We start from the raw sequence: 72,089 nt of genomic DNA on the forward strand, positions 1-72,089 counted from the left end.
GTATTATTCTTTTTCTAAGATTTTTTTACACTTTTCAATTTTTGTTCTTTTCGTCAACTTTTAACTTATTCTAATCATTGAGAGGTTCCATCCAAATCATTGTAATTCAAAATTTTTATCCATTGGTATCATGGCGTAACTGATGATGCGTTTTCATAAAAGTTCTGTGGGTGGTCAATATTTGCGTTTAATTTTCTTTTCTTTCAGCACATTCACTGAAATATTATTATTTTTGCTCATTTTGTTGTTTGTGTTCTTCTCGTAGTGTTACTAATGGCAAATCGTTTGAGCGCTGTAATGAGGCACGGTATTTTGTAACTCAAATAGTTATTCGGAAACATCATGTGCAAACGCATATCAACGAGCATCCTCGTTTGATTTTTGTACTAAAAAGAGACACTTATATAACACATGATATTGTTCGAAAGCAATGACAGTTTCTTGTTCTATATTAAGTCAGCAAAGAATAAAGACAACATACAGTTGCTCTACTTTGTTCACCCAGGCGAAAAATCAAGTAAAATTATTCTCAATGCGTTTAATACTCATTCTACCGAATTTTGTAATGCTCCGCTTTCAGCCACATTTAACATAAAAACGAATCGGTATCGTTTTACACGTGTGACAGATTCTTTATTGTCCTTTTTTAAACGTAACAGAGATTCGGTATTGTTGATAGAAATACCGTGAGGTTTTTTTCGTGGAATTAACCGCAGATTATTCTGCAAGACTGAACAAGAAACGGCCGGAAAATCCGGTTCAAACGAAACAGACCGTAAAAAATTTTGCTTGTAAACTACAAGAAAGTATGTCGAAACTCAGTGAATGTGAATTAATAAAAAGAATTCACTTCATTGTTCAACAAGTATGTCAAATTGTCGAAATCCAAGTTACTAAGAAATTCACATTCGCTTAATTAATTTTGAGAACAGGCTAACGAATTTTCAATAAGTTCGCACACTTTTTCAGAATTTTTCTCTAAGAACTACGCTTAAATTTCCGTCGTTCTTTTCAAAATTTCTGTTTATCGCCAATATTCGTGAAAAATGTTCCGGCCAATTCTTTGTAGGAATTTGCAAACACCGTTCGCGCGTGTGTGTGTGTGTGCGGTTGTGCGTGTGAGTGTGTGTTTGTGTGTGTGAGAGAGAGAGAGAGAGAGAGTGAGAGAGAGAGAGAGTGTGTGTGTGTGGTTGTGCGTGTGAGTTTGTGTGTGTGTGTGAGAGAGAGAGAGTGTGTGTGTGTGTGTGGGCGTGCGTGAGAGAGAGAGAGAGAGAGAGAGAGAGAGAGACAGCACGTTTCTGTGTATGTATGTGTGTGTGTGGGTATTCACCGTTGAACAGCACTTGAAGTGGATAAAAGGTGACCAAAGTTTCATTGTGACAAAATGTTCCACGGTTAGTCATTAAAAAGAAAATAATACCCCCCCCGACCCCAGAGACACGTGTCATGTTTTTACATTATGATTTAGTATGCAATGGCACTTGCTCTTTATCCGGGGTTGCATAAAATACTGGCGGCACAAACAGAATAAATCCGATTGCTAATACTTTCTCTGCAACTAATTAGAGAAATGTTTTAACTGAAAGCCAGCACAGGTACTGAACATTGTGCGCAACCTGGAAAACAAAATCCATTTTAGATGTTCCTACGCGCGTAACTGTTTTTGTTTAAATCAAACTGAGAATTAAAGTATCAAAGTTCAAAATTTAAGCAGTTATTTACAATACTTTAACATGCAATAATTGCTATCGAAACTGATTGGGTCCAAAAAAGGAACCACTTTTGAAGCTCTAAATATATTTTTTTTGAAAGAAATAGTAAAATAGTTTTATAGCACTTGCTAAGCTTTTTTTTAAAAAAAATTGTCACGACTATTTGCTGCTCTCTTATTTTTAACGCACGTTTAGTTTACCATGTGACCATCTTCGTTAGATTGTGACACTTAATTTCCTTAGCTTCTATATAGAAAGAAAAACGGTCAGAAAATGCTGGTGATCTTGACTCATCTCAAATCTTACAATTCGTAACATCCATAGTTTTTGCTGCAAGGACGGTGATTACAGATGAATATAAATTGTTTCCCCGCATTCACTAAGCGTTCAACAGAATTTATAGATGAATTCACCAGCAAACCCTTTGGACCAATTGGTGAGAACTGTAATTTGTTACGATCACCGTTTTTTTATGTCGAGTTCATCTTCTGCGGCATTTAATATGCATTTCAAGCAATCATCCGCATTTCTCACCATAAATTTACCGCCTTTGCAAATTTTCTACATTTGAAGCGACTGTGACCGTTCTTACCTCTTGTGTATCTTGAATACGTTCTTTAATTCACCTTAATTTTAGAGCTCCATTACAAACGTGAACGGTCGTTCTTTCAAATTGTTTGAAAAAGTGGAAACCACTTTCATTGCTATCGAACTTACTCAAAAAATTCTGCTACCATGAGACGCTTGTAATGGTTCCAAAGTAAAAAATGAAAGTTTAGAAACTGATCTGGAATTCCTTTGGACATGGAGTGAATAGGGGCACCGGGGTGAGTATCTGGCCTCACTGACCAGGATTTCCTCATACAATTCAAACTCATTTCGTTCCTCTCAATTCGTTTTGCTTCCCGACTTACCTGGTGGGTTCCAAGTTTGCGTGTTACGTAGTCGTATGGTACACATAGGTATAATAACTGAAACGCTAAAATTATGGATAAGAGATTTTTCAAATATTTAGTTTTCAAAAAGTTCAAATTAGCGAAACCAGATGCGATAAGAGGCATATAACTGTTGTCGAGAAATAAGATAATTGGCACGTGGGAAATGAATAAAGACCGGAAACAATAAAATCCTAATTTATGTTGATTATCAGTTGGTTTCCGCAGCTTTTAGAGAACCTAGGGTACGATTTCATCGGTCATTAAAACTTGAAGCATATAGCTTAGTTTGAAAAATTGAACTTGCACTTACAGAAATGAAAGACTAATTTTTAAGTCCTAAATTTAGTGTCCTAGAAGACTCAGCTTAGAAGTTTCACTTTTTAAGTCTAAGTTTAACTTTTCAACCTCGCAGTCGAAATATAGTATTGAAAAGGGAACTATACACAACTAATTAGTGGCTGAAATACGGTATTATCTGGCGATAATACTGCCTCTAATCTTAAAATTGAACCTAAAAAGTCTGTTGAGTCAAAAGATTTCGAGAGTGACAATGAATTGGAAAAAAGATGATTTAAATTGCTGAAAAACATGAAAAAAAGGAGAAATGGAAAAAATCTCTTTCACTAATCTGCAAAATTGCATTCATAACTTCGATGTCAACCTATTCGTACCTTTCTTTCTCCAAATACGTCAGAACAAAATGTTAGTCTTCCTTGGGCCTGGTGCCCAGTACTCCGGAACAAGCACCCGCGTATCAGAGAACTGAATCCCTCGGGCGACTAAGATTCTATTGTAACATATAACAGAAATCTGTTCGGAACACAGAAAATTAGGAGTGGACCCCCAACAGTGAACCGAGCATTGAATTTACGCAGAGGTGCAACCGAATCCACTATCCATCCCACATACATTGCATTTTTAAATCGAACAAATGTTCCGTTTAACGACAACAGAATGCGACAAGAGAATGAGAAACAACAGACCACCTGACGAGACATTAAACAACCGACAAGTTAAACAGGAAAGAATCATCCCCCTCCATCCGATCAAGAGCAGAGGTCAGTAGGAAAAAACCTGACTCCACTTTCGGAAACTTTCAGGGAGAGATTGACATTAACAATGTCGAAGTCGCTTTGATGATGGGAGCGATCTTACCAGAAAAAGAGGAAGATTGCGAACAACAGACATGGTTACTGCAGAAACAGTTCAGGACTCTACAGTGGTTAATTTACTTTGTGAATAGCTATAAAAGTGTCACGATTGTATCAACGGCACACTAGGAAAACTAAAGAAGATAATGGTACTGTAGAAATGGAATTTCTAACTTAAGCTATCTTAAGAAATTTAAGAAAACTTAAGAAATTATGGCAAAGTACTAACCTTGGGTTATTTCTCAGAAGTTTCGAATTAAATTAGATTGAAAGAATAATGGCTAAGTAAGTTAGGACTTTAGAGGCGGTTTATTCAACAAATATTGATTTTGATAAGTACTGACAATTCTGACTTTGTCTGAACTGAACGGATTCATAACCTTTGATGAAACTTAAGATTTCTCAGCTCAAATTAGAGGTTACTTACTAAATTGGGGGTGAACTTGTTTTAACCATGGGATTTTTCGGGACTTTTCGCATGAGATTAATTTATAAAAAGAAATCGGACTTGATTATATCTCTTTTATTTACTTTTGCGGAGTATATATACCGCTTGATTTTTGTACTTTCTTAGAGCTTCTTTTTGAATTTAATTTTGTAAGTGAAGTCTCTCCTTTCTGTTGGTAAGACAGAGAGTTCTTAGCTAGATTTCGGCGTGTTTTTGCTATAGTTTTCTTAGTAGGCATAAGTACTAGAAGTTAACTGGTGTAAGTTAACTTTTGCTAAGTATAGAAGTGTGCCCGTTTTCCTTTTTAAGTTAGTTTGGGCAGAAGGTCTTTAAGAGAATTAAAGTCGCCTAGAGGGCTAACTTAGAAAAAAACTAAACTTAGGAATTATTTTCAAAACTTGTTGGAATTTAGAGGCTAAGGCCCCGAACCACCTTAGCTGAATTTTAAATTCTACATTGGCGACAGAGATGGGATTATCAGAATTTGAAGTATGATTTAAAACTCATGATTTAAGGAAAATGTGAAAGTTGTCTATATGTGATAACGTGAAAGTTCTAAGCATATAAATAAGGCTTTTAAAAAAAATTGCGGTCTTTAATTACCTTGCTTCGTTGTACTAGAACCAGAGTGACTTCAACTTCACTGAGAAATGTCATCACAAGAGGAACTTGGTCTCAAACAAAAAGTTGGCGAGAGTATCACAAAGTGGGCAGACAGGGTTTACCAAAAATGCTATCGAGAAAATCTAGGAAAAACGGACCAAGAGTTGAATCGTCTGGCCCACTGGATTTTCATCAACGGGCTACAAGTGGAGAGCCTGAGGAGTGAACTTCGTAAAGAGCCTATTGTGGGGTATGCTGTTACGGTGGGCTTAGCTATTGACCTGGGAATCAGTAGTGCAACACAGCCTCAGCCGGTAACAATGCGGGACGATGATGATGATGCTTGGAGCACTACTGTGACGATTGGGAAACAAAATACCAGAGATGCCGGCACACAAACGGAGATGGAGGTTCTCGAAGCAGCATTCAGTCCCGAATTTCACTTCCGTTTAATTCAATTGGTCCTCTCTGGGCAACAGAAAATGAGATGGGCTCTTAAACACTTGATGCAGGGACAACAGGCAATTGTTGGAGGCCAACAAGTTCAAACGAGGTCCCGGGTAGTATGCCAGCGGTGTGGTCAAGAAGGCCACTACAGTCGGGGATGCGCAAGATAGAAACGATTCGTGTGCAGTGTTGTCTCTCCTCGAAAGCATCAAAACAAAAGAACTTGCAACTGTTTGTGAATACTCAGACCAAGGACTATCTAAACCTTTATAAGTTCTTTTTCTATAAATTTGTTTTACATTTCTATTTACTGATGTATATCGTTTAACTATGTAATTATAACTATTCAGGAGAATAGTTAAGTCCGAGTGGGTGGTGTAGAAATGGAATTTCTAAATTAAGCTATCTTAAGAAATTTAAGAAAACTTAAGAAATTATGGCAAGTACTAACCTTGGGTTATTTCTCAGAAGATTCGAATTAAGTAAGATTGAAAGAATAATGGCTAAGTAGGTTAGGACTTTAGAGGCGGTTTATTCAACAAATATTGATTTTGATAAGTACCGACAATTCTGACTTTGTCTGAACTGAACGGAATCATAACCTTTGATGAAACTTAAGATTTCTCAGCTCAAATTAGAGGTTACTTACTAAATTGGGGTGAACTTGTTTTAACCATGGGATTTTTCGGGACTTTTCGCATGAGATTAATTTATAAAAAGAAATCGGACTTGATTATATCTCTTTTATTTACTTTTGCGGAGTATATATACCGCTTGATTTTTGTACTTTCTTAGAGCTTCTTTTTGAATTTAATTTTGTAAGTGAAGTCTCTCCTTTCTGTTGGTAAGACAGAGAGTTCTTAGCTAGATTTCGGCGTGTTTTTGCTATAGTTTTCTTAGTAGGCATAAGTACTAGAAGTTAACTGGTGTAAGTTAACTTTTGCTAAGTATAGAAGTGTGCCCGTTTCCCTTTATAAGTTAGTTTGGGCAGAAGGTCTTTAAGAGAATTAAAGTCGCCTAGAGGGCTAACTTAGAGAAAAACTAAACTTAGGAATTATTTTCAAAACTTGTTGGAATTTAGAGGCTAAGGCCCCGAACCACCTTAGCTGAATTTTAAATTCTACATTGACGACAGAGATGGGATTATCAGAATTTGAAGTATGATTTAAAGCTCATGATTTAAGGAAAATGTGAAAGTTGTCTATATGTGATAACGTGAAAGTTCTAAGCATATAACAGATAATATGAGAAGATTCGGCTCAAATTCCCATTTCGATGTATCCAAAAAGATGGCGAAGCATTTATATGCACAGCATACAAAAGACAACTAGGCCTGCGGCTAATCTATTGCGTAAAATGCAACGACCAAGACAAACAACAGTGAGAGTAAAGCAGCGAACGCAGCTGGCAATGGGCCATAAAAAGGACACAAGCAAGCAGATTTTGCGCAATGGGAGCAACTAACAATGAAGCCCTCTAGCCAGATTCGACGGGGAAGTGTCACACAAATACAGGTATTCCAAGCAGCAACACTTAATAGACAGGTATGCTGGAAACAAATTCTTTGGAAAACAGAAAGACAGGCGCTTTCGATATTCAGGTTTTCAGACGGCAATATCTTGAGGACATGTATGCTAAGTGTTAGCAGGATTACGAACACTGTAGCGCAACAGTGTTCGGAATCCTGCTAACAGGTTATGGGCCCAGCCATCAGACCGTTGATACGCTAATAGAGTTTTGGTTGAGATTGAAGTGTCAGTGTTGGCAGTTTTAGCTCTTCTAGATTGACGAGAGTTTTAAGATAAAAAATTTGAGATTTCCCTCGTAAATAAAAGCTAAATCAGAAATTGTGAAAGAAAAGTTTAAACTTCATAATGGAACCATCAAACAATAGTTTGAAGTGGATGACTTTTAGCGGGTTGGCTGAGGACTACCCAACATGGAGCACTCGTTTCTCTGCCTTTGCACAAACCAAGGGCCTCTTCGAAACGCTCACAGACACAGTTGAGCTACCTGACAGGCCAGCACCACTGAGGGAAGATGCCAAGGATGCGCAAAGGCGAGAACACGAGGCACAGACTCAAGCTAGAGCTACAGCAGAACAAGAAGATGAGAGCCACAAAAACCAGATTTGGTGCTACCTGGCAATGACGCTAGATGCCAGCAGCCTCATGCTCATCCGACATGACTGTGTGAACAGCAAGGGTCTTGGAGATGGCCAGAAAGCGTGGCAACTTCTCCAGCAACGCTTCAGAATCGACGAGACAAACACATTCATCAGTCTGATGAGGCAGTTGGCCAGACTACAACTTCGAGAGGACAAAGCCATCCACCAGTACTTCATCAGAGCGCAAGAACTGGTCACTCGATTGGATCATGCTGGTGAGGAGCTTTCTGAGACGCTGTTTAATGCAATGGTATTGAACGGACTTCCACAACGATACGAGCATTTTGTGGTGCAGGAGAGCTTCAATCCTGCAGAGAACTTTGTGGAACTGAGGAAGCGTCTCACCAACTTTGAGGAGAGCCGCAGACAGAGAGATGATATGGAGGAGGATCAGCACGTTGCCATGTCAGCAAAGAATGCTTCTCATCAAATTGGTATACACTCTTCATTCAAATCATATCCTAGGAATAGGAAGACTTTTTCTAAGCCTAGTAGTTCCAATGGCCCTAGATTGTGTTTTGTATGTAACAAACCCGGGCATTTAGCAGCTAGTTGTTACAAAAAAGACAACGCTGTATGTAGTATAATGCTAAAGGTCACCTAGCAAGTGCATGTAAACATCAACAAAAAAGTCCTCATAAAGGCTTAGCATCTAGTTTAAGCGCTGACAGCTCATTTGAAGTTTCAAAAACTGATTTAGTAGTAGATTCAGGCAGTACTGATCACATGATGATAGATAAAACTTGGTTTAAAAATTACCAAAAACTAGAAACCACAGTTAACAATCCAGATGGAGGGAAAACAAAAGTTGAAGGAATAGGAGATGTAGATGTAGAAGCACGAGACACTAAAGGTGTGCCACATAAGTTGACTTCTGAAAAAGTTCTGCATGTAACAGAGTACAAAACAAACTTAATTTCGGTTTCAAGTTTAGTTCAAAAGCAGCACGAATTATTTCACACAAAAGCTAAGTCAGTTCTAAAACTGAGAAGCAAAGAAAGCTTTAGACTGATAAGAAGAGGCAAATTGTTCTTCTTACCATACAGAAAAGAAAAAAAGCACCACTTTTCAAACTTAAAGGGGGGCACGTGTCAAGCAAAACTTTGGCACAAAAAACTTGGACATTTGAACTTTAGAGATGTAGCAAATACAACAGACGAAGCTTCCCAAGCTTCAGATTTTTGTGAAACTTGTGCTTTGGGAAAAATTTCGAAAAAGCCTGTTCCAAAAGTGAGCAATAACAAAGCAACTCAAAAACTAGAAAGAGTTTACTCGGACATTATTGGACCAGTTAGTCCATCAAGTATAGGTGGCAACAGATATGCAATTAGTTTCATAGACGAATTCAGTGGCTACGCATTAGTAAAATTTATGAAATACAAAGCGCAGGCATTGCAAACTTTCAAAGAGTATGTTGCACAATATGGCCGACCACAAATTTTGAGAACTGATAATGGAACAAAATATTAAAACAAAGCCTTTAAAAAATATTGCATAAGCAAGGAAATAGCTCGTGAGTTCACAGTTCCTGAAACACCTGAGCAAAATGGTGTTGCAGAATGTTTTAACAGAACAGTAGTAGAGGCTGCAAGATGTCTTCTAATAGATTCAAAATTGCCAAAAAGCTATTGGGTTCGAGCTGTAGATACAGCATGTTATGCTAGAAATTTAGTTGTCAAAGACAAAAATACAAAATCAGCCTTTGAAAAATTTTTTGGCAGAAAACCGAGAAGCGACCATCTAAAAGTATTTGGTTGTGTAGCCTATTCAAAAAATCGTGATGCCAGTAAGAAATCAAAGTTTGATCCAAAAGCAACAAAGTGCCTGTTCATTGGTTACTCTGATAACACAACAGCTTATTTGCTGCAAAACATAAGAACTAGGCAAATTTTCACCTCTAGAAACGTTAAGTTCAATGAAAACAATCTAACAGGTTTTCATAATGAAACCGAAGATATAGAAGACAGCTTTCTATATCTAGACTTAGACGAAGTAAGAGAAGAACTTCAGGATACAAGCAACTCAATTGAGTTAAGTTCAGAGGTTGAATTAACTGAGACAGAGAGCGTTCAAGAAAGTGAAAACAATACAGAAACTGAAGTTGATCAAGAAATTAAAGAAGAAAAACCAAGTCCTATTGTCAACCAAAAATCCAAAATTAATGTAAAGTTTAATCCAAATGTCGCAGTGAAAAACATAGAAAAAAAGCCTTCAAAAATTCCAGTACCTGTCAAAAATTCGCAACAGAAAAAAGTAAAACCACCCTCAAGACTGCAAATGATAGGTAAGCTAGGTCAAATAGCAATTCCTTCAGGAGACCAAAAGACTTTCCAACTTTGGTCAGAGTACGATGAAATGAAAAGATTGAGAAAGGAAGCAGCTCAAGATAGAGAACTTAAGCGAAGTGATAGGTCTAGAGCGCCTCCGGAACGTTTTGGTAGAAGCTATTCTCATGCTGTTGAAAGCACATTAACAAAAAATTTCATCGAGCCTGAAAACTTTGAAAACGCTATTAATTCTGAACAAAAAGACAAATGGCTTGAAGCAATGAAAACAGAGATAAAAATTTTAAATGAAACACAAACTTGGGACTTAGTTCCCAGAGAAAAAGGACAAAATATTATTCCTGGCCGACGGGTGTACAAAATTAAACATGATTCAAACGGAAATATCGATAAGTTTAAAGCTCGTTACGTAGCAAAAGGTTTTAAACAAATTGAGGGAATTGAATATTCAGATACCTTTGCTCCCACAAGCAAACCTGTAACCTTTAAAATTCTACTAGCTTTATCAGCTAACGAAAACTTCTTTTTAAAACAATTGGATGTAAAAGCAGCTTATTTGCATCCTAAAATAGACGAAGAAGTCTATCTAGAGCAACCAAAAGGTTTTGAAAAGTTAGACAGCAATGGCAACAAGTTAGTTTGTAAGCTTAAAAAATCAATATATGGACTGAAGCAAGCAGCCAAAAATTGGTATCAGGAGCTTTCAAATTTTCTAATTCAGCAAGGTTTTGAGAGAAGTAAACACGATTACTGTCTTTTTCTTAAAAACAAAGAAAATGGCAAACTTTATGTTCTAACCTGGGTTGATGACTTAGTCATAGCAGGAAATAGTCAAAATGAGATCGACAAATTGAAAAGTTCACTAGAATCAAAGTTTAAAATGGACGACAGAGGAGATCTTGAATGGTTTCTCGGAATGAGAATTCTGAAAACAGAAAAAGGAATAACTTTAGATCAAGAAAAGTACACTCAAAACATTTTAGAACAGTTCAGTATGCAAGACTGCAAACCAAGCAAAACGCCAGCAGAAAATAACCTAAAACTTGAAGTAGCTCTGGAAGATACAGCAAGAGTAGATTCATATGAGTTTAGAAGTCTAGTAGGTTCATTACTTTACCTAGCTAAGCAAACTAGACCAGATATCATGTGGATCACAAATGTCTTATCACGGTTCATGAATGACCCAACTGTTGAGCATTTCAATGCTGGCAAGCGCGTGTTGAGATACCTACAACATACTAAATCTCTTAGACTCTTTTTCCCATCAACCAGCAACAGCACTCTAGTTGGCGAAACAGATGCAGACTGGAGTGGAGATGTAAATGATAGACGATCGACCACAGGATACTATTTGAAGCTGGGAGACAGTGGGGGATCTGTCAGTTGGCAAGTAAAGAAGCAACCGACAGCATCACTCTCATCTTGTGAGGCAGAATACCAGGGTTTAGCTGCCGCGGTGCAAGAAGCCATCTTCTTGCGTGGTCTTCTTAGAGAACTGAGGTACGAACAGTTAGAATCCACAACCATTGGAGAAGACAACCAGAGTTGCATAAAGCTTGCAACTAACCCGGTGCTTCACAAACGATCAAAACACATCGACACGAAATATCATTTCATCCGAGAACGAGTTGATGACAACTCAATCAAATTGATCTACACGCCAACAGATGAAATGGCAGCAGATCTTCTGACAAAATCTTTGCCACAGCAGAAAGTAGAACAACATCGAGAACAACTATTGGGCGAGTCCAGATTCTTACCTAGCGGCAACAATCTGAGTGGGGGTATTGGAGCACAGAAAAGAACTTAGAAAATATCTTAGAGCTTAGAAACTTAACTTATGTTGATAAACTCAGAAAGAAAACAAACTTACCAGATTTATAACGACAACTGCAGCTCACAATTTAGAAAATAAATGTAAATCAATTTTCTTCTCTTTTGAATCTCCTAAAATAATTCTTATTCTCTCAAATATCTCTTGAGCTTTAACAGCTTCAATCTCTAACGTGCCAAAACTCGTCCCGCCTCATCGGGGTTGTTGCGCTACAGTGTTCGTAATCCTGCTAACACTAAGTCCCGACTAAATTGATGGTCTTAGAACAGGTATCAGTGACAGGAGAGTTACAGCTTGTTTCAGTCGGCAAGAACTTGCTCAAAAGTATCTTTGCTTAAAAGTCAATTGACATTTCTGGGGACAGGTATCAGCGGCAATTGAGTTATACAAATTGTTCATTCAGCAATACCACTGTGAAAGAAATTCCGGCTCTACATTCAACTGATCTTTTAAGGACTGGTATCAACGGGAATCAAACTACTGTTGACTGGGGACAAGTATTCCGGCTCCGCAAATGGTTGAGGCATTGGGAAAAGTAGCAGAAACAATCAAAGTTTTCTACCAAAGTTTTATCTGAAGACAGTTATCTACCAATTAACGCACCTTCAACTAAAATTAGTGGAAGGTTTGGACACTGACTGGAGTTCTCCCATCGAGCATGAATACCAATCTCATATCAAATTTTGACCAGATAGAGACTAAAACCGATGCTTCTTTTTAGAGTGTATAGCCTGGAATAATCATTATTGTTGTTTTTTTTTGTCCAAAAAAAACAAAAAGCAAGCACTGCTTCAAGAGACACACTGAGATAAAAGGCACCCAAATGTAACAGAAACTTTTTTATAACGAATCAGATAATGCGGAGAAAATTTTTTGATTCTTGCACAGGAAAGCAATCCATCTTCTGTAATACATCTGTTGAGAAAAAGAGCCGGACGATAAAAAGCGTGTCTTCATCTGACGGAGACGCAATTAGCAGGATGATTTCACAAAAACATCTGAATAGCTTATTAAACTATTTTCACCCAAATTCAAATTCAAAGAAGTTTACTTGAAATTTTTATGGAGGACATCAAAAGGTTATATCTAGAACGTGTGGAACAAGGCGATGGCGATAAAAACAGCACAGTATGGTTGGTACAATAATATGTTGTTAGCCCTCCAGATAATTAGTCCTCAAGAAAAATAGACGAAAACTCCAACAGCTTAGAGAACTGGCTCCAAGTGTAGAGGAGTGAGCTCAGTTGAACTTTTTGACCATATATCCGATATGCTGGGAAGTTGGGAAGTATTTAAGGAAGTCTAATAAGTTTTAGAGGAAAAAACCTATCTCTCAAAAGCAGAATTGAGAAATTGAGAGTATCTTTATGCAAGTGTCCCACTTGTCGGAAGATAAAGAATCCCTGAAATTCTTATGGAAGAATGATTGTGATGAACCAATTAGGATTTTGGAGTACCAATGAAACATTTTTGAAGCTAAGCGTGCAACTCAAATCAACGGCATGTGCAATTTACGTTGTTCTCATGCAAAGAGCAATAAACCAGCGGACCATTTTGCGGATTTCCGAAAACCCATTTTTGAACATTTTTACATTGATCATCTGGTTTGCTCTCTATAAAGAAAAGAAAAAGCAAAGCAAACTACGACAAGATGCTTTTCAACAGAGGAAATTTATTCTCACAAAGTTGTTCTTAAATTCTGAAGAGTTTGGTCTGAGTACTTTTATGGAAAAATTAGTTGCTCCGAATGAACGACTCAGCATAATTCAGGAAACTTTCTATGTCAAAACAATGAGTTCTGAATGATTTCTCTGAAAAGACATTATCGGATTCAAGTTTCCGCTATTATTGAGACGATAGGGTATACAAGAAATGACACAAGGACGTCCTCTAAGAATACTTTTTAACATGTAGATCCCATAAGGCTCACTTCCCTATTCATTTGCCCCTTGATCTATGCAGTGCCTTTTATGACTGAATGAGGGGAATCTGACGATTGTAATCAAATTTTAGTACTGAATGTTTACTGCAATCAATCGCATCACCAAGATTCATTAATAGCTGCTACCGTTTTTTGTCGCTGACCTACATTTCATCAGCTCAGAATGAACGCACAATCTCATTTACTTTTTAAGGGTTATGCTTGGAGTCAACTCCATAAGCGCACACACAAAGTCAAAATTTTAACTGCATGCAGCCGTTCCTGGAACTAATTCATGTCACTAATTAAGATATGACTCTATATAGAATCTTTCAAGTCATTCCATAGCACATACACTACTGCTGTGATTCAGAGGAGAAAAATGAAGTGTTGCGGCGCAAAGATCGCAGAATGGAGATACTCACCGAACCCACAAATAAACTCCCCAATGACAAGCCGATGGCGTAAAGGCCAGGCGATTTCGCCGAGAATTAGAGGAAACATGGCTGAAGCAATTCATTGTATAAACCATTGCATTGCAATTGAAAGGATAGGAGATAAGTGAAAATAGACGGAATCTTAGATTTATCTCTATTTTCTACCTAGACTAAAATACGGAGAGTTGTGATTGTCATTATATGTTTTCTTCAATTTCTAAGAGAACTTCAAAACTCAAGGCTTACAGAATTTATTTCATAAAGACGGTTTGTTTTTTTTTTTCAAATGCCGTAGACTGGACGTCAAGACCTTGGAACGGCTAAATAGCTGAAACAAAGCCGAAAAAAACAAAACCCTGGGTGTAGTTTTTTTAATGTTTGGGGGCTAATTTCAGGGTTGATGCAAAAATTTTTCACCTGTGGAAGGAAAATACGATTGATTTGTTTTTTGGACCGTTGTTAATGAACCAAATGGCTACACCAAAATCGCTGGAAATGTTTGGGAAAACTCCTACATTGCGGGTTATAATTTTTTTGTTGATTTCAAAGAAACAAGAGCGATCGAGCAACTGAGTTGGGGCTGAACCCCTTTGATCTGTTATGTACTTAATCAAAACAGTTCATAATTTGCATGGTTTTTGGAAGATTATTTCAACCTCAGTAACTGACTCCATGCTCAGTGCACAATTTTTAATTTTTATTTGAAGAGATGTTTTAATTAGCAACGCTTTAGTTTCAGTTATAATATTATCGCACCAATTTTTTAATCTTGTGATGAACGTATCATGATATGCACTCTCCGAGAAATAGTAACCGATCAAGCATTTTGTACCTTCTGTAAATAAAGCTTGGAAAAACAGTTGGTGAGCCAGCTCCCAATTATATATGGAGTCTAAATCATCAAGAAAATTTTTATAAAAGTTGCCTAGAAACCCAGTAGATCTCTTTGATTTGGTGCAAAATCAGCGAAAAATTTTTTAATTTAAATCAAGGAGTTGTCTAATTGGAACAAAAATTGGCGGGCGAGGTTCTCAGTGTATATAGAGGGTACTTGATCGAGAATTTTCTAAATAATAAATTGCTAGCAAAAATGTGTTCTTCTCTTTGGTTTATTTTTGTACGAAATAAGTGAAATAAATTTTAAATCTTTTTCCAATCTACTCCAACAGTTGTCTAATTAGAATCACAATTGGTGGGCAAGTTCCCCCATTGTATATAGAGTCTAAATCATCTGGAACTGATAGCAAAGCTTGCCTAGAAAATAACTTGCCTAGCTTATTTTCAAGCTAGTTGTTAATTGAGATTTCACCGTACCCAACCTTGGGCGATAAACATATTTTAAACAGTTTTCATCAACCTTTAAAAACCTTTATGGTTCAGTTGGTGCTTTATCAGTACATGCGATTACGCAAAACCGATGTTAACAGTACTCATGAATCTTTAGATGCAAATTTAGAGGCCCACTAATGTCCTACCAATGTCCTATTAATGCCCCACTAGTGTTTCAGAGTAATTCCACTGGTGATTTCACTATGTGCACTATAAAATGGCAATGAAACACTGGTGATCCACTAATGTATTGTAGTGGAATAGTACTGAATCACTGATGGACAGTAGTGGAGGCCCAACCCGGGTGAATAATTATTTAGAAGAATTTTACTAATCTATTTATACTAGAATTTTTTTTTAATAGTTTTTAGATTCTAAAATTTCCTTTGATTGCATAAAACTAATGAATGCTCAAATTGAAACCGTTCTAAATTTTGATTACTATAAAATGTTTATAACGGTTTCAAGTCAATGAGCATGTCATTAGCTTTTTATAATTAAAAAGAATTTAAGAAAGCAGTTTAATGTTAAATATTACAGAAAAATTTGAAAAATGCTTTGAGAATTTATGTCTATCGTCAGAAAATTGCAAGTTAAGAAACCGGATATTTAAAAAATACGAAAAATCCTCCAAATGATGTATGATCAGTTCAAAAATCTTTCTAGTCGTTTAACGCATGGGTTTTTTACGTTAAACATCCATTGAATGGCTAACTGTACAAATTTAGCATAATACGAGGCAAGGGTACCCTCTACTGATAACTTGAACTAGTGCCATATTAGACCAAAAATCCAGCGAAAGAAAACCTGTTCCCGGGAGAATAACAATAGCATTAATGAGATCGGAACGAAAACTGGCGAAGTAATTTACTAATTTTGGAAGATGTAGATCATTCATACAAACTTAAAAAGTAATGCCGGTTATAATTACAATGATAGTAAAAAATATTCAACTTTTTGGTTGTAAAATATAGAATATAGAGAAAATAAATGTGCTGAGAAATATATCTTTTTAGTAACAGAGTGAAGCTCTCTAATACTTTCCAACAATTGTTTTACTAAAACAAAAGAAAATCAAAGCAACAGCTTACATTTTTCACCATTGCTGTTATAATTAGTTTGCTCTTTCTTTATAACGCAATATGTGCATATTTAACTGCTAAAATTGTTCAGTTTTGACAATTAATTCCAATTTTGTGTTATTTCATAATTCCAAACCATAGATGAGAAATACTAATTCAAAAATGATTGCTTCCAGGTTGCCTAGAAGCTGAAACAACTCACGTATGCATTACGAAGTCGACCTATACTCATTGCATGGAATGTTTGAGTCTTTTTGCACCGCTTTTTGGTCGGGGATGAAATTGAATATCAGAAGTCAAAGTCTAAACCTGACCAAAGTTTAAACGTTTTGCGTTGAAATCTATGAAATCGCTAATTTTTATCCATCTTAGATCAATTCCTAAAACTCTGCATTTAGGAATTGATCTAATTAATTCCTCTTTTTTATTTGGGCAATCAACATTAAGCATGTAGTTTAGATTTTCTCCGACTACTAAACGTATCTTGATGGATGGCAATTTAAAACAACAATCATCCTATAAAAATATGCTTAGAAGGGCTGAAAATTACACACCAAAGTTAGCTCAAAGCAGCTGAAGTCAGGAGGGAACATTTATCTCGTTCAGTGCGTTTAGTCCAATCAACGCATTTTCTTTTTCACCTAATTTCATTACATATAGCTGTTTTCTCACATGTTTATGAGCTGAATGGCGTAGACACCCCTTCATTGCGTAGCACCAAATCATAATTTAAACATTCTCATTGCCTTATCCTGCAAAAAGCTGAGAAATGACAAGCACACATTAACATTATTTAGTTCGAAGCAAAAAAAGGTAGTTAGTTACAAGTTCGTAGTTTATTTCAATTGCTCAAAAAACCTCAGTCAAAAATTAGCTTGCATTATTAATATCTCTTGAGATTAACTTAATTTATGCGAGTTGTTGACTTTTTCTAGAGCAATTTGCTTTAGGTTTTGTTTCTGCTGTCACAAAAAGAAAAAAACTAATTCTGATAACAGAAACCATTTCAATGAAAGTGAGAAAGAGTAGTTGGAAACGGTTCTGTTAAAATATTGTTTGAATTTTCAACAAAAAAAAACGAAAAATACACACCTATGTAAAATGAGTTGGAGTACTACTCTTATTGACTACGTGGTCTGGGATTGTGATTTTCAGCAAAGATTATATTTGATGCGGCACTGTTATCAGATCATTTTGCACCGGTATCCACTATAGTAGACAACATCCGATAACGAATTGCTATTGAGCACAAATTGATTTATGTCCAACCTTATTGCAACAGAGACCATATGACAAACAACTTGTTAGTAATAAATGCTGAGCGGATATCTACCGATGTGCTATCACTTTTCAAATGCTTGCAAAATTTTGGACAATTTTTCTCAGGTCCTTGAATCACAAGCACCGAAAAAACTCAAAAGCAACGTTAAAGCACGTTTTACAGGATCAAGAATTTTTTTGAGCACTAGAACTCAATAACTAGTAACCAAATGCAGTGTCTTTTTAAACAATAATGCATATCAAATCAAGCCTTCAAAAAATTGAAGCAAAAGTATTGACAATCATCCAACAGGGATTAAAGCAAATTCCTCAAGTACTTACTCTCTTCTTCCAACAATTGCAGAGAATGTTGGAATTTAGTTAAGGAAGGCGGTAACTCAGCAAATCAACGACAAATCACTTTCAAAATGTTTTCGGGGACTTCGTAACGGAGCCAAAAAATTGCCAACCTGTAAATTACTGATTTTCGCAACTAAATTGTTCCTTAAATAAATTTTCAAGCGCAGACAAAACTCCACAAATATGTTAATCTTTGAATCATCCCACAGCAGAAATGCATGCGTAGCATCATTATACTAGGCAGAAGCACATAGGGCCGTCTTTTTATTCCTCCAAGGTCTCAAAAACTACCCATATCGGCCAATAGCAATCAGTTCAGCTTCATAACAAAGAGTGTTTTTATTGGTTGACCAGAATTTCTCAAAATTGCTTATTTTAAGCCAATTTGCTGGAAATTTGATCCATTAGGATCGGATAATCATAGGCCAAAACAGGTACCCCATGTGTATCTAGGGTTGTTGAAATTTTATTAAGCGACCAAATTGAGGAATTCTTGCACAAATTTAGGATAGTGATTAAAACACAATTTGGTTTCACAAAAAGTGCTCAAAATCTGATGCCCTAGTATACACAACCGGAATTATCCAACTGCCAAAAACATTTTCGTTTAAACTCATTTGCTTTCATGGACTTGCCAAAATTTGTTGATTTGATTCAAAAGTTAATTGACCATTAAAATTTAACGATTATTGGTTTTGATAAAAAACAATTTATTCAAGGAGAGTTTCAGTTCACTAAGAAGAAAAAGAGTAATTGTAAACAAAACCGAATCGGAAGATGTTATAATAGAGAGATTGGTTCCCAGGGGAACAGTGCTTGGACCGTTGTTTTTTATTTTTTACATGAATGGCAAGGGACATAACCTTGAACGTTTGAATTAGTCCTGTATGCGGCATCAACAAAAAGAAAGAAGTAATAAAGATCTGTAGCAAAACATTCATCTGCTCTCCAAATACCTTCTCAGCCTGAAGTTGCAATATAATCACTCAAAAACATAGTTGATTATTTTTTGACGACTAATTGAGGCAAAATAGAGTAGTTGAATTGTTATTTGTAATGAAATCATGCAAGAGTCAAAGATTGTCAAATGCATAGGAGTGAAGCTGGTTACAATCTTTCATATCAAAGAAGAAGTTTAGCGTTTCCCCATACAAATGGCCTAAAACAAATATTTGCATTTCAAAATTGCATCTCGTTATCACCAATGAAAACAGTTCTAAACGCTTTTATTGAGCCATTTTTAATTCTGCGCTATTTTTTTCACTCAATAGACAATCATTGTATTAAAATTTTAGAGGAGAACTAATATGGAGTAGTAGTGCTTCTTATGGTTGAAAAAGGATGGAACCTAAAAAGGATGGAAAAAGGATCCTTTTGGAAACTGAAAAATGCACCCCTACCCCAACATTTAGACAATTGCAAGAGAATAAAAGCGGACCTGGAGTATAAAAGCGCACAAAAAACTGGAAACCCTCATTTAACTCCAAAATTACTTATTAAAGTCTTGAAAACACAATTGTCAATAACGCCCATGAGGACTGGGATATTCTACCCGTTCAGCTAAAAACCCTAGAACAAAAAATGGCCTCTAAGATGATGAAAAAAATCCTTCTTTTGGGACGGTTCGCAAATTGTGGCGTTTAATAGTTTTCTTTGGTAACAATAGTCTGAGAGAAATTAGATTTTCAAAACTTATTCAGGTATTTATACCTTCAATTGTGTTGAATCTTGGACAAGCTCGCCAAAAACAAATTTAATTGGTCACATGAATTTAATACATTTTATTTTTCTGTCTGTACAATCCTGCACAGTCCAGTTTAAATAAATAAATTAATACAAATCTGGTGAACGAAAATGAATAAATATTGTTCGTTGCAATCAGTTCCCTTATTCAACAGACGATGACAACAATTGGTCGCGATAGAAGTCTTGAAATACGGACAATAAGCACTGAGTCCTAAAGTCAACAAGGAGGCTCGGTAATGTGCGATCGCACATGAGGTCCCGACCCCGCTCATCCACAATTTTGAAATAATTCTCTACCAAATGAGGAACCGATAGAAAAACCCAAAAATTCAATTAATTTTCAAAAAAGATTTGCATATGAACGAAAAGATTTGCATATGCCTCCAAAGCAAATAACTCTGTGGAGTAAAAAAACTGATGCATTAGATCGATAAGATATGCCAATATTAAGAAAGCGGGTCAAGACGAACAGCAAAATTAAACAACAACAACAACAACAACAACAACAACAACAAAAACAACAACAACAACAACAACAACAACAAACATTAATTACATCAAAAACTTTATGTCCGTTTTAAAAACAAAACTTAATATCAAAGTCAAAATAGTGTCAGATGAAACTGAAACTAAACAAAATAACTTGTAAAAGATATGGGACCAGTCAAAAATAAGGCTTGGTAACAATTAGACAATAAAGAACAAAAGCTGTTAAAACAGTTGAAAGTAAGTTGAAAAATTCGCTCATTAAAAAAAAAACAATTAATTTCAAAAAAATGAAAACAATTGGAAATCATGTAGACGCTCCCATAGGCTTTAAATTTCCAATGCTTCTACATACGGGAATTAGGAACTGCCGATATTCAATTTTTAATGCGGTTACAAAATAACAACAAATAGAGAAAAAACAAAAAATCAGTTAAAACTTGCCAGAAAACGCTTTCGAAGTCTTAAAGCCATACTTTGGCCCTAAAAATATGTTTGATTGCAGCTTCAGTGAACGCCGACAAAGTATTATGTGACTCCTAACTAATGAAACTAGGTAACAAGTAGACAAAAAGAAACACGCAAAATTAAGTAATACTAGTTTTTTTCGAAAAAAAAAATTGTTTCCAAAGAGATCAAAGCCCTTAATTACAAAAATGGAACATTTAAATAGGCTCATTTATTCTTTCGAGAGAAACTCTTGAGACCTGCAATTATCTAAAATATGTCTTAGGTCCACAAAATGAACGTCAAAATCGACTTAGATAAAAAATTAAATTACTTTTTTTTGGAAAACCCGTGTCGAAGCCAGTAAAGTCATAACGAATTTTCAAAAAACCTTAGATTTTGTGACACCAATCCGTTTAGACACCTTCCATTGACAACGAAAACTTCGTATTTGGCCTGTAATTAACGGGAGTATTTAACAAACAGGAAAAAAATGAACAAAATTGTGAATATGAAACGTGTTATTTTTTTGGAAAACAATTGTTTTCAAAGTCATTAAAGCTAGTTACAAATACCTACTCACAGTCATCTACTAATATACAAATATCTACTCATCTATTCTTCCATGTATACCAATGAAACCCTGTAATTGTACAGGAAAAAAAAACAATAACCGTGTTATTGTACGACTGAAATACAAAGAAAAAAGATAAAAAATTCTTTGAAATTCTTCAAGAAAGTGATGTCGAGGCCGTTAAAACCATAATCTATACATCTTCACGGATCAAAATATTATCAATTGTGCTTTATTGTGAACGCCAATAATGTGATATATGAACTGTTCAATTGCGTGATAATGTGACAAATTTAGAAAATGTGAAAAATGGGCAAATACATAAAAAGAAAAAAAAATTTAAATCTAGTAGTATTAAAGCAAGAAAACCATAACTTAAGTCGTGAAACTGCAAAAATTAATGAATTTAAATTCAGCAGTACAAAGGAGAAGCATTCTTTCATTGCTGATACTAATCTACAAGTTAACTAAATTAAGTGGAAAATGGAGGCAAAGTTCAATAAGCCTTTATTTATTTAAAAACCAATTTTTTTTAATAGTTAAAACGACCATAATATGTTAAGTGATAAACTAGACAAACTAATTTTGAGCTAATTAGGAAGTCAAATGGACCTATCGATAGCGAGCTTTTATATGAAATTTTCTTTTATTTAAATAATACAAAAAGATCAATTTTTATTTGTAAAAAGACCGACTGATTACAATTCGAATTATTTTTGCATTGTAACAGTCTACGATTGGTCCAAAATTAGACCTACTAATGCAAAATTATTCAAAGTGGACTAAAGAATTTTATTTCGTGCTGTTTTTGATGAAGAACTATGAATTTTGAAACATTTAGCCAGAATTTTTGATGAAAAAAATAGAAATAGCCCAAAATATTTTTTTGTCTTTAGCAATAAAATCAATAAACGTTTTTAAGAAATTTTTTAACAAATTCTGGCAAAATTGGCGAAATTGTAGTCGAAAAATGGCGAAAATTTCGGAAAATGTGAATAAAATCAACGGAATTCACTCTATTTTCTCAAAAGTTTAAACCTCGACAACTCCCTGTAAAAAACGAAAATCAAAAAAACTTTTTAATTCCATATTCTACGCAGGACAAGCTTTCTAATGATACCAGTCTCAACTCTCTGCGGTGAACATATCGATCGGCCGAAATTGGCTGAACACAAAAAACCCATTTGAGTATATAGTTCCTCCCCCCTCAAGAGGGTCGGAACAATTAACTCACTTGCTATAAATGAGCTTATTATTATTATTATTATTATTGAAATCTATCTAAGATGATATTGAGCGAATATTCACTGATTTGGCCTGATTTTATTGACAAGTTTGTTTCCTCCGTTGGCTGTTAGCAGTCTTTTGTGAATAAATTTAAAACGGAGTAACTGGATTGTAAATATTTTAGCCACTGTTTTTGAACTAAATTTTGATGATTCAACTCAATCTTTGGATAGGTTTAAATGGAAGTAATGTAAGTAAGATCTACGCTTTGAAGCGCAAAATTTTGTTACACTTATAAGAAATAGGACTTTGCTTTCAACGCCTAAAGTGTAAATCTTACATAGATTAAACGTTTTTCCCGCCAGTCCTACATACTTTTGCGTTTTTTAGCCTTGACACTTCGGTCCGGGAGTTTATGTATTAAAAATCAATCCTGGAGCAAAAATATGTACTGCGTTTACGGTTCTTATTTTTGGTGAGAATACACTAATTTTTACACAAAACATAAATAAGTTATCCTTAACTGTTGGAGTGCATTTTTTTCAAAAAAACATTAGGTGGCGTACTGAATATTGCAGATGAGCACATTTTGTCAATTTACTCAATCGTGACGACTCATAAATTTTTGAACTGGAGTGTATGTGTCAATATCATGTTTATTTTCCTGTTTGGTAATGTTTGTAATCAACTGTAAATTTTGAACTTCTAAGTGTTACAAATTTGACAATGAATTTGAACTTAGTTTTTGATATAAAAACATATTTGCGCGGTTTCCTATTTTTTTTTCATAATAGGGAATATTTGAGGACACATTGGCACGTTGTTATAAAAGTTTAACACTGAATTCAATTAAAAAAGAGCAAAAAAACAGAATGCATCATAGCCCGGCCAGTTCGAGATTTGGTGGTGAATTTTTGTAAGAAATGTGGTGAAAAAATATTTTTCACCGCGTATTTCTTGCATCTTTTTGTGGTGACTGAGGTGAATCGCGGTGATTTTTTTTATGATCATGGTATTTTATGATTTGAATTATTTATTAATGACACCAAGACAATTGAATGACATTGTCTAGACACTCCAGGGTCGAGGTTTCTCCAGGGTCATGTCGACTTTTTTTAAGAAATGCGGTGAATGCGAAGGAATTTTGTAAGAAATGCGGTGAATTTCACTGTGATTTTTTGTATGAAATGCGGTGAAATGCTGTGACATATTTCTTTTCATCGCATTCACTGCAATCGCCGCATTTCTTTCAAAGTTTCACCCAAAAACAACGAACCTGGAGAGTCTAGAAAAGTTCATTCATTTGTCTCGGAGTTTGTAATAAATAATTCACATCATTTCATCAAGCGCATGCAAAAATTATGGCGGCCTATTCATAACAAATTTGTTTGTTATTGTCAAAGATTTGATAAAAAATCTTTGTCAGTATGCAGCAGTGTTTTCGGTGTGAGAGAAATGCTGGAGAAGTAATTTTTACTTGAGTTACGCTGCACTCAAATAATAGGACACGAAGAGAGCTTAACCTAGTCGAGACCAAATGGTTATCTTGCAAAATCTGCCAGAAATAAGCCTATCTTGCAAGATTTGCAGGCAAAAACGGTCCAATCGTTAAAAAAGTTCGCAAAATTGGCGAAATTGTAGTAAAAAATTGGCGAAAATTTCGGAAAATGTGCATAAAATCAACGGAATTCACTCTATTTTCTCAAACTTTAAACCTCGATAACTCCCTGTAAAAAATGAAAATGAAAAAAACTTTTTAATTCCATATTCTACGCTGGACAAGCTTTCTAATGATACCAGTGTCAACTCTCTGCGGTGAATATATCCATCGGCCAAAATTGACTGAACACAAAAACCCATTTGAGTATATTATTCCTCCCCCCTCAAGAGGGTCGGAACAATTAACTCACTTGCTATAAATAAGCTTATTATTATTATTACTGAAATCTATCTGAGATGATATTGAGCGAATATCCACTGATTTGGCCTGATTTTTTTGACAAGTTTGTTTCCTCCGTTGGCTGTTAGCAGTCTTTTGTGAATAAATTTAAAACGGAGTAACTGGATTGTAAATATTTTAGCCACTGTTTTTGAACTAAATTTTGATGATTCAACTCAATCTTTGGATAGGTTTAAATGGAAGTAATGTAAGTAAGATCTACGCTTTGAAGCGCAAAATTTTGTTACACTTATAAGAAATAGGACTTTGCTTTCAACGCCTAAAGTGTAAATCTTACATAGATTAAACGTTTTTCCCGCCAGTACTACATACTTTTGCGTTTTTTTAGCCTTGACACTTCAGTCCGGGAGTTTATGACTTAAAAATCAATCCTGGAGGAAAATTATGTACTGCGTTTACGGTTCTTGTTTTTGGTGAGAGTACTCTAATTGTTACACAAAACATAAATAAGTTGTCCTTAACTGTTGGAGTGCATTTTTTTTCAAAAAAACAGTAGGTGGCGTACTGAATATTGCAGATGAGCACATTTTGTCAATTTACTCAATCGTGACGACTCATAAATTTTTGATTTGGAGTGTATTTGTCAATATCATGCTTATTTTTCTGTTTGGTAATGTTTGTAAACAACTGTGAATTTTGAACTTCTAAGTGTTACAAACTTGACAACGAATTTTAACTTAGTTTTTGATATAAAAACATATTTGCGCGGTTTCCTATTTTTTTTCATAATAGGGAATGTTTGAGGACACATTGGCACGTTGTTATAAAAGTTTAACACTGCATTCAATTAAAAAAGAGCAAAAAAACAGAATGCATCATAGCCCGGCCAGTTCGAGATTTGGTGGTGAATTTTTGTAAGAAATGTGGTGAAAAAATATTTTTCACCGCGTATTTCTTGCATCTTTTTGTGGTGACTGAGGTGAATCGCGGTGATTTTTTTTTCAACGCGTTCTCGGTATTCTTACAAAAGGATATTTCCATACACGGTTCGAACCTGTTACCTCCTGCATGTCTCCAACTTCTTATTCCACTAGGCCAACTGTCACTTATTGCTATAAAATTTCTGGTGAAAGTAAGTAAACGTTGAAAAAAATTGCGGTGAATTTTTGTAAGGTTAAACGTCGAATAAGCACACATGATTTTTTATGAGTAGTAAGAAATCATTAAGGATTAAAAAAGGGCCCCGCAAAAATTGTTATGGGGCAGTTTTATGAAGGTTCCAAACTTTTTAAGGGACCTTCAATAGCAGAACTGCCTTGGTACTGGGTTGGACGGATGGCTAGCTGTCTAAAAATTTGGTTCAAAATTTTCTGCCCGACAATTGAAATTTCTCTTGGAGCTTTTAAATGATTTTCTTCCAACTTTCACATCTTATAACAATAAGACTGGTGACTTTTTTACAATCAGTTGTAGATTAATTTTTGATTTGATTAGTTTATGGCTTCAGAATTGTATATATATTTTTGTTTTTTTCTCTATTAAATGGCCTTTATTATTTACTTATGATCTTAAAATCCTTGTCAAAATTGCATAAGGCCATATAAGACTTAGTATGATCACTAAGATGTTTTTTGTTAATAAGGGCATCGCTTGGTTGTTTTTTCAGTTTTCGACTGAAAGTATGGTAGGATTGTTGGTCTGATCTATTGTGCTCTTTTTTAGCGCATGAATCAGTTTAAGGCCTTATTATGATTGTAAAGATTTCATACATGTCAAATGACTTTGTATGGCTGCTAAGAATCATATATGACTTTGTATTATTGCTAAGAAACAATTATGGTGAGCAACACGAGTTCACCACATTCACCTCTACATTACATAGATAAATTTGCCACAAAAGTTGCATGCGCTTGATGAAGTGATTTGAACAATTGAATGACATTGTCTAGACTCTCCAGGGTCGAGGTTTCTCCAGGGTCAAGGTCGACTTTTTTTAAAGAAATGCGGTGAATGCGATGGAATTTTGTAAGAAATGCGGTGAATTTCACTGTGATTTTTTGTATGAAATGCGGTGAAATGCTGTGACATATTTCTTTTCATTGCATTCACTGCAATCGCCGCATTTCTTTCAAAGTTTCACCCAAAAACCACGAACCTGGAGAGTCTAGAAAAGTTCATTCATTTGTCTCGGAGTTTGTAATAAATAATTCACATCATTTCATCAAGCGCATGCAAAAATTATGGCGGCCTATTCATAGCAAATTTGTTTGTTATTGTCAAAGATTTGATAAAAAATCTTCGTCAGTAGGCAGCAGTGTTTTCGGTGTGAGAGAAATGCTGGAGAAGTATTTTTTACTTGAGTTACGCTGCACTCAAATAATAGGACACGAAGAGAGCTTACCCTAGTCGAGACCAAATGGTTATCTTGCAAAATCTGCCAGAAATACGCCTATCTTGCAAGGTTTGCAAGCAAAAACGGTTCAATCGTTAAAAAGTTCAAATCAGTGGTACAATGCAATTGAAAGATGAAAAGAGACTCTCGAGACATTGTCTTCTTTCAATTAAGGCGCTCATTTCTTTGTGCTGGAATAAAACAGTGAAAGAGGTCAAAATACATGAGCTCTAAACGGTATTGCTTACAAAAATAAAAAACCTCGGCCGCACCAGATACTTTTGCAACAGAATACCATTAGCTATTTCGTTTGCTTGATCATCCATAAACGATTGTCGCAACAAACATCAGTCTGCCAAACAACTCTTTAAATGAACGACAATGAAAATCAGAGCCAATGCCAGTAAAAATTGGCTTTCAAGTCATGAGCATCTTGAGCTAGCAACAATGTGCTGCTGTAACGAAATTGTTGGATCATAGAAGCTTATCCTAGACTCTTGACTGCTGATAAACGGGCTTCAGGAGACAATTTAGCGTAGGGATTCTCAATTCGACGGTGAAAAATCAACATAATGGGATTTTTGGAATACCAAACAAGACGAATTGAACATCAAATGCACTTCAGCACATTGTCAATACAGATAAACTGCAATGAAGAATAAATGAATATCGAACAGTGATCAAATCTCAAGGACTTCTACAACTCAACCATTCACTCAGACCTCAAAACGATACACTTTGATACATATACATGACTCTATACAAATAATCAAGAAGAAATAAAAAAGCTTGAAATACTGTTAATAAATGCCCTGATTTATAAAGATGCGTTGCTCGCAGGACAGGGATTGCTTGCCAGTCTTATTGGACAACTCACAAGATTCCAAGAAAAACCAACTGACTGAAGAGGGGCCAAAAGAACGGAAAAACCGGAGCTCAAAATTTCCACTGTTTTTTTGTGATAATGAACAAATGGCTACACTATGGTAAAACAGTTCAATCGAAATATCTTTCGAAGAAAATTGTTTGCAACGTGTTCTATCTTTTCTTTACCAATTGTACTCAAGATTACGCAACTCAAATTGCAAACTCGATTTTCTAAAGAACATATCTTTTTTCTGAATTCCAAGGTCAAATCAACTATCCTTGATGGTGACCTTACTACAATGCTAATCAGATTGTGTTCCAAGTTAACAGAATGAGAGGCAAGCAAATAACAAGATTTGGAACGAGACAGAGCATTCTTGGTCTGGAAATGAGCAACTTTAAAGACAAACTGAAAATCTGCGCAGACATTCGTGGAGGAAATTACTATCAATTGTTTCAAGAGGGTCTGATCCAATGGTTAGCTCATTTTTTATAGAGGGCGCTATCAGTTTTGAGTTACATTCAACATCACTGGTCAAGGCAATCTAATTACCCGATTTCAGAGCTGGGTCGACAGTTTCAATGCTGGAGACCATTCTGCTGTTCTTCCGTGGTATCAAAATAACCCAAAAATATCCTAAGACTGAGCTAAGCTTCAAATGCTTGATGACGCAGGGGTGTTCTGCAGCAGAGGTGTTCTGCAATGTTGCTAGCCTTTCAATATGATATATGGAAAGTTACGGCAAGTGAAAGCAATGTGTTCTTTGTTGGTGCTAGGACAATAGATCGAAAAACAACAGATCGAAAGCGAAAATTGGGACAAATAGATCGAAAATTAAATAATTCAAGTTGCGTATTGACCAATCAAATTTGAGCGCTCATTTATTATACAGCATATACAATTTTCCGTTGTGATATTTTGTTCGGTTGTAATATTTTGATATTCACATCAAGTCCCAAGGGCCGCTAAGGCATGGCCATGGCTAGCGAGGCATGGCCATAGAGTGGTATTTAAATTGCAGCTCGCAAATAATGCTTAATTTCAACCAATAAGAGTAAAGATTAACTTTCGATCTATTGTCCCAATTTTTCTGTTTTCGATCTGTTGTCCTTTTGATCTATTGTCCGATCACCTTCTTTGTTAAACGGAATGCAACAGCAGAAACAACACTAAATTCAGTTCTGAAAAGCTTATATGTACTCTGGCCTCCCAGTGAAATGAAACTTGATAGCCTTGATAAGAAACACTTAATCTTGGAAAATCTTACCAAGATCTTGCCATGTTACATGGCAAGATAATATCAAGATATGTACGAACTTGTATGATCTTTGCATGGCTATCAAGAAACAAGATCTTGGCAAGATTTCCAAGAAAGACTAACCATGACATGGCAAGAGATACCAAGTCGTAAAAATTAAAAAGCACCTTCAAACAAGATTTAGCACGAATTCATATGATTAGGCACGATTTATCAAGATTTATCAAGAATTATCAAGAATTATCAAGAATTATCAAGAATTGTCGGAAAATTCAGCTCCCGTTAGTTTATCAACCAACAATTGAGCCTACTTTTTCCAGTATAGTTAAATTTTGTGTGTTTAAAGTGGGTGCTAGCTCGGTATGTACATAGTACACACCTTATACAGGACCGCCATCGGGAAGGCCCCCACTAAAGTCCCATAAAAACATCTTTTTTATAACAAAAATGATCGTCCTGGTATATATTTCAAAAACGCAGGTAAAACCGTTTAACAGTCATATATCAGCTTATTGTTCTCTAAGTATCTTAAAAAACTTAGAATCGAACACAAAATTTTTCAACAATCGATTTTCTCTTGAAAATGCCAACTTTTTTGAATCTCCACATTCTGAGAGTTCTTAAACAATTTGCTACTGGAACCAATAGTACAAGCCAGGGAAGTATAAAAATACCGGAAAAAAAGGAAAAATCTTTTATCTAAAATTCGAATAATTGAAGACTTTTTACAGATTTTTTTTGAGACCCAAAGAAAAGTTATCTGCTACACGACCCAATATCCCAAAAATCTGGTTCTTTTTGGAAACAAAGACGTCTAATAGTTATAACTAACTGGTCCCGACTGGTCAGAGGGCCGCAAAAAAAACAACTTAAAGAGAAATTCAAAAAAAGAGGCTGGTATTTGGAAGAAAAAAACACCTAACTCTCCAAACTACGATATCACGAAAAAAAAGAAACAATCCTCTTTTATAAAAGAACGGCAGTCCTGTTATACTTTGTCAAGGCAGAATAGACCAATTAATAGTCAGATAGAAGCTTATTTTTCTCTAGATGTCTAAAAATTAGAATCTAGCTTGAAACTTTTCAAATAAAAATTTTCTCTTGAAAATTCAATCTTTTTTGGAATTTTTACATTCCGATAGAATTTTTAAGCAATTTGCTATTGTTATTAATGGTACAGACCAGGGAGGTATAAAAACAACGGAAAAATGAAAAAAACTCACATCTACAACACCTCGAAAAATTGAAGACTTTTTACAGATTTTTTTTGAGACCCAAAGGAAAGCTATCTGCTACAAGACCCAAGTATACCAAAAATCTGGTTCTTTTTGGACAAAAAGACTCTTACTAGTGATAGCTAACTGGTTCCGAACGTCAGAGGGCCAAAAAAGACAACTTAAATTGAAATTCACAAAAAAGAGGCTATAGTTTGGAGGAAAAAGTAGACCTAACTCGTCAAACTACGATATCAAAAAAAGAAACAATCCTCTTTTATAACAAAACGGCCCTCCTGGTTTACATTGTTAACGCAGATAATACCAATTAATGATCAGATATAAGCTTGTTTTTCTCTAGATGTCTAAAAAAAGTACAATCGAGCTTGATATTTTTCAAAAAACCATTTTCTCTTGGAAATGCAAATTTTTTTTGGAATTTTTACATTTCGATGGAAATTATTAAGCAATTTGCTATTGTTATTAATGGTACAGACCAGGGAGGTATAAAAATCACGGAAAAAAAACTCACATCTACAGCACCTCGAAAAATTGAAGACTTTTTACAGATTTTTTTTGAGACCCAAAGAAAAGTTATCTGCTACAAGACCCAAGTATACCAAAAATCTGGTTCTTTTTGGACAAAAAGACCCTTAATAGTGATAGATAACTAGTTCCGAACGTCAGAGGGCCGAAAAAAAGATAACTTAAATAGAAATTCACAAAAAAGAGGCTATAATTAGGAAGAAAAGGTAGACCTAACTCGCCAAACTACGATATCACAAAAAAAAGAAACAATCCTCTTTTATAACAAAACGGCCCTCCTGGTTTACATTGTGAACGCAGATAATACCAATTAATGATCAGATATAAGCTTGTTTTTCTCTAGATGTCTAAAAAAAGTACAATCGAGCTTGATATTTTTCAAAAAACCATTTTCTCTTGGAAATGCAAATTTTTTTTGGAATTTTTACATTTCGATGGAAATTATTAAGCAATTTGCTATTGTTATTAATGGTACAGACCAGGGAGGTATAAAAATCACGGAAAAAAAACTCACATCTACAGCACCTCGAAAAATTGAAGACTTTTTACAGATTTTTTTTGAGACCCAAAGAAAAGTTATCTGCTACAAGACCCAAGTATACCAAAAATCTGGTTCTTTTTGGACAAAAAGACCCTTAATAGTGATAGATAACTAGTTCCGAACGTCAGAGGGCCGAAAAAAAGATAACTTAAATAGAAATTCACAAAAAAGAGGCTATAATTAGGAAGAAAAGGTAGACCTAACTCGCCAAACTACGATATCACAAAAAAAAGAAACAATCCTCTTTTATAACAAAACGGCCCTCCTGGTTTACATTGTGAACGCAGATAATACCAATTAATGATCAGATATAAGCTTGTTTTTCTCTAGATGTCTAAAAATAGTAGAATCGAGCTTGAAATTTTTCAAAAAACTATTTACTCTTCGAAATGCAAACTTTTTTTGGAATTTATTCATTCCAATAGAATTTTCAAACAATTTGCCATTGTCATTAAAATTACAGACTAGGGAAGTACAAAAATCACGGAAAAAATGAAAAAATCTAACATCTACACAAACTCGAAATATTGAAGACATTTTACAAAATTTTTATTTGAGACAAAGAAAAGTTGCTACTGGACCCGAGAATACTGAAAATCTGGTTCTTTTTGCAAATGATCACGTCTAAGAGTGATACCTAACTGGTCCGGAAAAAAAGACAACTTAAACAGAAATTCACAAAAAAGGCTATCATTTGGGGTAGACATAACTCTCCAAACTCCAATCAATATAAAAGAAAGTTATGCAATCAAAAGGTATACATCATCAATTATGTTCAATTACTTGACAGATATTGAAACAATATACGTCATTATTTTGTTTGTAGACAACGCAAGGGTTCAGCAACTGACTGAGTTTGACATAATTATGGTCAAGTTCTCCGGTTAAGTGCACAATGTGTCCCAATGGACAAACTTCCTTCAAACTATTTCAAACTTTTCTTACATCGTCATTAGTAACCTGTAGCGTAAAATCAAGGGGCTTGAAAGAAAATTCGCGCACAGAAAGAACAGCATTTGTTTCTGATAGATCTAAATGCATACTTGTAAGCAGTCCAAACTTCACCTGGTGCCCATCGGAGTACTTCACAAAATGATTGCAACAACCTGTTTGTCTCAGAGGACACGCATCATCATGGCAATGATAATTTGAATTTTCGCATACAAAATTTTTCGCTGTTTTAATCATGAAATTTTCCGATTGAAACAAAGGATGTCCGGGTTGAAGAGTCTGCACAGATTTGTAATTCTTCAGAGTTAATGTGGAAAAAGTCAAGTCATTTGTGACTATTTTGACAATCCGCGCTCGAAAGAAATCCCGCAGAAACCGATTTTAAACAGTTTCTGTCAGTTGCAGGGGTGAGACTGACTTAGAGCATTTCTTTATTAATTTGTGATGGGCCAATTCAAAGGCAAAAGACGATAACACAGCGAGAGAGCCGAACTTTGCAACCTAAAAAACACAAGGCTACCAAATCTTTATTAGAGGCGGCAAAGAAGACCAGTATTATAATTAAGGTAGGTTCCTCAATTGGCACCCTACAATACAATTAGTCACGTCAAAAAGGCCTTTTTAGGGGACTTATCTTAGAGGTATCTTTCAACTACCAAGGGAAAAAACAGCTTTTCAAGAAAACATTTGAGAACTAACATCGTTGGACAGGTGCGACAACGAGTGCATGTTGAACGTTTCCGAGCATTCACCATAGCAATGGGTTAAAGTTTTTCTGAATGTCTTTAGCAATTTTGTGGCTAACTGACGCTTCTCGCTATCGTTTGGTTCTTCAAGTACTAAACGGATTGCCGTTCAAAGACAAAAAAATGTGCTCACAAATTCAGATGTAGGTAACCAGCGAAGGTAACAAAGCCGTAAAAAAGAAAGGATTTAAATACTTACGCGTTCCACATTTTCAATCTGTGGAGGCTTCTCAGTTGTCTCGAGAATTCTTTTGAGGTTAGGCAAAGTTTTGTCAAACGGTCACTGATGGTCGATATAGCACCGGCTGATATAACACTTTTAAATATATTGTGCAGCAAGGTACGTACAACGCCCAGTAAAACCTGATGCATATAGTCGAAGGGAATGCAATCTTGCAGTTTTACTACATCTTCAGACAAGATTTTCCTAAACAAATGGGTGTTCATAGGTTTTCAAAAGAGTAAAGAGCGAAGAAAAGAATTAAACAACCTTTGATCCCCATGATTGGTCCACCAAGAATTTCAGTAAGTTTTAGGTTTCTTTGACGACTGGACACAGTCCTTTGTTCAGCTACTGATGAAAATCGGTAAACCCACACTTTTTTGGTCTGAGCAGTTTCACCAAAAACAAGACATCGCGGACAGCCGAACTTTCCATTGAATTGAGTGTGATTCAAGATCCCAGCCTTAGCAATCTTGTCCAGAACCAAGAAAGCAATTCGAACTTTTACCTATCGAAAAACAAAAAATAGAAAAAGGGTCTCAGGCAAAAAATACTGTAGTAATTACTGTAGTAAAAAATACTGTAGCAAAAAATACTGTAGTCTCATGCAAAAAATACTGTAGTATACTGTAGTAATAAGAAGCTTGTAAGAACTATATTATTAGAATTGCTTTATAAGAATTTTTTTGTAAGAAATTGATTAAGTAAAAAAAACTGAAAATTACCTTGACATCTCGATTTCCAATTGTCAAATCGAAGCCCCTTTCAAGATGTTTCATGTCCTCACAAAAGGTTTAAAAAATGTTAGATAACAGGGTTTCTTAGATCCTCCGTATAACGCGCCAAGCATCATATTCTTGAATTTAACACGCCTCGAAGCAGGGAAGTTCGCAACCATGAGCCAGATTGGATACAACTCAAATTTACTCGATTTGAATCGCGAAACGCCATCGGCGTTGAGAATAAGATGAATTACTTTTCCAGCGCAGTTTGGCAACCTGATATCATCACAGGGGTTCCAATTATCGACGCGTCGCAAAGTGTCACTATTTTGATTTAAAACATGTTCCAATTGACTCTTAATATCAAAATAGAACGCTACACCATCCGGAAAATCAATTTTTTAATTTGTTCGGAAAACTGATTAGCAATTTTTTATATTTGATGGAAAAAAGGCACATTATTGCAATGGGGTAACGCGTCTTGAAACAATTTGAAAATGTCACGAAGAGCACGGTCAGAAAATTTGTATGCTGAATTCAGCTCTAGAATGCGATTTGAGAAGGAGGCAGCAGATTTCATCAGAGCTTTCAGTGCAAGCAGGAGATGAGGAATCATCATCCGACAGATCAGGTACGATTGGCAAAAACTCTTCGAAATCCTGGCAACAAGGTGTGTGCACTGGAGTAGAAGCACAGAAAACTTGAACTTCTTCCTCATCCAACGAATGAGTGTTCAAAGGAGCCTCCCAATTGTTCTCAAGAACCGTTATAGTTGGAAGACCTACAATGCTAGGTTCCGAATCTTCTTCACTTGATTCTGTTGTTCCTGAAGGTTCAGCGCTGTCTGAAGACCTAGTAATTAAACCTGTTCTACGACGTCTGCAGAATTTAGAAACTCGAGGTTTTCTAAATTTTGTGACAAATTTTCTTACCTTTGAAAAGACAGCTACACTTGCATCAACTGCCACATCGGCAGGCTCAGAGGACAATTCGGAGGTGGGTTCGACTGACGGAATGCGTGGAATAAATCGCTGCCGTCCGGATCTTGTCCAGGAGTCATAAAGCCTCACGCCAGGACCGCGATACTCGACAAACGGGCACTGACACTTCACTCTGTTTTCGCCAAAAAATTCTCCGCCATAGAAAACTGTCACCTCTTGACCGGAACTGATACCTTTCTTTGCAATAACTACAATCTCCATAAAATTGTGCAAGAGTAAGCGAGCGGGAATTTGCGGTGCACAAACGATCAGGAACTTTCCTGGTTTTCAGCTCTGTCGTATCCAAAGCAGCAGCTGTCGACTTCCAATCAGGTAACGACAATTCGCGCCAATGGAACACATTTTTCTCGAATTTGTCATTCGGAAACAGGAAAAAGTAGCAACTTGCGAGCAATCTAAAACCGAAGATTTTGTTTGAAGAAAAATTAAAAAGCAGAGATGTTGAAAATCAAAAATAATATATGTAGATCTACCATTTATGTGCACTTCGAAAAAAAAATAATCTTTTGCGAGCAGACTCCACAATTGGCACCCTGCTCAAACCTTTATTTCCGTCAAAAACTGCGAACCAATGTATTTCACTGCAAATTTGAAGCAGATGATCAGCAAATTTAAATATGGACACAAAGAAGCAGTCGTCGCGATCTGTACCCTGCTTCCATGCCTTGGTATCCGACAAAAATTTGCAAAACATTGAGCTTAAATATTTCCTGCTATTAGAATGCAAAATAAAACACCCAATCTAATACCAAAGATCTTGTTAAATGAGAAATTAAACAGCAGAGATGTTTCATATCAAACATAGTAAATGCAGGTCTACAATTTTAAGGCGTTTTGAAAGGAATAGTAATTTGCAAGCAGGCTCCACGATTGGCACCCTGCTCAACCCTATACTTCCATCAGAAACTGCGAACCAATGTATTTCACTGAAAATTTGAAGCAGATGATCAGCAAATTTGAATATGGATACAAAAAAGCAGTCGTCGCGATCTGCACCCTGCTTCCATGCCTTGGTATCTGACAAAAATTTGCAAAACATAGATCTTAAATCTTATCTTCTGCTATTAGAATGCAAAATGAAACACCCAATCTAATACCAAAGATTTTGTTAAATGAAAAATTAAACAGAAGAGATGATTCATATCAAACATAGTAAATACAGATCTACAAATTTAAGCCGTTTTGAGAAGAATAGTAATATTTTGCGAGCAGGCTCCACAATTGGCGCCCTGCTCAACCCTATAATTCCGTCAAAAACCTGTGTACCAGAAAATTTTACTACAAATTTGAAGCATACGATCAGCAAAGTTAAATATGAACAAAAGAGCAGTCGTCGCGATCTGCACCCTGCTTTCACGCCTTTCTATCTGACGAAAATTTGCAAAACAATGAGCTTAAAAATCTTCCGTTATGAAAATGCTAAATGAAAGATCAATCTTCATAACACAATTTTTCCAAAACCGTACTGCAGAAATTAGATCCTCAGCGGGAAAAACAAAAGGCACAGTGAGCGTGAGAAAATTGCTAAAAGCCATCGTCAGATGAGCTTATTAGGCGATCATGCTTTTCTTCACATTCTACACAAACGGCCATAAAGTTTAGCCAACAAACGAATTTGACATCAAGCTTTTCTGTGGGTCTCCTGCATTCAAAACACAAGGCATTTGCACGCATAAAATTCTTTCAAGACTTTATGAATAAACCAGCCACAGGGTACCTCTCTAACAGAGAATGAAGCCAATCAATCCCTGCCATTTGAATTCGCTTCCAGGAGATCGGTATTTTCGCATTACAAACTTCGCCCCAGTTGTAGGCAAACGCTAAGCACTCTTGCTTCGTTCGGGTTCTTCCACTAACAACAAATGAAACCATAGATCTTTCCTGGGAGGAATTGAAAATTGTTGATCTGCCAGGAGTTTTAACTGAAGTTTCCAGACTGATTGACTCAGATCTCTGATAAGCTCGCCTGAGAGTAGAAAACGGTATAGAAAACTTTTTAGCAGCCGATCGAATAGAGCACCCTTCTCTTTTTACACAATCAGCGGCAGAAATCAATCGCAAATTCGAATACTTTGTTTTTGTTTTCCGCTGATAGTTTCGAACCATAATGCACTGAAGCCAAAAAAACTATATCATTTTCTGAAACACAGTTACAATACAGGAAGTTCAGCCACTTCGGAACAGATATCCCAAAAACCTTCTTAATTGAAGCTACTTTTAAAAAAGCAGATTCCACAATCGGTACTCTGCTATGATATAAGAACAAGACCATAGTTCCTGACAGTTAAAACCTTTGAATCATTCTCTGAACCGTAAACCCAAAAACAGCGTATATTTCAGCAAAGATTCGGTGCAGGCTCAGACCTTGACAGCAGATTCGAATGATAGCTAAAGTCAAAAACTAATTTCCAGAAAATATTCAAAACAAAGCAAAATAAAACACAAGCAAAACAAAGCTGGAAGTATCGCAGAGTACAATCATGTAGCAACTTTAAGTAAAAATGACAAAATAGTAAGATACATTGATAATAGAACAACAAATATATAGGCCAAATGTAAAAGGCAGCAATAATGAGCTGGGCAGCATTACAAGAAGTATATTGTCTTTCAAAAAAGTTCAAGTACAAATGAACTATTATGAATAACTCGAAAAGAAAACAAATCGACATGAATTATAGCTAAGAATATAAATAAAAACAAGCAAACGATACAATATTAGGCGAAGTTTTAGCAATTGGAGCGAAAGTCTAGAGGAGGCAGCTGCTTGGAGCTATATGCTGGCCGCGTCATTTGAGGGATGACTAAAGTCCTAAAGTATTATAAAGTATGGTTTATACGAGCTCCAACCAATATTACAGAAAAGATAAATAGATAGAAAATTAGGAAAGGGAAAGCCACATATATATACAATCAGCAGCAAGCAGGACATTAGATTACATAACAATTTTCTCCATTTAAAGAGATTAGACATGATATTTGAAGACATCTAGAACAAAATCAGAGAAAGAACCGCTATTATGTTTTAGCTTTGCGGAGTGAAAGTCTAAGGAGCAACAATTTGAACCCATATTTTTGTCTAAGTCGAGTGTCAACTGACTATGAGCACAAAAAACGCCTCTCAACTTGACTTAACTTCAAGCATCATGTGCAGGAGAAGCTTTTTTGTTGTTGTACTGCTCCACCAATGGAGATGGTCTCATTTTACGCTTCCGTTTCATGTCGCGCCCCAGTTGGTTAACAGCTTCTCTAATTGCATTCCAATCATCATTGGAAAATCCCTTCAGCCTACATGACTTGATCAACACAATCTTTGCTCTTTCTAATTGCACTCGGGGCGAGTCCCGTTGTGGATCAAGCATACCATTGATCAGATCTTCCTCACCAAAGAGCTTCCTGGCAATATTGCAAGCAAACTTGCTGGCTGAACTTCCTGGTAGATCCATCAGACTTTCCCCAGTATTAGGACACACCAATTGGTTGTCAGCTAAAACTCTCTCAACCTGAACAGGAGATGCTTACGAATGACTTCCAGGCAGATTGTTCAAGAAATTTCCAAACAGAATGCGCATTCTACGGTCTTCCCTTCGTCTTCACTCCAAGCTTGTACTCAGACGCTTTAGAACAGTGAGAGTTTCCTTCTGAAGATTCACGAAGGAACTGCTTGGATCTGGATCTACGTTCTCGATCGGGGTCTCCGCAACTGCTTCTCCATCGGTAACGTTGCTAGAACTCTCGGAATCGCGATGATTAACAATTTCTGGCAAAAGGTTTGTTGGGGTTCTCTCGGGCACATGAGCAGATCCAACTTCCACGTTCTCGGTTGCCCTGGCAGAGGCGTTCGAAGCATCGGACGACTTATGCAAATCTCTCAAAAATGAGTTTGATGGATCAAAAGTTCCATCATCCATTTTTGACAAGAGTTTCTCTTTTTTTGAAGCTAACTCCTCCAAAGTATCAGCTTTAGCACACAAAACTCCACTACACGGTTTGTTTTTGACCCTCAGGCTGATAACTTCACCGAGTGACACGAACGCTCTATCACTACGCGGGAAACTGCCCCAACTGCTGTGAGTCAAACTTATGGTATCCCAGGTGTTGTCACTGGTAAAATAGAACAGAGAGAACTTATCTGCAGTTTCGACTTTACTTCCGGGAACTCTTTTCTGGGGCAGGGGTTGAGACATATTGTTATCACTGAAAATTAGCTGAAATTTAAGCCGAGGAACAAAGAGCAGCATTACATTCACCTAAATTAAACTTTAAAAGCAGATTCCACAATCGGCTCCCCGCTCTGAGTCCCGTACTTTTTGCGGGAACACAAAACCAAGCAAAACAGAATTATTCTAATGCAAACGAACAATAAAAGAAAAACAAGAGCAATTTCGACAATATGCGTCCTGCTCCCCTCGCATAACCAAAACCGATTTACAAAAGAAATCAGAAACTTTTGAAACAAGATAATTTTTGTGAGAGTAGGCTCCACAATCGGCACCCTTGTGCCCTCCCCCGACCCTTATACAAAAAAACCTAAACCGAAATTTAAAAACGAGATGATTCAAGAGATCAGGCTCCACAATCGGCACCCTGCCCAAACCCCGAACTAAAAAAAATAAAATGAAAATTTGAAACAATATCCTAGTGTTAGAGCAGACTCCACAATCGGCACCCTTCTCCAAACCCCCAAACCTAATACAAAATTGAAATTAATTTCGAAAATGGGATGAATCATGAAATGAGTCATCACAACATACAAAAAAATTAGAGATTTTGACACAAGCTAAGTGAGAGCAGGCTCCACAATCGGCACCCTGCTCCCAACCCCTACCCCGTATACAATAAATAAAAATTAAATTTGAATAGATGAATCATGAGATCAGGCTCTATAATCGGCACTCTGTTCCCCTCCCCCTAACCCTTATACAACAGTTAAAATGAAATTTAATAACAAGATGAAACATGACTTCATGCTGCACAAGCAAGGTTTAAAAACGTATTGCAAAGCACACATTTTATTCTTTTTGCCAATAAAAACGTTTTTGAATTCAACAAACGAAAATACGCGCTTGAGCTAATAGAAACAAATGCCTCACAATTCAAAAATCAAGAACAAATTTTTGTGGCTACAATTTTCTGACAAACTCCTCCAAGTAATTAGCCAGTTTAACATAGCCATCTGGAGTGAGATGAACATTGTCCTGCGAAAACTCCGTAGCAGGCAGATCGGCAATTGCATAGTTCTTGAACGCTTTCTTTATTCGACCATTCAACAAATCAATTCCAGCCTTAGTACTCTTTCGATTTTTAACTGTCATGATATACGTTGTTCTGCCTTTTTCCTTACACCAGTCGATACACTGCTTTAATACCTGCTTGGTTTCCGCAATATGTTCGATTGGGTCATCTTGTCTGCGCGGATGCTGACTCACATCGTTCCCCCCAACTTGCAGAATTACAGTCTGGTATTTTTGAAGCACACCTTTATATCTCACCCAGCTGGAAGCATTCATTCCAGAGACTCCGAAAAAATGTAGACAGTCACTTTTTCGGGACATCTTCTTGATGTGGGAGTCGCCAGTGACAACTTTCGAATTCATCACTAAACAAAGAATAATAAAAAAATTCTATGATAAAATGATAAAGTAACAAAAAAATGAGCAATTATTATCCTCTGATAATAATAATAAAAAGCTCTATAATATTATAAGAAAAATTTAAAAAATAAACTAAAAAATGAGCATTAATTAACCCCTAAAGAGTAGTTCCCCTGATACCCGGGGCTGGGTGGTCCCACTTAGACCTGTGGTGGTGGTGGTCCCAGTTGACACTTGGTGGTGTCCCCTGATACCCGGGGCTGGGTGGTCCCAGTTATACGCTGGTACGTATGAACCACAATTGGGTTGTTTTAGAGAAAGTAACCAAAAAGAGCAAAAGCCCTTCTCGGAAACCGCACAATGAGTATTTTTTGAGCTCGAAATCTGACAACGTGTTAAGTACTTTTTTCGTAGATCACCTATATTCGAAATTATCTCTGCTTCAGAACCTACTAGGATTATGACACTCCTACTTGGACCCTCAATCCGTTTGAACAAGACCTTGACTAGACTGAAAGTCACTTTTCATGAAACTGCAAAAGAGTATTTTTTGAGCTCGAAATTTGACAACGTGTTAAGTACTTTTTTCGTAGATCACCTATATCCAAAATTATCTCTGCTTCAAAACCTACTAAGATTATGACACTCCTACTTAGGACCTTAATCCATTTGAACAAGTCCTTGACTAGTTTGAAAGTCACTTTTCATGAACCTGCACAAGAGTATTTTTTGAGATCGAAATCTGACAACGTGTTAAGTACTTTTTTCGTAGATCACCTATATACGATATTATCTCTGCTTCAGAACCTACTAGGATTTTGACACTCCTACTCAGACCCTCAATCTATTTGAACAAGTCCTTGACTAGACTGAAAGTCACTTTTCATGAAACTGCACAAGAGTATATTTTGAGCTCGAAATCTGACAACGTGTTAAGTACTTTTTTCGTAGATCACCTATATCCAATATTATCTCTGCTTCAGAACCTACCAGGATTATGAAACTCTTATTTAGACCCTCAATCCATTTGAACAAAACCTCGGCTAGACTGATAGTCTGTTTTCATGAAACCGCACAAGAGTATTTTTTGAGCTCGAAATTTGACAACGTGCTACGTACTTTTTTCGTAGATCACCAATATTCGATATTATCTCAGCTTCAGAACCTACTAGGATTATGAAACTCCTACTTGGACCCTCAATTCATTTGAAAGAGTCCTTGACTAGACTGAAAGTCACTTTTCATGAAACTGCACAAGAGTATTTTTTGAGCTCGAAATTTGACAGCGTTTTAAGTACTTTTTCGCAGATCACCTATATCCGATATTATCTCTGCTCCAGAATCTAATAAGATTATGACACTCCTACTTAGACTCTCATTTCATTTGAACAAGAACTTGACTAGAATGAAAGTCACTTTTCATGAAACTGCACAAGAGTATTTTTTGAGCTCGAAATTTGACAACGTGTTAAGTACTTTTTTCGTAGATCACCTATATCCGATATTATCTCTGCTTCAGAACCTACTAGGATTATGAAACTCCTACTTAGACCCTCAATCCATTTGAACAAGACCTTGACTAGAATGAAAGTCACTTTTCATGAAACTGCACAAGAGTATTTTTTGAGCTCGAAATTTGACAACGTGTTAAGTACTTTTTTCGTAGATCACCAATATTCGATATTATCTCAGCTTCAGAACCTACTAGGATTATGAAACTCCTACTTGGACCCTCAATTCATTTGAAAGAGTCCTTGACTAGACTGAAAGTCACTTTTCATGAAACTGCACAAGAGTATTTTTTGAGCTCGAAATTTGACAGCGTTTTAAGTACTTTTTCGCAGATCACCTATATCCGATATTATCTCTGCTCCAGAATCTAATAAGATTATGACACTCCTACTTAGACTCTCATTTCATTTGAACAAGAACTTGACTAGAATGAAAGTCACTTTTCATGAAACTGCACAAGAGTATTTTTTGAGCTCGAAATTTGACAACGTGTTAAGTACTTTTTTCGTAGATCACCTATATCCGATATTATCTCTGCTTCAGAACCTACTAGGATTATGAAACTCCTACTTAGACCCTCAATCCATTTGAACAAGACCTTGACTAGAATGAAAGTCACTTTTCATGAAACTGCACAAGAGTGTTTTTTGAGCTCGAAATTTGACAACGTGTTAAGTACTTTTTCGCAGATCAGCTATATCCGATATTCTCTCTGCTCCAGAATCGACTAGGATTATGACACTCCTACTTAGACTCTCAATCCATTTGAACAAGACCTTGACTAGAATGAAAGTCACTTTTCATGAAACTGCACAAGAGTATTTATTGAGCTCGAAATTTGACAACGTGTTAAGTACTTTTTTCGTAGATCACCTATATTCGATATTATCTCTGCTTCAAGACCTAATAGGATTATGACACTCCTACTTAGGACCTCATTCCATTTGAACAAGTCCTTGACTAGACTGAAAGTCACTTTTCTTGAAACTGCACAACACTATTTTGTGAGCTCGAAATTTGACAACGTGTTAAGTACTTTTTTCGTAGATCACCTATATCCGATATTATCTCCTCTTCAGAACCCACTAGGATTATGAAACTCCTACTGAGACCCTCAACCCATTTGAACAAGTCCTTGACTAGACTGAAAGTCACTTTTCATGAAACTGCACAAGAGTATTTTTTGAGCTCGAAATTTGACAACGTGTTCAGTTATTTTTCGCAGATCACCTATATCCAATATTATCTCTGCCTCAAAACCTACTAGGATTATGACACTCCTACTTAGAACCTCAATCCATTTGAACAAGTCCTTGACTAGACTGAAAGTTTCTTTTCATGAAACTGCACAATAGTATTTTTTGAGCTCGAAGTTTGACAACGTGTTAAGTCCTTTTTCGCAGATCACCTATATCCGATATTATCTCTGCTCCAGAATCTACTAGGATTATGACACTCCAACTTAGACTCTCAATCCATTTGAACAAGACCTTGACTAGAATGAAAGTCACTTTTCATGAAACTGCACAAGAGTATTTTTTGAGCTCGAAATTTGACAACGTGTTAAGTAGTTTTTTTGTAGATCACCTATATTCAATACTATCTCTGCTTCAGAACCCACTAGGATTATGAAACTCCTACTTAGACCCTCAATCCATTTGAACGAGTCCTTGACTAGACTGAAAGTCACTTTTCATGAAACTGCACAAGAGTATTTTTTGAGCTCGAAATTTGACAACGTGTTCAGTTATTTTTCGCAGATCACCTATATCCAATATTATCTCTGCCTCAAAACCTACTAGGATTATGACACTCCTGCTTAGACCCTCAATCCTTTTGAACAAGTCCTTGACTAGACTGAAAGTCACTTTTCTTGAAACTGCACAACAGTATTTTGTGAGCTCGAAATCTGACAACGTGTTAAGTACTTTTTTCGTAGATCACCTATATCCGATATTATCTCTGCTTCAAAACCTAATAAGATTATGAAACTCCTACTTAGACCCTCAATCCATTTGAACAAGTCCTCTGCTAGACTGATAGTCAGTTTTCATGAAACCAAACAAGAGTATTTTTTGAGCTCGAAATTTGACAACGTGCTAAGTACTTTTTTCTTAGATCACCTATATCCAATTTTATCTCTGCCTCAAAACCTACTAGGATTATGACACTCCTACTTAGGACCTCAATCCATTTGAACAAGTCCTTGACTAGACTGAAAGTCACTTTTCATGAAACTGCTCAAGTGTATTTTTTGAGCTCGAAATTTGACAACGTGTTCAGTACTTTTTCGCAGATCACCTATATCCGATATTATCTCTGCTCCAGAATCTACTACGATTATGACACTCCTACTTAGACTCTCAATCCATTTGAACAAGATCTTGACTAGATTGAAAGTCACTTTTCATGAAACTGCACAAGAGTTTTTTTTGAGCTCGAAATTTGACAACGTGTTAAGTACTTTTTTCGTAGATCACCTATATTCGATATTATCTCTGCTTCAAAACCTAATAGGATTATGACAATCCCACTTAGGACCTCAATCCATTTGAACAAGTCCTTGACTAGAATGAAAGTCACTTTTCATGAAACTGCACAAGAGTGTTTTTTGAGCTCGAAATTTGACAACGTGTTAAGTACTTTTTTCGTAGATCACCTATATTCGATATTATCTCTGCTTCAGAACCTACTAGGATTATGACACTCCTACTTAGACCCTCAATCCATTTGAACAAGTCCTTGACTAGACTGAAAGTCATTTTTCATGAAACTGCACAAGAGTGTTTTGTTAGCTCGAAATCTGACAACGTGTTAAGTACTTTTTTCGTAGATCACCTACATTCGATATTATCTCTGCTTCAAAACCTAATAGGATTATGACAATCCCACTTAGGACCTCAATCCATTTGAACAAGTCCTTGACTAGATTGAAAATCACTTTTCATGAAACTGCACAAGAGTTTTTTTTGAGCTCAAATTTTGACAACGTGTTAAGTACTTTTTCGCAGATCACCTATATCCGATATTATCTCTGCTCCAGAATCTACTAGGATTATGAAACTCCTACTTAGACTCTCAATCCATTTGAACAAGACCTTGACTAGAATGAAAGTCACTTTTCATGAAACTGCACAAGAGTGTTTTTTGAGCTCGAAATTTGACAACGTGTTAAGTACTTTTTTCGTAGATAACCTATATTCGATATTATCTCTGCTTCAGAACCTACTAGGATTATGACACTCCTACTTAGACCCTCAATCCATTTGAATAAGTCCTTGACTAGACTGAAAGTCATTTTTAATGAAACTGCACAAGAGTATTTTTTGAGCTCGAAATTTGACAACGTGTTCAGTAATTTTTTGCAGATCACCTATATCCGATATTATCTCTGCTCCAGAATCTACTAGGATTATGACACTCCTACTTAGACTCTCAACCCATTTGAACAAGACCTTGACTAGAATGAATGTCACTTTTCATGAAACTGCACAAGAGTATTTTTTGAGCTCGAAATTTGACAACGTGTTAAGTACTTTTTTCGTAGATCACCTATATTCGATATTATCTCTGCTTCAGAACCTACCAAGATTATGACACTCCTACATAGATCCTCAATCCATTTGAACAAGTCCTTGACTAGACTGAAAGTAACTTTTCATGAAACTGCACAAGAGTATTTTGTGAGCTCGAAATCTGACAACGTTTTAAGTACTTTTTTCGTAGATCACCTATATTCGATATTATCTCTGCTTCAAAACCTAATAGGATTATGACACTCCTACTTAGGACCTCAATCCATTTGAACAAGTCCTTGACTAGAATGAAAGTCACTTTTCATGAAACTGCACAAGAGTATTTTTTGAGCTCGAAATTTGACAACGTGTTAAGTACTTTTTCGCAGATCACCTATATCCGATACAATCTCTGCTCCAGAATCTACTAGGATTATGACACTCCTACTTAAACTCTCAACCCATTTGAACAAGACCTTGACTAGACTGAAAGTCACTTTTCATGAAACTGCACAAGAGTATTTTGTGAGCTCGAAATCTGACAACGTTTTAAGTACTTTTTTCGTAGATCACCTATATTCGATATTATCTCTGCTTCAGAACCTACTAGGATTATGACACTCCTACTTAGACCCTCAATCCATTTGAACAAGTCCTTGACTAGACTGAAAGTCATTTTTCATGAAACTGCACAAGAGTATTTTGTTAGCTCGAAATCTGACAACGTGATAAGTACTTTTTTCGTAGATCACCTATATTCGATATTATCTCTGCTTCAAAACCTAATAGGATTATGACACTCCTACTTAGGACCTCATTCCATTTGAACAAGACCTTGACTAGAATGAAAATCACTTTTCATGAAACTGCACAAGAGTATTTTTTGAGCTCGAATTTTGACAACGTGTTAAGTACTTTTTCGCAGATCACCTATATCCGATATTATCTCTGCTCCAGAATCTACTAGGATTATGAAACTCCTACTTAGACTCTCAATCCATTTGAACAAGAGCTTGACTAGAATGAGAGTCACTTTTCATGAAACTGCACAAGAGTGTTTTTTGAGCTCGAAATTTGACAACGTGTTAAGTACTTTTTTCGTAGATCACCTATATTCGATATTATCTCTGCTTCAGAACCTACTAGGATTATGAAACTCCTACTTAGACTCTCAATCCATTTGAACAAGACCTTGACTAGAATGAAAGTCACTTTTCATGAAACTGCACAAGAGTGTTTTTTGAGCTCGAAATTTGACAACGTGTTAAGTACTTTTTTCGTAGATCACCTATATTTGATATTATCTCTGCTTCAGAACCTACTAGGATTATGACACTCCTACTTAGACCCTCAATCCATTTGAACAAGTCCTTGACTAGACTGAAAGTCATTTTTCATGAAACTGCACAAGAGTATTTTGTTAGCTCGAAATCTGACAACGTGTTAAGTACTTTTTTCGTAGATCACCTATATTCGATATTATCTCTGCTTCAAAACCTAATAGGATGATGACAGTCCCACTTAGGACCTCAATCCATTTGAACAAGTCCTTGACTAGAATGAAAGTCACTTTTCGTGAAACTGCACAAGAGTGTTTTTTGAGCTCGAAATTTGACAACGTAATAAGTACTTTTTTCGTAGATCACCTATATTCGATATTATCTCTGCTTCAGAACCTACTAGGATTATGACACTCCTACTTAGACCCTCAATCCATTTGAACAAGTCCTTGACTAGACTGAAATTCATTTTTCATGAAACTGCACAAGAGTATTTTGTTAGCTCGAAATCTGACAACGTGTTAAGTACTTTTTTCGTAGATCACCTATATTCGATATTATCTCTGCTTCGAAACCTAATAGGATTATGACAATCCCACTTAGAACCTCAATCCATTTGAACAAGTCCTTGACTAGATTGAAAATCACTTTTCATGAAACTGCACAAGAGTATTTTTTGAGCTCGAATTTTGACAACGTGTTAAGTACTTTTTCGCAGATCACCTATATCCGATATTATCTCTGCTCCAGAATCTACTAGGATTATGAAACTCCTACTTAGACTCTCAATCCATTTGAACAAGACCTTGACTAGAATGAAAGTCACTTTTCATGAAACTGCACAAGAGTGTTTTTTGAGCTCGAAATTTGACAACGTGTTAAGTACTTTTTTCGTAGATCACCTATATTCGATATTATCTCTGCTTCAGAACCTACCAAGATTATGACACTCCTACTTAGATCCTCAATCCATTTGAACAAGTCTTTGACTAGACTGAAAGTCACTTTTCATGAAACTGCACAAGAGTATTTTGTGAGCCCGAAATCTGACAACGTTTTAAGTACTTTTTTCGTAGATCACCTATATTCGATATTATCTCTGCTTCAAAACCTAATAGGATTATGACACTCCTACTTAGGACCTCAATCCATTTGAACAAGTCCTTGACTAGAATGAAAGTCACTTTTCATGAAACTGCACAAGAGTATTTTTTGAGCTCGAAATTTGACAACGTGTTAAGTACTTTTTCGTAGATCACCTTTATTCGATATTATCTCTGCTTCATAACCTACTAGGATTATGACACTCCTACTTAGACCCTCAATCCATTTGAACAAGTCCTTGACTAGACTGTAAGTCATTTTTCATGAAACTGCACAATAGTATTTTGTTAGCTCGAAATCTGACAACGTGTTAAGTACTTTTTTCGTAGATCACCTATATTCGATATTATCTCTGCTTCAAAACCTAATAGGATTATGACAATCCCACTTAGGACCTCAATCCATTTGAACAAGTCCTTGACTAGATTGAAAATCACTTTTCATGAAACTGCACAAGAGTATTTTGTGAGCCCGAAATCTGACAACGTTTTAAGTACTTTTTTCGTAGATCACCTATATTCGATATTATCTCTGCTTCAAAACCTAATAGGATTATGACACTCCTACTTAGGACCTCAATCCATTTGAACAAGTCCTTGACTAGAATGAAAGTCACTTTTCATGAAACTGCACAAGAGTATTTTTTGAGCTCGAATTTTGACGACGTGTTAAGTACTTTTTCGCAGATCACCTATATCCGATATTATCTCTGCTCCAGAATCTACTAGGATTATGAAACTCCTACTTAGACTCTCAATCCATTTGAACAAGACCTTGACTAGAATGAAAGTCACTTTTCATGAAACTGCACAAGAGTGTTTTTTGAGCTCGAAATTTGACAACGTGTTAAGTACTTTTTTCGTAGATCACCTATATTCGATATTATCTCTGCTTCAGAACCTACCAAGATTATGACACTCCTACTTAGATCCTCAATCCATTTGAACAAGTACTTGACTAGACTGAAAGTCACTTTTCATGAAACTGCACAAGAGTATTTTGTGAGCCCGAAATCTGACAACGTTTTAAGTACTTTTTTCGTAGATCACCTATATTCGATATTATCTCTGCTTCAAAACCTAATAGGATTATGACACTCCTACTTAGGACCTCAATCCATTTGAACAAGTCCTTGACTAGAATGAAAGTCACTTTTCATGAAACTGCACAAGAGTATTTTTTGAGCTCGAAATTTGACAACGTGTTAAGTACTTTTTCGTAGATCACCTATATTCGATATTATCTCTGCTTCATAACCTACTAGGATTATGACACTCCTACTTAGACCCTCAATCCATTTGAACAAGTCCTTGACTAGACTGAAAGTCATTTTTCATGAAACTGCACAATAGTATTTTGTTAGCTCGAAATCTGACAACGTGTTAAGTACTTTTTTCGTAGATCACCTATATTTGATATTATCTCTGCTTCAAAACCTAATAGGATTATGACAATCCCACTTAGGACCTCAATCCATTTGAACAAGTCCTTGACTAGATTGAAAATCACTTTTCAAGAAACTGCACAAGAGTATTTTTTGAGCTCGAATTTTGACGACGTGTTAAGTACTTTTTCGCAGATCACCTATATCCGATATTATCTCTGCTCCAGAATCTACTAGGATTATGAAACTCCTACTTAGACTCTCAATCCATTTGAACAAGACCTTGACTAGAATGAAAGTCACTTTTCATGAAACTGCACAAGAGTGTTTTTTGAGCTCGAAATTTGACAACGTGTTAAGTACTTTTTTCGTAGATCACCTATATTCGATATTATCTCTGCTTCAGAACCTACCAAGATTATGACACTCCTACTTAGATCCTCAATCAATTTGAACCAGTCCTTGACTAGACTGAAAGTCACTTTTCATGAAACTGCACAAGAGTATTTTGTGAGCTCGAAATCTGACAACGTTTTAAGTACTTTTTTCGTAGATCACCTATATTCGATATTATCTCTGCTTCAAAACCTAATAGGATTATGACACTCCTACTTAGGACCTTAATCCATTTGAACAAGTCCTTGACTAGAATGAAAGTCACTTTTCATGAAACTGCACAAGAGTATTTTTTGAGCTCGAAATTTGACAACGTGTTAAGTACTTTTTCGCAGATCACCTATATCCGATACAATCTCTGCTCCAGAATCTACTAGGATTATGACACTCCTATTTAAACTCTCAACCCATTTGAACAAGACCTTGACTAGAATGAAAGTCACTTTTCATGAAACTGCACAGGAGTATTTTTTGAGCTCGAAATTTGACAACGTGTTAAGTACTTTTTTCGTAGATCACCTATATTCGATATTATCTCTGCTTCAGAACCTACTAGGATTATGACATTCCTACTTAGACCCTCAATCCATTTGAACAAGTCCTTGACTAGACTGAAAGTCACTTTTCATGAAACTGCACAAGAGTATTTTGTGAGCTCGAAATCTGACAACGTGTTAAGTACTTTTTTCGTAGATCACCTATATTCGATATTATCTCTGCTTCAAAACCTAATAGGATTATGACACTCCTACTTAGGACCTCATTCCATTTGAACAAGACCTTGACTAGAATGATAGTCACTTTTCATGAAACTGCACAAGAGTAATTTTTGAGCTCGAAATTTGACAACGTGTTAAGTACTTTTTTCGTAGATCACCTATATCCGATATTATCTCTGCTTCAGAACCTACTAGGGTTATGAAACTCCTACTTAGACCCTCAATTCATTTGAACAAGTCTTCGGCTAGACTGATAGTCAGTTTTCATGAAACCAAACAAGAGTATTTTTTGAGCTCGAAATTTGACAGCGTGCTAAGTACTTTTTTGGTAGATCACCTATATCCAAAATTATCTCTGCCTCAAAACCTACTAGGATTATGACATTCCTACTTAGGACCTCAATCCATTTGAACAAGTTCTTGACTAGACTGAAAGTCACTTTTCATGAAACTGCACAAGAGTATTTTTTGAGCTCGAAATTTGACAACGTGTTCAGTACTTTTTCGCAGATCACCTATATCCGATATTATCTCTGCTCCAGAATCTACTAGGATTATGACACTCCGACTTAGACTCTTAATCCATTTGAACAAGACCTTGACTAGAATGAAAGTCACTTTTCATGAAACTGCACAAGAGTATTTTTTGAGCTCGAAATTTGACAACGTGTTAAATACTTTTTTCGTAGATCACCTATATTCGATATTATCTCTGCTTCAGAACCTACCAAGATTATGACACTCCTACTTAGATCCTCAATCCATTTGAACAAGTCCTTGACTAGACTGAAAGTCACTTTTCATGAAACTGCACAAGAGTATTTTGTGAGCTCGAAATCTGACAACGTTTTAAGTACTTTTTTCGTAGATCACCTATATTCGATATTATCTCTGCTTCAAAACCTAATAGGATTATGACACTCCTACTTAGGACCTCAATCCATTTGAACAAGTCCTTGACTAGAATGAAAGTCACTTTTCATGAAACTGCACAAGAGTATTTTTTGAGCTCGAAATTTGACAACGTGTTAAGTTTTTTTTCGCAGATCACCTATATCCGATACAATCTCTGCTCCAGAATCTACTAGGATTATGACACTCCTACTTAAACTCTCAACCCATTTGAACAAGACCTTGACTAGAATGAAAGTCACTTTTCATGAAACTGCACAATAGTATTTATTGAGCTCGAAATTTGACAACGTTTTAAGTACTTTTTTCGTAGATCACCTATATTCGATATTATCTCTGCTTCAAAACCTAATAGGATTATGACACTCCTACTTAGGACCTCAATCCATTTGAACAAGTCCTTGACTAGAATGAAAGTCACTTTTCATGAAACTGCACAAGAGTATTTTTTGAGCTCGAAATTTGACAACGTGTTAAGTACTTTTTCGCAGATCACCTATATCCGATACAATCTCTGCTCCAGAATCTACTAGGATTATGACACTCCTACTTAAACTCTCAACCCATTTGAACAAGACCTTGACTAGAATGAAGGTCACTTTTCATGAAACTGCACAAGAGTATTTTTTGAGCTCGAAATTTGACAACGTGTTCAGTACTTTTTCGCAGATCACCTATATCCGATATTATCTCTGCTCCAGAATCTACTAGGATTATGACACTCCTACTTAGACTCTTAATCCATTTGAACAAGACCTTGACTAGAATGAAAGTCACTTTTCATGAAACTGCACAAGAGTATTTTTTGAGCTCGAAATTTGACAACGTGTTAAGTACTTTTTCGCAGATCACCTATATCCGATACAATCTCTGCTCCAGAATCTACTAGGATTATGACACTCCTATTTAAACTCTCAACCCATTTGAACAAGACCTTGACTAGAATGAAAGTCACTTTTCATGAAACTGCACAAGAGTATTTTTTGAGCTCGAAATTTGACAACGTGTTAAGTACTTTTTTCGTAGATCACCTATATTCGATATTATCTCTACTTCAGAACCTACTAGGATTATGACATTCCTACTTAGACCCTCAATCCATTTGAACAAGTCCTTGACTAGACTGAAAGTCACTTTTCATGAAACTGCACAAGAGTATTTTGTGAGCTCGAAATCTGACAACGTGTTAAGTACTTTTTTCGTAGATCACCTATATTCGATATTATCTCTGCTTCAAAACCTAATAGGATTATGACACTCCTACTTTGGACCTCATTCCATTTGAACAAGACCTTGACTAGAATGATAGTCACTTTTCATGAAACTGCACAAGAGTACTTTTTGAGCTCGAAATTTGACAACGTGTTAAGTACTTTTTTCGTAGATCACCTATATCCGATATTATCTCTGCTTCAGAACCTACTAGGATTATGAAACTCCTACTTAGACCCTCAATTCATTTGAACAAGTCTTCGGCTAGACTGATAGTCAGTTTTCATGAAACCAAACAAGAGTATTTTTTGAGCTCGAAATTTGACAACGTGCTAAGTACTTTTTTCGTAGATCACCTATATCCAAAATTATCTCTGCCTCAAAACCTACTAGGATTATGACTTTCCTACTTAGGACCTCAATCCATTTGAACAAGTTCTTGACTAGACTGAAAGTCACTTTTCATGAAACTGCACAAGAGTATTTTTTGAGCTCGAAATTTGACAACGTGTTCAGTACTTTTTCGCAGATCACCTATATCCGATATTATCTCTGCTCCAGAATCTACTAGGATTATGACACTCCGACTTAGACTCTTAATCCATTTGAACAAGACCTTGACTAGAATGAAAGTCACTTTTCATGAAACTGCACAAGAGTATTTTTTGAGCTCGAAATTTGACAACGTGTTAAATACTTTTTTCGTAGATCACCTATATTCGATATTATCTCTGCTTCAGAACTCACTAGGATTATGACACTCCTACTTAGACCCTCAACCCATTTGAACAAGTCCTTGACTAGACTGAAATTCACTTTTAATGAAACTGCACAAGAGTATTTTGTGAGCTCGAAATCTGACAACGTTTTAAGTACTTTTTTCGTAGATCACCTATATTCGATATTATCTCTGCTTCAAAACCTAATAGGATTATGACACTCCTACTTAGGACCTCAATCCATTTGAACAAGTCCTTGACTAGAATGAAAGTCACTTTTCATGAAACTGCACAAGAGTATTTTTTGAGCTCGAAATTTGACAACGTGTTAAGTACTTTTTCGCAGATCACCTATATCCGATACAATCTCTGCTCCAGAATCTACTAGGATTATGACACTCCTACTTAAACTCTCAACCCATTTGAACAAGACCTTGACTAGAATGAAAGTCACTTTTCATGAAACTGCACAAGAGTATTTTTTGAGCTCGAAATTTGACAACGTGTTAAGTACTTTTTTCGTAGATCAGCTATATTCGATATTATCTCTGCTTCAGAACCTACTAGGATTATGACATTCCTACTTAGACCCTCAATCCATTTGAACAAGTCCTTGAATAGACTGAAAGTCACTTTTCATGAAACTGCACAAGAGTATTTTGTGAGCTCGAAATCTGACAACGTGTTAAGTACTTTTTTCGTAGATCACCTATATTCGATATTATCTCTGCTTCAAAACCTAATAGGATTATGACACTCCTACTTAGGACCTCATTCCATTTGAACAAGACCTTGACTAGAATGATAGTCACTTTTCATGAAACTGCACAAGAGTACTTTTTGAGCTCGAAATTTGACAACGTGTTAAGTACTTTTTTCGTAGATCACCTATATCCGATATTATCTCTGCTTCAGAACCTACTAGGATTATGAAACTCCTACTTAGACCCTCAATTCATTTGAACAAGTCTTCGGCTAGACTGATAGTCAGTTTTCATGAAACCAAACAAGAGTATTTTTTGAGCTCGAAATTTGACAACGTGCTAAGTACTTTTTTCGTAGATCACCTATATCCAAAATTATCTCTGCCTCAAAACCTACTAGGATTATGACATTCCTACTTAGGACCTCAATCCATTTGAACAAGTTCTTGACTAGACTGAAAGTCACTTTTCATGAAACTGCACAAGAGTATTTTTTGAGCTCGAAATTTGACAACGTGTTCAGTACTTTTTCGCAGATCACCTATATCCGATATTATCTCTGCTCCAGAATCTACTAGGATTATGACACTCCGACTTAGACTCTTAATCCATTTGAACAAGACATTGACTAGAATGAAAGTCACTTTTCATGAAACTGCACAAGAGTATTTTTTGAGCTCGAAATTTGACAACTTGTTAAATACTTTTTTCGTAGATCACCTATATTCGATATTATCTCTGCTTCAGAACTCACTAGGATTATGACACTCCTACTTAGACCCTCAACCCATTTGAACAAGTCCTTGACTAGACTGAAATTCACTTTTAATGAAACTGCACAAGATTATTTTTTGAGCTCGAAATCTGACAACGTGTTAAGTACTTTTTTCGTAGATCACCTAAATACGATATTATTTCTGCTCCAGAATCTACTAGGATTATGACACTCCTAGTTAGACTCCAAGTCCATTTGAAGAAGACCTTGACTAGAATGAAAGTCACTTTTCATGAAACTGCACAAGAGTATTTTTGAGCTCGAATTTTGACAACGTGTTAAGTACTTTTTTCGTAGATCACCTATATTTGATATTATCTCTGCTTCAGAACTCACTAGGATTATGACACTTCTACTTAGATCCTCAACCCATTTGAACAAGTCCTTGACTAGACTGAAATTCACTTTTCATGAAACTGCACAAGAGTACTTTTTGAGCTCGAAATCTGACAACGTGTTAAGTTCTTTTTTCGTAGATCACCTAAATTCGATATTATCTCTGCTTCAAAACCTACCAGGATTATGACACTCCTACATAGGACCTCAATCCATTTGAACAAGACCTTGGCTAGACTGAAAGCCACTTTTCATGAAACTGCACAAGAGTATTTTTTGAGCTCGAAATCTGACAACGTGTTAAGTACATTTTTCGTAGATCACCTATATCCGATATTATCTCTGCTTCAAAACCTAATAGGATTATGACACTCCTAATCAGGACCTCAATCCATTTGAACAAGACCTTGACTAGAATGAAAGTCACTTTTCTTGAAACTGCACAAGAGTATTTTTTGAGCTCGAAATTTTACAACGTGTTAAGTACTTTTTTCGTAGATCACCTATATTCGATATTATCTCTGCTTCAGAACCTACTAGAATTATGACACTCCTACTTAGACCCTCAAGTTAATTAGAATTATGACACTCCTACCTAGACCTTCAATCCACTTGAACAAGTCCTTGACTAGACTGAAATTCACTTTTCATGAAACTGCACAAGAGTACTTTTTGAGCTCGAAATCTGACATTGTGTTAAGTACTTTTTTCGTAGATCACCTATATACGATATTATCTCTGCTCCAGAATCTACTAGGATTATGACGCTCCTACTTAGACTCTCAATCCACTTGAACAAGACCTTGATTAGACTGAAAGTCAGTTTTCATGAAATTGCACAAGATTATTTTTTGAGCTCGAAATTTGACAACGTGTTAAGTACTGTTTTCGTAGATCACCTATATCCGATATCATCTCTGCTTCAAAACCTACTAGTATTATGACACTCCTACTTAGGACCTCAATCCATTTAAACAAGACCTTGACTAGACTGAAAGTCACTTTTCATGAAACTGCACAAGAGTATTTTTGGAGCTCGAAATTTGACAACGTGTTTAATACTTTTTTCGTAGGTCACATATATTCGATATTATCTCTGCTTCAGAATCTACTAGGATTATGACGCTCCTACTTAGACTCTCAATCCATTTGAACAAGACCTTGACTAGAATGAAAGTCACTTTTCTTGAAACTGCACAAGAGTATTTTTTGAGCTCGAAATTTGACAACGTGTTAAGTACTTTTTTCGTAGATCACCTATATTCGATATTATCTCTGCTTCAGAACCTACTAGAATTATGACACTCCTACTTAGACCCTCAAGTTAATTAGAATTATGACACTCCTACCTAGACCCTCAATCCACTTGAACAAGTCCTTGACTAAACTGAAATTCACTTTTCATGAAACTGCACAAGAATACTTTTGAGCTCGAAATCTGACATTGTGTTAAGTACTTTTTTCGTAGATCACCTATATACGATATTATCTCTGCTCCAGAATCTACTAGGATTATGACGCTCCTACTTAGACTCTCAATCCACTTGAACAAGACCTTGATTAGACTGAAAGTCAGTTTTCATGAAATTGCACAAGATTATTTTTTGAGCTCGAAATTTGACAACGTGTTAAGTACTTTTTTCGTAGATCACCTATATCCGATATCATCTCTGCTTCAAAACCTACTAGTATTATGACACTCCTACTTAGGACCTCAATCCATTTAAACAAGACCTTGACTAGACTGAAAGTCACTTTTCATGAAACTGCACAAGAGTATTTTTGGAGCTCGAAATTTGACAACGTGTTTAATACTTTTTTCGTAGGTCACATATATTCGATATTATCTCTGCTTCAGAATCTACTAGGATTATGACACCCCCACTTAGGACCTCAATCCATTTGAACAAGTCCTTGACTAGACTGAAAGTCACTTTTCATGAAGCTGCACAAGAGTATTTTCATGAAAAAGTACTTTATGAAACCGCGCAAGACTATTTTTTGAGCTCGAAATCTGACAACGTGTTAAGTACTTTTTTTGTAGATCACCTATATCCGATATTATCTCTGCTTTAGAACCTACTAGTATTATGACGCTCCTACTTAGACTCTCAATCCACTTGAACAAGTCCTTGACGAGACCGAAAGTCACTTTTCATGAAACTGCACAAGACTATTTTTTGAGCTCGAAATCTGACAACGTGTTAAGTACTTTTTTCGTAGATCACCTATATCCGATATTATCTCTGCTTCAGAATCTACTAGGATTATGACACCCTCACTTAGGACCTCAATCCATTTGAACAAGTCCTTGACTAGACTGAAAGTCACTTTTCATTAAGTTGCACAAGAGTATTTTCATGAAAAAGTACTTTATGAAGCTGCGCAAGACTATTTTTTGAGCTCGAAATCTGACAACGTGTTAAGTACTTTTTTTGTAGATCACCTATATCCGATATTATCTCTGCTTTAGAACCTACTAGGACTATGACACTCCTACGTAGGACCTCCATCCATTTGAACAAGTCCTTGACTAGACTGAAAGTCACTTTTCATGAAACTGCACAAGAGTATTTTTTGAGCTCGAAAATTGACAACGTGTTAAGTACTTTTTTCGTAGATCACCTATATACGATATTATCTCTGCTCCAGAATCTACTAGGATTATGACACTCCTACTTGGACCCTCAATCCATTTGAACAATACCTTGACTGGACTGAAAGTCACTTTTAATGAAACTGCACAAGAGTATTTTTTGAGCTCGAAATTTGACAACGTGTTATGTACTTTTATCGTAGATCACCTATATCCGATATTATCTCTGTTTCAAAACCTACAAGGATTAGGACACTCCTACTTAGCACCTCAATCCATTTGAACAAGACCTTGACTAGACTGAAAGTCACTTTTCATGAAACTGCACAAGAGTATTTTTTGAGCTCTAAATCTGACAACGTGTTAAGTACTTTTTTCGTAGATCACCTATATACGATATTATTTCTTCTTCAGAATCTACTAGGATCATGACACTCCTACTTGGACCCTCAATCCATTTGAACAATACCTTGACTGGACTGAAAGTCACTTTTAATGAAACTGCAGAAGAGTATTTTTTGAGCTCGAAATTTGACAACGTGTTATGTACTTTTTTCGTAGATCACCTATATCCGATATTATCTCTATTTCAAAACCTACAAGGGTTAGGACACTCCTACTTAGCACCTCAATTCATTTGAACAAGACCTTGACTGGACTGAAAGTCACTTCTCATGAAACTGCACAAGAGTATTTTTTGAGCTCGAAATCTAACAACGTGTTAAGTACTTTTTTCGTAGATCACCTATATACGATATTATTTCTGCTTCAGAATCTCCTAGGATCATGACACTCCTACTTAGACCCTCAATCCATTTGAACAAGACCTTGACTAGACTGAAAATCACTTTTCATGAAACTGCACAAGAGTATTTTTTGAGCTCGAAATCTGACAACGTGTTAAGTACTTTTTTCGTAGATCACCTATATACGATATTATTTCTGCTTCAGAATCTACTAGGATCATGACACTCCTACTTGGACCCTCAATCCATTTGAACAATACCTTGACTGGACTGAAAGTCACTTTAATGAAACTGCACAAGAGTATTTTTTGAGCTCGAAATTTGACAACGTGTTATGTACTTTTTACGTAGATCACCTATATCCGATATTATCTCTGTTTCAAAACCTACAAGGATTAGGACACTCCTACTTAGCACCTCTATCCATTTGAACAAGACCTTGACTAGACTGAAAGTCACTTTCCATGAAACTGCACAAGAGTTTTTTTTGAGCTCGAAATCTGACAACGTGTTAAGTACTTTTTTCGTAGATCACCTATATACGATATTATTTCTGCTTCAGAATCTACTAGGATCATGACACTCCTACTTAGACCCTCAATCCGTTTGAACAAGTCCTTGGCTAGACTGAAAGTCACTTTTCATGAAACTGCACAAGAGTATTTTTTGAGCTCGAAATTTGACAACGTGTTAAGTACTTTTTTCGTAGATCACATATATCCGATATTATCTCTGCTTCAGAATCTACTAGGATCATGACACTCCTACTTAGAACTTCAATCCATTTGAACAAGTCCTCGGCTAGACTGAAAGTCACTTTTCATGAAACTGCACAAGAGTATTTTTTGAGCTCGAAATTTGACAACGTGTTAAGTACTTTTTTCGTAGATCACCTATATACGATATTATTTCTGCTTCAGAATCTACTAGGATCATGACACTCCTACTTAGACACTCAATCCATTTGAAAAAGTCCTTGGCTAGACTGAAAGTCACTTTTCATGAAACTGCACAAGAGTATTTTTTGAGCTCGAAATTTGACAACGTGTTAAGTACTTTTTTCGTAGATCACATATATCCGATATTATCTCTGCTTCAAAACCTAATAGGATTAAGACACTCCTACTTAGAACCTCAATCCATTTGAACAAGACCTTGACTAGACTGAAAGTCACTTTTCATGAAACTGCACAAGAGTATTTTTTGAGCTCGAAATTTGACAACGTGTTTAGTACTTTTTCGTAGATCACGTATATTCGATATTATCTCTGCTTCAGAACCTACTAGGATTATGACACTCCTACTTAGACCCTCAATCTATTTGAACAAGTCCTTGACTAGACTGAAAGTCACTTTTCATGAAACTGCACAAGACTATTTTTTGAGCTCGAAATCTGACAACGTGTTAAGTACTTTGTTCGTAGATCACCTATATCCGATATTATCTCTGCTTCAGAACCTACTAGGATTATGACACTCCTACTTAGGACCTCAATCCATTTGAACAAGTCCTTGACTAGACTAAAAGTCACTTTTGATGAAACTGCACAAGAGTATTCTCATGAAAAAGTACTTTATGAAACTGCACAAGACTATTTTCTGAGCTCGAAATCTGACAACGTGTTAAGTACTTTTTTCTTAGATCACCTATATCCAATATTATCTCTGCTTCAGAACCTACTAGGATTATGACACTCCTACTTAGGACCCCAATCCATTTGAACAAGTCCTTGACTAGACTGAAAGTCACTTTTCGTGAAACTGCACAAGAGTATTTTTTGAGCTAGAAATTTGACAACGTGTTAAGTTCTTTTTTCGTAGTTCACCTATATACGTTTTTATCGCTGCTTCAGAACCTACTAGGATCATGACACTCCTACTTAGACACTCAATCCATTTGAAAAAGTCCTTGGCTAGACTGAAAGTCACTTTTCATGAAACTGCACAAGAGTATTTTTTGAGCTCGAAATTTGACAACGTGTTAAGTACTTTTTTCGTAGATCACATATATCCGATATTATCTCTGCTTCAAAACCTAATAGGATTAAGACACTCCTACTTAGAACCTCAATCCATTTGAACAAGACCTTGACTAGACTGAAAGTCACTTTTCATGAAACTGCACAAGAGTATTTTTTGAGCTCGAAATTTGACAACGTGTTTAGTACTTTTTTCGTAGATCACCTAAATTCGATATTATCTCTGCTTCAGAACCTACTAGGATTATGACACTCCTACTTAGACCCTCAATCTATTTGAACAAGTCCTTGACTAGACTGAAAGTCACTTTTCATGAAACTGCACAAGACTATTTTTTGAGCTCGAAATCTGACAACGTGTTAAGTACTTTGTTCGTAGATCACCTATATCCGATATTATCTCTGCTTCAGAACCTACTAGGATTATGACACTCCTACTTAGGACCTCAATCCATTTGAACAAGTCCTTGACTAGACTAAAAGTCACTTTTCATGAAACTGCACAAGAGTATTCTCATGAAAAAGTACTTTATGAAACTGCACAAGACTATTTTCTGAGCTCGAAATCTGACAACGTGTTAAGTACTTTTTTCTTAGATCACCTACATCCAATATTATCTCTGCTTCAGAACCTACTAGGATTATGACACTCCTACTTAGGACCTCAATCCATTTGAACAAGTCCTTGACTAGACTGAAAGTCACTTTTCATGAAACTGCACAAGAGTATTTTTTGAGCTAGAAATTTGACAACGTGTTAAGTTCTTTTTTCGTAGTTCACCTATATACGTTTTTATCGCTGCTTCAGAACCTACTAGGATTATGACACTCCTACTTAGACTCTCAATCCATTCGAACAAGACCTTGACTGGAATGAAAGTCACTTTTCATGAAACTGCACAAGAGTATTTCTTGAGCTCGAAATTTGACAACGTGTTAAGCACTTTTTTTCGTAGACCACCAATATTCGATATTATCTCTGCTTCAGAAACTATTAGGATTGTGACACTCCTAATAGGACCTCAATCCATTTGAACAAGTCCTTGACTAGACTGAAAGTCACTTTTCATGAAGCTGCATAAGAGTATTTTTTGAGCTCGAAATTTGACAACGTGCTAAGTACTTTTTTCGTAGATCACCTATATCCGATATTATCTCTGCTTCAGAACCTACTAGGATTATGACACTCCTATTTAGACTCTCAATCCATTTGAACAAGACCTTGACTGGAATGAAAGTCACTTTTCATGAAATTGCACAAGAGTATTTTTTGAGCTCGAAATTTGACAACGTGTTAAGTACTTTTTTTCGTAGACCACCAATATTCGATATTATCTCAGCTTCAGAACCTACTAGGATTATGACACTCCTACTTAGACCCTCAATCTATTTGAACAAGTCCTTGACTAGACTGAAAGTCAGTTTTCATGAAACTGCACAAGAGTATTTTTTGAGCTCGAAATCTGACGTGTTAAGTACTTTTTTCGTAGATCACCTATATACGATATTATCTCTGCTTCAGAATCTACTAGGATCGTGACACTCCTACTTAGACCCTCAATCCATTTGAACAAGTCCTTGACTAGACTGAAAGTCACTTTTCATGAAACTGCACAAGAGTATTTTTTGAGCTCGAAATTTGACAACGTGTTAAGTACTTTTTTTCGTAGACCACCAATATTCGATATTATCTCAGCTTCAGAACCTACTAGGATTATGACACTCCTACTTAGACCCTCAATCTATTTGAACAAGTCCTTGACTAGACTGAAAGTCAGTTTTCATGAAACTGCACAAGAGTATTTTTTGAGCTCGAAATCTGACGTGTTAAGTACTTTTTTCGTAGATCACCTATATACGATATTATCTCTGCTTCAGAATCTACTAGGATCGTGACACTCCTACTTAGACCCTCAATCCATTTGAACAAGTCCTTGACTAGACTGAAAGTCACTTTTCATGAAACTGCACAAGAGTATTTTTGAGCTCCAAATTTGACAACGTGTTAAGTACTTTTTTCGTAGATCAACAATATTCGATATTATCTCAGCTTCAGAACCTACTAAGATTATGAAACTACTACTTGGACCCTCAATCCATTTGAAAAAGTCCTTGACTAGACTGAAAGTCACTTTTCATGAAACTGCAAAAGAGTATTTTTGAGCTCGAAATTTGACAACGTGCTAAGTACTTTTTTCGTAGATCACCAATATCCGATATTATCTCTGTTTCAGAACCTACTAGGATTATGACAATCCTACTTAGTACCTCAATCCATTTGAACATGTCCTTGACTAGAATGAAAGTCACTTTTCATGAAACTGCATAAGAGTATTTTTCGAGCTCGAAATTTGACAACGTGCTATGTACTTTTTTCGTAGATCACCTATATCCGATATTATCACTGCTTCAGAAACTACTAGGATTGTGACACTCCTAATAGGACCTCAATCCATTTGAACAAGTCCTTGACTAGACTGAAAGTCACTTTTCATGAAGCTCCATAAGAGTATTTTTGAGCTCGAAATTTGACAACGTGCTAAGTACTTTTTTCGTAGATCACCTATATCCGATATTATCTCTGCTTCAGAACCTACTAGGATTATGACACTCCTATTTAGACTCTCAATCCATTTGAACAAGACCTTGACTGGAATGAAAGTCACTTTTCATGAAATTGCACAAGAGTATTTTTTGAGCTCGAAATTTGACAACGTGTTAAGTACTTTTTTTTCGTAGACCACCAATATTCGATATTATCTCAGCTTCAGAACCTACTAGGATTATGACACTCCTACTTAGACCCTCAATCTATTTGAACAAGTCCTTGACTAGACTGAAAGTCAGTTTTCATGAAACTGCACAAGAGTATTTTTTGAGCTCGAAATCTGACGTGTTAAGTACTTTTTTCGTAGATCACCTATATACGATATTATCTCTGCTTCAGAATCTACTAGGATCGTGACACTCCTACTTAGACCCTCAATCCATTTGAACAAGTCCTTGACTAGACTGAAAGTCACTTTTCATGAAACTGCACAAGAGTATTTTTGAGCTCCAAATTTGACAACGTGTTAAGTACTTTTTTCGTAGATCAACAATATTCGATATTATCTCAGCTTCAGAACCTACTAAGATTATGAAACTACTACTTGGACCCTCAATCCTTTTGAAAAAGTCCTTGACTAGACTGAAAGTCACTTTTCATGAAACTGCAAAAGAGTATTTTTGAGCTCGAAATTTGACAACGTGCTCAGTACTTTTTTCGTAGATCACCAATATCCGATATTATCTCTGTTTCAGAACCTACTAGGATTATGACAATCCTACTTAGTACCTCAATCCATTTGAACATGTCCTTGACTAGAATGAAAGTCACTTTTCATGAAACTGCATAAGAGTATTTTTCGAGCTCGAAATTTGACAACGTGCTATGTACTTTTTTCGTAGATCACCTATATCCGATATTAACACTGCTTCAGAAACTACTAGGATTGTGACACTCCTCTTTAGGACCTCATTCCATATGAACAAGCCCTTGACTAGACTGAAAGTCACTTTTCATGAAACTGCATAAGAGTATTTTTTGAGCTCGAAATTTGACAACGTGCTAAGTACTTTTTTCGTAGATCACCTATATCCGATATTATCTCTGCTTCAGAACCTACTAGGATTATGACACTCCTATTTAGACTCTCAATCCATTTGAACAAGACCTTGACTAGAATGAAAGTCACTTTTCATGAAACTGCACAAGAGTATTTTTTGAGCTCGAAATTTGACAACGTGTTTAGTACTTTTTTCGTAGATCACCAATATTCGATATTATCTCAGCTTCAGAACCTACTAAGATTATGAAACTACTACTTGGACCCTCAATCCATTTGAAAAAGTCCTTGACTAGACTGAAAGTCACTTTTCATGAAACTGCAAAAGAGTATTTTTGAGCTCGAAATTTGACAACGTGCTAAGTACTTTTTTCGTAGATCACCAATATCCGATATTATCTCTGTTTCAGAACCTACTAGGATTATGACAATCCTACTTAGTACCTCAATCCATTTGAACATGTCCTTGACTAGAATGAAAGTCACTTTTCATGAAACTGCATAAGAGTATTTTTCGAGCTCGAAATTTGACAACGTGCTATGTACTTTTTTCGTAGATCACCTATATCCGATATTATCACTGCTTCAGAAACTACTAGGATTGTGACACTCCTCTTTAGGACCTCATTCCATATGAACAAGCCCTTGACTAGACTGAAAGTCACTTTTCATGAAACTGCACAAGAGTATTTTTTGAGCTCGAAATCTGACGTGTTAAGTACTTTTTTCGTAGATCACCTATATACGATATTATCTCTGTTTCAGAACCTACTAGGATTATGACAATCCTACTTAGTACCTCAATCCATTTGAACATGTCCTTGACTAGAATGAAAGTCACTTTTCATGAAACTGCATAAGAGTATTTTTCGAGCTCGAAATTTGACAACGTGCTATGTACTTTTTTCGTAGATCACCTATATCCGATATTATCACTGCTTCAGAAACTACTAGGATTGTGACACTCCTCTTTAGGACCTTATTCCATATGAACAAGCCCTTGACTAGACTGAAAGTCACTTTTCATGAAACTGCATAAGAGTATTTTTTGAGCTCGAAATTTGACAACGTGCTAAGTACTTTTTTCGTAGATCACCTATATCCGATATTATCTCTGCTTCAGAACCTACTAGGATTATGACACTCCTATTTAGACTCTCAATCCATTTGAACAAGACCTTGACTAGAATGAAAGTCACTTTTCATGAAACTGCACAAGAGTATTTTTTGAGCTCGAAATTTGACAACGTGTTTAGTACTTTTTTCGTAGATCACCAATATTCGATATTATCTCAGCTTCAGAACCTACTAGGATTATGACACTCCTACTTAGACCCTCAATCTATTTGAACAAGTCCTTGACTAGACTGAAAGTCAGTTTTCATGAAACTGCACAAGAGTATTTTTTGAGCTCGAAATCTGACGTGTTAAGTACATTTTTCGTAGATCACCTATATACGATATTATCTCTGCTTCAAAATCTACTAGGATCATGACACTCCTACTTAGACCCTCAATCCATTTGAACAAGTCCTTGACTAGACTGAAAGTCACTTTTCATGAAACTGCACAAGAGTATTTTTGAGCTCCAAATATGACAACGTGTTAAGTACTTTTTGCGTAGATCACCAATATTCGATATTATCTCAGCTTCAGAACCTACTAGGATTATGAAACTCCTACTTGGACCCTCAATCCATTTGAAAAAGTCCTTGACTAGACTGAAAGTCACTTTTCATGAAACTGCACAAGAGTATTTTTGAGCTCGAAATTTGACAACGTGCTAAGTACTTTTTTCGTAGAACACCAATATCCGATATTATCTCTGCTTCAGAACCTACTAGGATTATGACACTCCTACTTAGGACCTCAATCCATTTGAACATGTCCTCGACTAGACTGAAAGTCACTTTTCATGAAACTGCATAAGAGTATTTTTTGAGCTCGAAATTTGACAACGTGCTATGTACTTTTTTCGCAGATCACCTATATCCGATATTATCTCTGCTTCAGAACCTACTAGGATTATGACACTCCTAGTTAGGACCTCATTTCATTTGAACAAGTCCTTGACTAGACTGAAAATCACTTTTCTTGAAACTGCATAAGAGTATTTTTTGAGCTCGAAATTTGACAACGTGCTAAGTACTTTTTTCGTAGATCACCTATATCCGATATTATCTCTGCTTCAAAACCTGCTAGGATTATGACACTCCTATTTAGACTCTCAATCCAATTGAACAAGACCTTGACTAGAATGAAAGTCACTTTTCATGAAACTGCACAAGAGTATTTTTTGAGCTCGAAATTTGACAACGTGTTAAGTACTTTTTTCGTAGATCACCAATATTCGATATTATCTCAGCTTCAGAACCTACTAGGATTATGACACTCCTACAAAGACCCTCAATCTATTTGAACAAGTCCTTGACTAGACTGAAAGTCAGTTTTCATGCAACTGCACAAGAGTATTTTTTGAGCTCGAAATCTGACGTGTTAAGTACTTTTTTCGTAGATCACCTATATAGGATATTATCTCTGCTTCAGAATCCACTAGGATCATGATACTCCTACTTAGACCCTCAATCCATTTGAACAAGTCCTTGACTAGACTGAAAGTCACTTTTCATGAAACTGCACAAGAGTATTTTTGAGCTCCAAATTTGACAACGTGTTAAGTACTTTTTTCGTAGATCACCAATATTCGATATTATCTCAGCTTCAGAACCTACTAGGATTATGAAACTCCTACTTGGACCCTCAATCCATTTGAAAAAGTCCTTGACTAGACTGAAAGTCACTTTTCATGAAACTGCACAAGAGTATTTTTGAGCTCCAAATTTGACAACGTGCTAAGTACTTTTTTCGTAGAACACCAATATCCGATATTATCTCTGCTTCAGAACCTACTAGGATTATGACACTCCTACTTAGGACCTCAATCCATTTGAACATGTCCTCGACTAGACTGAAAGTCACTTTTCATGAAACTGCATAAGAGTATTTTTTGAGCTCGAAATTTGACAACGTGCTATGTACTTTTTTCGTAGATCACTTATATCCGATATTATCTCTGCTTCAGAACCTACTAGGATTATGACGCTCCTAGTTAGGACCTCAATTCATTTGAACAAGTCCTTGACTAGACTGAAAATCACTTTTCATGAAACTGCATAAGAGTATTTTTTGAGCTCGAAATTTCACAACGTGCTAAGTACTTTTTTCGTAGATCACCTATATCCGATATTATCTCTGCTTCAGAACCTACTAGGATTATGACACTCCTATTTAGACTCTCAATCCATTTGAACAAGACCTTGACTAGAATGAAAGTAACTTTTTATGAAACTGCACAAGAGTATTTTTTGAGCTCGAAATCTGACGTGTTAAGTACTTTTTTCGTAGATCACCTATATACGATATTATCTCTGCTTCAGAATCTACTAGGATCATGACAATCCTACTTAGACCCTCAATCCATTTGAACAAGTCCTTGACTAGACTGAAAGTCACTTTTCATGAAACTGCACAAGAGTATTTTTGAGCTCCAAATTTGACAACGTGTCAAGTAATTTTTTCGTAGATCACCAATATTCGATATTATCTCAGCTTCAGAACCTACTAGGATTATGACACTCCTACAAAGACCCTCGATCTATTTGAACAAGTCCTTGACTAGACTAAAAGTCAGTTTTCATGAAACTGCACAAGAGTATTTTTTGAGCTCGAAATCTGACGTGTTAAGTACTTTTTTCGTAGATCACCTATATAGGATATTATCTCTGCTTCAGAATCCACTAGGATCATGATACTCCTACTTAGACCCTCAATCCATTTGAACAAGTCCTTGACTAGACTGAAAGTCACTTTTCATGAAACTGCACAAGAGTATTTTTGAGCTCCAAATTTGACAACGTGTAAAGTACTTTTTTCGTAGATCACCAATATTCGATATTATCTCAGCTTCAGAACCTACTAGGATTATGAAACTCCTACTTGGACCCTCAATCCATTTGAAAAAGTCCTTGACTAGACTGAAAGTCACTTTTCATGAAACTGCACAAGAGTTTTTTTGAGCTCCAAATTTGACAACGTGCTAAGTACTTTTTTCGTAGAACACCAATATCCGATATTATCTCTGCTTCAGAACCTACTAGGATTATGACACTCCTACTTAGGACCTCAAACCATTTGAACATGTCCTCGACTAGACTGAAAGTCACTTTTCATGAAACTGCATAAGAGTATTTTTTGAGCTCGAAATTTGACAACGTGCTAAGTACTTTTTTCGTAGATCACTTATATCCGATATTATCTCTGCTTCAGAACCTACTAGGATTATGACGCTCCTAGTTAGGACCTCAATTTATTTGAACAAGTCCTTGACTAGACTGAAAATCACTTTTCATGAAACTGCATAAGAGTATTTTTTGAGCTCGAAATTTCACAACGTGCTAAGTACTTTTTTCGTAGATCACCTATATCCGATATTATCTCTGCTTCAGAACCTACTAGGATTATGACACTCCTATTTAGACTCTCAATCCATTTGAACAAGACCTTGACTAGACTGAAAGTCACTTTTCATGAAACTGCACAAGAGTATTTTTGAGCACCAAATTTGACAACGTGTCAAGTAATTTTTTCGTAGATCACCAATATTCGATATTATCTCAGCTTCAGAACCTACTAGGATTATGACACTCCTACAAAGACCCTCGATCTATTTGAACAAGACCTTGACTAGACTGAAAGTAACTTTTTATGAAACTGCACAAGAGTATTTTTTGAGCTCGAAATCTGACGTGTTAATTACTTTTTTCGTAGATCACCTATATACGATATTATCTCTGCTTCAGAATCTACTAGGATCATGACACTCCTACTTAGACCCTCAATCCATTTGAACAAGTCCTTGACTAGACTGAAAGTCACTTTTCATGAAACTGCACAAGAGTATTTTTGAGCTCCAAATTTGACAACGTGTCAAGTAATTTTTTCGTAGATCACCAATATTCGATATTATCTCAGCTTCAGAACCTACTAGGATTATGACACTCCTACAAAGACCCTCAATCTATTTGAACAAGTCCTTGACTAGACTGAAAGTCAGTTTTCATGAAACTGCACAAGAGTATTTTTTGAGCTCGAAATCTGACGTGTTAAGTACTTTTTTCGTAGATCACCTATATAGGATATTATCTCTGCTTCAGAATCCACTAGGATCATGATACTCCTACTTAGACCCTCAATCCATTTGAACAAGTCCTTGACTAGACTGAAAGTCACTTTTCATGAAACTGCACAAGAGTATTTTTGAGCTCCAAATTTGACAACGTGTAAAGTACTTTTTTCGTAGATCGCCAATATTCGATATTATCTCAGCTTCAGAACCTACTAGGATTATGAAACTCCTACTTGGACCCTCAATCCATTTGAAAAAGTCCTTGACTAGACTGAAAGTCACTTTTCATGAAACTGCACAAGAGTATTTTTGAGCTCCAAATTTGACAACGTGCTAAGTACTTTTTTCGTAGAACACCAATATCCGATATTATCTCTGCTTCAGAACCTACTAGGATTATGACACTCCTACTTAGGACCTCAATCCATTTGAACATGTCCTCGACTAGACTGAAAGTCACTTTTCATGAAACTGCATAAGAGTATTTTTTGAGCTCGAAATTTGACAACGTGCTATGTACTTTTTTCGTAGATCACCTATATCCGATATTATCTCTGCTTCAGAACCTACTAGGACTATGACACTCCTAGTTAGGACCTCAATTCATTTGAACAAGTCCTTGACTAGACTGAAAATCACTTTTCATGAAACTGCATAAGAGTATTTTTTGAGCTCGAAATTTGACAACGTGCTAAGTACTTTTTTCGTAGATCACCTATATCCGATATTATCTCTGCTTCAGAACCTACTAGGATTATGACACTCCTATTTAGACTCTCAATCCATTTGAACAAGACCTTGACTAGAATGAAAGTCACTTTTTATGAAACTGCACAAGAGTATTTTTTGAGCTCGAAATTTGACAACGTGTTAAGTACTTTTTTCGTAGATCACCAATATTCGATATTATCTCAGCTTCAGAACCTACTAGGATTATGACACTCCTACTTAGACCCTCAATCTATTTGAACAAGTCCTTGACTAGACTGAAAGTCAGTTTTCATGAAACTGCACAAGAGTATTTTTTGAGCTCGAAATCTGACGTGTTAAGTACTTTTTTCGTAGATCACCTATATACGATATTATCTCTGCTTCAGAATCTACTAGGATCATGACACTCCTACTTAGACCCTCAATCCATTTGAACAAGTCCTTGACTAGAATGAAAGTCACTTTTCATGAAACTGCACAAGAGTATTTTTGAGCTCCAAATTTGACAACGTGTCAAGTAATTTTTTCGTAGATCACCAATATTCGATATTATCTCAGCTTCAGAACCTACTAGGATTATGAAACTCCTACTTGGATCTTCAACCCATTTGAAAAAGTCCTTGACTAGACTGAAAGTCAGTTTTCATGAAACTGCACAAGAGTATTTTTTGAGCTCGAAATTTGACAACGTGCTAAGTACTTTTTTCGTAGATCACCAATATCCGATATTATCTCTGCTTCAGAACCTGCTAGGATTTTGACACTCCTACTTAGGACCTCAATCCATTTGAACAAGTCCTTGACTAGACTGAAAGTCACTTTTCATGAAACTGCATAAGAGTATTTTTTGAGCTCGAAATTTGACAACGTGCTATGTACTTTTTTCGTAGATCACCTACATCCGATATTATCTCTGCTTCAGAACCTACTAGGATTATGACACTCCTATTTAGACTCTCAATCCATTTGAACAAGACCTTGACTAGAATGAAAGTCACTTTTCATGAAACTGTACAAGAGTATTTTTTGAGCTCGAAATTTGACAACGTGTTAAGTACTTTTTTCGTAGATCACCAATATTCGATATTATCTCAGCTTTAGAACCTACTAGGATTATGACACTCCTACTTAGACCCTCAATCTATTTGAACAAGTCCTTGACTAGACTGAAAGTCAGTTTTCATGAAACTGCACAAGAGTATTTTTTGAGCTCGAAATCTGACAACGTGCTATGTACTTTTTTCGTAGATCACCAATATTCGATATTATCTCAGCTTCAGAACCTACTAGGATTATGAAACTCCTACTTGGACCCTCAATTCATTTGAAAGAGTCCTTGACAAGACTGAAAGTCACTTTTCATGAAACTGCACAAGAGTATTTTTTGAGCTCGAAATTTGACAACGTGCTAAGTACTTTTGTCGTAGATCACCAATATCCGATATTATCTCTGCTTCAAAACCTACTAGGATTATGACACTCCTAATTAGGACCTCAATCCATTTGAACAAGTCCTTGACTAGACTGAAAGTCACTTTTCATGAAACTGCATAAGAATATTTTTTGAGCTCGAAATTTGACAACGTGCTATGTACTTTTTTCGTAGATCACCTATATCCGATATTATCTCTGCTTCAGAACCTACTAGGATTATGACACTCCTAGTTAGGACCTCAATTCATTTGAACAAGTCCTTGACTAGACTGAAAGTCACTTTTCATGAAACTGCACAAGAGTGTTTTTTGAGATCGAAATATGACAACGTGCTAAATACTTTTTTCGTAGATCACCTATATCCGATATTATCTCTGCTTCAGAACCTACTAGGATTATGACACTCCTACTTAGACCCTCAATCTATTTGAACAAGTCCTTGACTAGACTGAAAGTCACTTTTCATGAAACTGCACAAGAGTATTTTTTGAGCTCGAAATTTGACAACGTGCTATGTACTTTTTTCGTAGATCACCAATATCCGATATTATCTCTGCTTCAGAACCTACTCGGATTATGACACTCCTAGTTAGGACCTCAATTCATTTGAACAAGTCCTTGACTAGACTGAAAGTCACTTTTCATGAAACTGCACAAGAGTATTTTTTGAGCTCGAAATTTGACAACGTGCTATGTACTTTTTTCGTAGATCACCAATATCCGATATTATCTCTGCTTCAGGACCTACTAGAATTATGATACTCCTACTTAGGACCTCAATTCTTTTGAACAAGTCCTTGACTAGACTGAAGGTCACTTTTCATGAAACTGCACAAGAGTATTTTTTGAGCTCGA

Source organism: Convolutriloba macropyga, chromosome 13 (genome assembly GCF_964194025.1).
Source record: "Convolutriloba macropyga chromosome 13, txConMacr16.3, whole genome shotgun sequence".
In the NCBI taxonomy this organism is placed as follows: domain Eukaryota; kingdom Metazoa; phylum Xenacoelomorpha; order Acoela; family Convolutidae; genus Convolutriloba; species Convolutriloba macropyga.